The sequence below is a fragment of the Microtus pennsylvanicus genome, chromosome 10, assembly GCF_037038515.1.
Source record: "Microtus pennsylvanicus isolate mMicPen1 chromosome 10, mMicPen1.hap1, whole genome shotgun sequence".
Classification (NCBI taxonomy): domain Eukaryota; kingdom Metazoa; phylum Chordata; class Mammalia; order Rodentia; family Cricetidae; genus Microtus; species Microtus pennsylvanicus.
Window position 1 is genome coordinate 96,380,416 of NC_134588.1, and position 72,089 is coordinate 96,452,504.

Consider the following 72,089-nt stretch of genomic DNA (forward strand, 5'->3'; position numbering starts at 1 on the left):
AAGCATCCATCTGTGTTCCCATAGAACAGTTTCGGCTCTTGCTCCTCTCCCCGCCTCCTCCTCCCTCTGCTCCCCATTAAATGCCAGTGGTACTTTCCAGCCACAGGAGAATTTGGAAAGGCCACATTTAGAGACAAACTGCCCTGGGTGTGGCTGTGAATCAAGCTCAGGTCCTCATGTGTGTGGACAACAAGCACTTTACCAACTGAACAATTTCACCAGCTCTTTAAACGGTGATTTTGAACAAGCCACTGAGCTAACAAGCAATGCCAGGCTCTCTCATCAGTTACGCGCCTTTAAATGTGCCTGAGCTCTGCCTTGCATTGCTCTGTGCTCATTGCATTTGTTCTTAGACATTCTGGAAGCTGGTGATGGTTTGTCTTTTAGAAAACGCTCTCTGGGAAGTGAACTCAAGAACACGCTTCATCTGTGTGGTTTCTCGTTGTGTGTAGCCTCATCTTTCAGTTGGGCATTAATTTGGCATAAGGTCTTAGGAATGCTCAGAGAGGCCCATTTCCACTGAGTTCTGCTGGTTGTGCTGAATCAAATGAGATCAAATGTGAATGTCTACTGAGGTTTCTATCAAAAATGTCCCTCAACTGTTAGTTATGGAACACAGTGCCCCTCCTTTAGTAGGAGCTACAATAGTCCCCTGGATTATAAAACAAGCTACAGAATAACACCTCTAAACATTAAACACTACCTTTAAAGGGTCTTAATTCCTCTTCCTGAATCTGCACCATCAACAGGGGTCTTTTTTTTCTTTCTTTCTCATAATGTTCAAAATGATCTGGCCTTTTATGAATGCCTTGAGACTATCGCACAAAGCTAACAGGGGAGGGAGCAGATGCCTCATTCAATTCCAAATAGAAGGAAATCTGTTGTCTCAAATAATCCCTAAATTCAGACACTTTCAGACAGCTATTACCAAGAGACCACATTCTAAGAGCAGATGTGTTATTAAGGCTGAGAAATGTTTTGAGGACTTCGTGATCTGACAAATGATTTCAATCTCTCCAACATTCCAACATTTCATCTTTTAATAAATTAGAGATTAAAATATCCATTCTGGGGAGACAAGTTGTGTTAGGTAGCTGCAAACCGGCACTGTCACGGGCTCCTCATTTCCATGCACAACTCTGCCTCAGTGATGTGTGCAGGTCCCAGTTAGATACAAAGTCTGCTTGCTTGACTAAAGCTAATGGGATGTAGTTTAACCTTTGTATCCAGTCTCATGGCTCCTCTGCACAGATATTGTGCTGGTTATTGTTAACTTTACATGAATCAGTCACCTGCAAAGAGGGAACCTCAACTGAATAATTACCTCCATCAGAATGGGTCACATGAGAAGAGGGGACCTCAATTGAAGAGTTGCCTTCAACAAAAAGGGTAACATGGAAAGAAGGAACCTCAAGTGAAGAATTGACTCCATCAGAATGGGAATCTCAGAGGCAGCAAACAGCTAAAATGGCTCTGGCTCTTTTCGGAGAACTGGTTATGGAGTATTTAAATGGTGTATGTGACCAGAGTGCTACAGCTTGCTTAATAGCAACATAGACTGGCTGTGTGCCTAAAAATGGCGCTGTGATCATGGCTCTCAGAGGTAGCAAATAGCTCTGCCATGTTGGACTGAGTAGAGCAAACAGGAAGTACCATATTTCCCCTAGCAATGGTGCAGCTTAAGTTTTAAGAAATGCTTAGCATTTTAAGAAGTGCTCCTGAAGAGGGAGGGGGAGGGGAGTTGGGCGTGGGGAGTGGGGGGAGGGGGAGGGAAAAGGGAGGTGGGGAGGAGGCAGAAATTTTTAATTAAAAAAAATAAATGAAAGAGAAAAGAAAAAGAAGTGCTCCTGAATAGTAAAGAATACACAATAGGACAGATTTAGACATAAAAGACCTCTAAATGAGTCACAGTGTTGGCTAAATGTACGTAGGCTTGGGAGGGAAAAGAAAAATAATATAGACAGTTATAAAAAGAAGTAAATGGTTTAAAAACATGAATCAAAGTCTTTAAAGAGACAGAGGAAGACAGTCATAGATTAAAGAAGTAAAGAAAAACAAGCCACGTAAAGATGAAATATGCACAGAGAGTTTGGATTACCCATATTATTGTGTTTTTTAAAAATTTTTTTGACTGCAGGGAGACATTTGATTCTGGGGACTGCTAAGCTAAACCAACATATATGTTTTAAAGGTGTCTTGACTTCAAAATGTGAGTCTAAGGATATGTTGTTTTGGAAAAGAGGTTCTTCTTTTATTTCCACAGAGGATGAGAACCTGTGCATTCATGCCAAGCTAATGGGGTTTGGTGGACCAAGACCCCCTACAAGGTCACCTTGAACATCCCTCAAAAAATTACTTTGCCCAATGAACAGCAGGAGGAAGTTTGGACAGAACTACACCCATGTTTCCAAATATTGTTTATAAATGTTTATTTACATTTAAAGGGGGATATGATATAGAGATTTGCATTGGTATGGATTTTGGCCTATTGATACAAATTTAAGGTCAATTCTCTTTTACGTATATTTCTGCTCTTAAGGTATTATGTGAGCAGCTCATTTAAAAATGTAATGTATAATTAAGAAATATAGGTTAATAGATAATCATGTATAATGGTCAAGCTTGTAGTCATGTTAGTTAGATTTTCTAAATGTACAGAGATATACTTCAATTAGATAGGCATTCTTCAAACATTTCAAAGACCCACAGAATATGGTATTTAAATGTTTTGAGAACTTTTAAATGACATTTCATGACAGTGAAACACATCTGCTCCTAGCAGGACCAAGCTACTTCAGTAGGAAGATGGACATCGAAGAGGTTCCTTATGGAGTTTGCTAGCCATTTGGGCAAGAAAATGTTCTTGCCTGAACTGCTTAATAGTATGCTGTGCAAATTGGACATGCAGGACCCATAGAGAGATGACTGCTGAACTGCTTTAAGGTGAGATGATCCTTCGGGGTTCCTGCTACATGAAAAAATCTGCCAGACATTCTGCAGGACGTAGAAGAAAGTGACCTGACAAACTGCCAATATAGGCGGACCTGTCTTTGAAATTTCCTGCTTCATGGAAAAGTTTGCTGGATACTATGAGCCTGTAGGCTGAAGATGGATGCCCTAATGGTACAGAAGAACTTTGGGTGACTGTTCAGGAAGTAAGATGTTTCTGTCAATTCTAGACTTTTGGAAGTTGCTTACAATGCACTTCCTGTTTACCTTAGGTAATAGTATATCCTTCTGGAATCTTTGATGGAGTTGAAGAATAAATGGTGATAATATAGTTTTCCTTAGTTATGATAAAAGATAAAATAGATATAACTGTAACTCTTGCTTGATAACTGTTTTATGTACGTTTACTATGTTAAAGTTAAAAACCTTCCTCTTTATTTAAACAGAAAAGGGGAGGTGATGTGGGATTTCCCTTTGTATGCTGTGATTACCATTCGTAAATAAAAGAACTTCTTTGGGCCTGTAGCAGAGCTATAGGGGAACAGAGCTAGGTGGCAAAAACTAAGCTGAATGCTGGGAGAGAGAAGGCAGAGTCAGAGAGAAGTCATGTAGCCCTGCAGGAGACAGATGCCAGAACCTTAGCTGGTAAGCCACAGCCATGTGGCAATACACAGATTAATAGAAATGGGTTAAATTAATATGTAAGAGTTAGCCAATAACAAGCTAGAGCTAATGAGCCAAGCAGTGATCTAAATAATATAGTTTCTGTGTGATTATTTAGGTTCTGAGCAGTGGGAACCAACAAGTGGTCCCCATTTCCAACAAGAGGAGGTTGTTGAGTTGTCAGTTGAAGAATTCCTCCATCAACCTGGGTCACATGGGAAGAGGAAACCTCAGTTGAAGAATTCCTCCATCAGATTGGTCTGTGGGAATTATCTGTGGAGCACTTTCTTAATTACTGATTGGCATGAGAAGTCACAGTCCACTGTGGGCAGTGCCAACCCCAGGAAGGTGGTCTTAGGTTGTGTAAGAAAGCAAGTCAACCAAGCATGAAGAGCAAGTAGCTTCCCTCAAAGATTCCTTCCTCTGTTTCTGTTTGAACTGCTTCCACCACGTCCTTCAATGGTGGACTGTAGTGGGGACGTGTATGCCCCATTCCTCCCCAAGCTGTTTGGTCAGTGTCTTATCACAGAACGAAGCGCAAATACATCCAACTTTAATTTGCGCCCTTCTCTGTGCCTCATGTTCCGTGCATCTTTAATTCTACCTTTACATGCTTACAGTTCCCATGAGGTTTGCTGGAGAATTCTGCTAAGCTAATGCCCTCCTTTCCTTGAGTGAGCGTGGTAATCTGTGGTGGCTACTGAGCCTCTTTAAGGTACACAAGACTCTCTGGGGTCTGAGTGATTGTTTTCTCCATCTCTATTAAGAACCACAGTGTTCCCTGCAATGAGCAAGTATGCACCCCTCAACACTTTCAGACGGGGGGAGGGGTGTGTGCATTGACCTGAAGGTGCCTGTGGTGCCTGGAGATTTCTGTATCATTCTACCATTGTCAAATTACCTGAGACTGGCCTTGAACTCCAAGTCCTGCTGCCTCTACCTTCCCCGTATTGGAATTATAGGCATGTACCACCATGCCTGGCATTGCCAAACTCTTAATCTCAGTTTGGTCTCTAAGAGAGAATTCATTTAAAGAGAGGTCCTAAAGGCATGCTAGGGGAGAGGCAGGAAAATAGCCGCACAGGGTCCTGTATCAGACGAGAGCCAGGGGAAAAAGTGAGGTGTACACAGGCTGCCGTAGCTAACTTTAGCTAAGGGCACCCGAATTCTCTGTGACGGGTTGGCACCTGCTGAGTTAAGAAAGCTGGAGGGAGGAGACTGACAGGGAAAAAAAGACTGATGAAGATTTAGAAGCTCGGTGAGATGCTTGGGAAAGATGGGAGAATAGGGAAAGGGCCAGTTCTGGTGATGGAGCCGCTTCAAGCAGGGGTCATGAATGCATATTGGAGCCAGACTGGATGGGACGTCCTCAGAGAATCCAACCAAGAGAAGATGTAGGAGACAGAGACAGTAAGAGAGAGGAAGCTTGCTGCAGGGCAGACGGAGGGGGATTAGTGGTGAAACGCAGCGGGTGAAAGCCATGAGCCTCACAGTGCTTGAGCACAGCACTAGAGAATGACATGGATATGATTTCCTCCAGGCTTATTGTGCTGGGGATTTAATTATGTCTGGCCCAATTAAAAATGGAAACTAAGTACATTTTCATTGACTTTTTAAAGTGAACGTGAAAGTATCCACGTATACCTTTTGTTCCCCTGTGTAAACATAGATGCATTTTTAATGAAATCAAAGCTTGGAAAAATCACCTAACTTGGGGAAGATGAACAGATTTAAACCAACTAGCCAACTCCTTTTGCCGGGTGGAGGTTACCTAGAGTTCCGTGTGTTGAAAACTCTGGGGATCAATGCGAGACACTGCCATGATGGGTTTGGGGCCACAGGCAAGGTCACAGAAGACACTGGCTTTGCATGCCACACGTCAACCAGAAGGTCTGTTCTTTTCTCAGTTCCACCATCAAGGCAGCGTGCCACATTGTATAAATCAGTGCCTTAGCAGATCAGTTCCAATCTGAAAAGTCGGAGTTCTCTGAAATGTAAAGAGTCACAGGCTTGCGTCCCCGCTCCTGACTCTCCTCCGAGTTCTTGCATGGAAGGCGTCGCCAACTAGAACAGCATGAACAACTGACAGATGAGCTCTTATCTTAAACCTGAACTAAACTCCCAGCAGAAGAAATATCTGCTAAAGCAAACCATGTTCATGGAAACCTGATCTGACACCTCCTGCTACGGAGCATAAAACAAACCACAAAAACCTTGCATTTTAAAATGGGTTGAAAAAAAAAAACCAGATAAAAGGCCAAAGGGAAGTGTGACCGTTATTTTACACTAACAGGGAAAAGAAGAAAGTCGTGTGTGCTCAGGCCTGCTTTAGGTCTCCTGTTTGCCATCTCACTCAATCCTCAAGGCAGTCCTTTACAATGGGGAACTCAAGCTGTTGAGATAGATGGCTCAGCAGGTAGCAGGCCTTGCAGCCAAGGAATGAGGAATCTGAGTTTGATCCCCGGAACCCAGAGTGGAAAGAAAGAACCAACCCCTGGAAGTTGTCACCCAACCGCTCTCCCTCCCATAACCATCATCATATAAATTAAAACAATATTTTTTTTTTTTAGAAAGGATGGAGAACTTGGTGAGGGTGGAGTGTCAAGGGACATAACTCCAAGGAGAGAGGAAGACACCAGGGTTATACCACTGACCTGGGCCCACACCTTCACCTGACCTAAAAGTATCCTCCTAGGCCCTACCCCAACATCCACCATCTCCCAGAAGGCCAGGCTGAGGACCAAGCCTCAGTAGAGGGGCCTTGGCAGAGGGCTAGGGTGTTTAAGACCCAAGCTACATCAGTTATGTAGTGCCAAGGTGTGCTCTAAAGGTCAGGAGGTTGGAGACATAGCTCAATGGTGGAGAACGTACCTATTGTGTGCCAGACCTTGGGCCCAGTCCCTAGCACCGCAAACACACAACTCACAAACTAACACCATGAAGGAGGGCGAGGCTGTCGATGGATGTTATCCGCTACTGTGGAAAGTGGAGGTGTAGGCAAGAGCTGAGCAGCCCCTTGGCAACACTCAAGCAGTCCTATTCTGTTCCTTTTAGCTTCAGAGTTCATGCTTTGTCCCTTAACATCTTGATTAAATAAGACATCAGGCCAGGAAAGCTGGGGCCTCTGAACCAGATGGATGCCAGCAATAAGCAGCCGTTGATCCTCTGAAACCTTGGGGGCACCACCAGCGTGGAACCCGCAGAGTGCGTTTCCAGGGTCCACACCTAGATTGCTTCTTTAACTCAAAAAGGAAACTGAACATATTAAGTGCTTCATTGAAAGCCCCAATTTCGTCCAGAATTTCTGCAGGGAGTTTATTTTCACGCGTATCCTGAAAAGCTGGTGGCCCAAATTTCCCCATAGACTTATACACAACGAGAATCTGTCTTTTTATATTTAGCTGCAGGGCCACCTAACAAGTTCTTAGGCGAAACACATTATTTTGCTAGCAGCAGAAGAATAAATACTGTATTTGGAAAGTTCCAGTGTTCTTCTTTAAAATACCGTCGTTTCCATAGCAATAACATAATGTACTAAAGAGTAGAATAGGGTTTCTTTAGAAGCCACGTGTACGGATGTGTGTTCCCGGGAGGGGTTTTGAGGCGCCTCACCTGCGTGTGGTCCCGAAATGGAACAATGGTAATGCATCTTAGAAAAAGTAACGTAGCCAGCATTTATCTGTCCACTTCAAGGAGGCCAGCCTCCTGCCTTAGGGCACTGTGTGATATCTTCTTGAGATCTATGATCTTAGCGGATGAACAACAAAGACCTGCTCACTCATTAAGTTGAAAACTTACCAAGAACTTTTTATATGCAGGGCCAGTTCAGGGGAGGCTTCAGTGGCAGAGTAGAGGTGACATTCTGGTGCGGGGAAAATGTCTCTCTAAACAACAGGAGACGTCACATCACTCGGTGCAAGGCCTTCTCAATGAGGTCACTGCTGATTTAAATTTTCCTCAAGAATAGAACATGAAGGAGTATCGAGGCAGGGAGAAAGGACAGAGGCAGCCGGCGAAGGACAGGGGAGAATGAGAGGGAAATTCCCAGGTTGCTCTGCCAGATACGGTGATAGGAAGCCTAGGGTGAGTCTTGCTGTTAAAGTAGCAGAGGAGGTCTCAGGGGTCTGGATAATTAAGGAATCACCTAAAAATATCAAGGCCGGGGGATGGACAGCATGTGCATAAATGCTCTTCAGGAAAATGAGCCATCCCCTTGGGCTCTTGCAATGATCTTTAAAAACTCCCACTAGACAGAAAGCCTCTTTGAATGCGTGCCTCCTCCTCATTCTGTCTTAGAGTCAATGCTGCTGCTGCCTTGCTGTGCTTCCCCAAATGTGTTCTGTGAGCTCATTGTGCCTCCTCTGAGCTGCACCTTGCTCGGCAGCAACTCCAGCTCTGAGGCCCAAGGCCTCCTCAGGGGGAGAGAACGGGTGGCGGAATGTCACTGGAAAGGTCGCTTCTCTGGTTAACTAATGGCCGTCTGGCATCTGGCAAGGGGGATGGAGGTCACAAATGTCTCCATGCTGGGCCCGTCACTATTCAGCAAGGGGACAGTGAAAGGATCAGACTGTCCCTACCCCCTCCCCAAGCCCACACATCTTTGTCTCCCACACAAGGCTCCTCTTGTACTTCCAGGAACAAAACCTTGAAACCTTTCAAGTCTTGAGAAACCCATGTCTATCTGCCCACCTCCGAAGTCCTTTGTGCGATCTCACTGGTGCCCTGATCAGGGGCCAGCAGCACCCGCCCAGACGCTGAAAGGCGGGGCTCCGAGTCAGTCCTCGGAGCTCTGAAGAGCTTGTGGTAACAGACACTTCCCAAGCTGCCCAGAACTCAGAAGGCGCTTGACTGGGGCAGATGTGGGTTCAAAGGGTCAGAAAGGCTCTCAGTGCATCCAGTCTGTCCTGAGAGTCTGACCACCGACTGACCACCCCAGACGCCCTCAGGGACTCCGGTAATAACTCAGAGAAGCAGTAGACACAGGGCTGCTGAAACACAGGTACTGGATTTTCAAGGCATGAATTTCAAAGTTTTACTTTCTCTCCCATGGGGCCAAGGGTCTCAGAAGGGACAAAAGCTTATTCTATCGTAGAGGTGAATTTGGGATTGCTGCCTCCCCTTTGGGGGGGAAAAAAGAGCACCTCTGATTCCACCCAGATGTTTTTTTTTTCCTTAAATGCAAAGGCATCATTTTCTTGCCAGAATTGGAATGATTGATCAGCCTCCTTTAAAACATTTTATCCTATCCTTCCCCATCTGAGGGAACAGAAAGTCGCATTAATATTAATATTCCTACTGTGTCCCTGGAGAGAGGAATGCTCCCTTAACTCCCCTCCCAATTACTGCCAACACCACAGGGATGTGAAGTCTGAGGAAGCTACTGAGGCAGGGGCTGCAGTTGTTTTATTAGCAACAGCTGGTGGCAGTCCCTCCCCCAAGCCTTCACTGCTAGGCTTGTCAGCCCCAGCTTCTTGAGACTACATGGCAAAGGGTGAGACAGGAACAGGGCACACTTCAGCTTTTGCATGCAGAAACGCGGCCATGTGCTGGAGAAGGTGCAGGCAACCTCCAGGAGGGGGGTGAAGGGACTTTACAGAAGATTATGCACACTCCATACCACTCAGGTAACCATCTGAGCAATTAGACATACAGATTGAGTAACTAGAACCACCTGTAGGGCTCCAAAAAAAGAAATACCGTCTTTCCCTCTCATTCACCCGAGATGCTTTAAGAGAGCGGGAAATGTGGGCTGCACATGTCCGACAATTATCCTCACTGTGACTTTGAATGCATCCATGATCAAGGGCAGAGTTTGAGGACACTGGGTCTCTTTCTGTGTTGGCAACAAGTCTACCATCAAAAGGAATTCTGTGCCGTTTGCCCAGCAGAGAAATAAATCTTCCTTTACTCACTTTAGTCTTGACTCCTCTCTAAGCAGCCCAAAAGGAGCCCGTTTCCTCTCATTTCAAGTTTGGAATGTCAGGTAGCCTTCCCAGGTGCATTAAATTCACATGTGGAATGCCTTGGCTAGCAGAAGCTTCTGGCCAATTAAACACATGCCCTTGGCATTGGTAGCGATTTTGTTTGCGCCTAGTTTTTCCTCTGATCAATACAGGGTGAATCTCACAGTGGTTTTAAACTGTGGAGCACACGCCACACTGTCAGAGCTTCTCAAGCATCCCAGTTCTATGGAATCCCAATCATAAATTATGAAAACGAGAAGATGGGAGTTTCAGGCCGTGGTACCGCTCAGTGGCAGCGTGGTTGCTTGTAGGCGCGATGCCCTAGGTTCAAGCCCTTATAACTGCTGAAAAGGGGAAGAAGGAAAGAGGAGGAGAAGGAAACAAAGAACGAGAAGAGGATGGAAGGGAGAAAGGGAAGATTTGGATAAGAAAAAGTATTACAGGGTTTAGAGAATTTTGTTGCTGTTTAGTTTTAAAAGCATGACTTTAAAATGTTCTGCTTGTGAAAATCTAAAAACCAATGATCATTGGACAGAAAATGGTTAACAGAATCCAAAATATGGATCCATAAAGCATCTGCCTCTTGGGAGGAGAGACTAGAATAATGTCAAAAAGAAAGAAGTCTTGGCTGCCCTTTGGTTCTTTTCAAGTGTAGCAAATTTAGGACATACATTTCTTCCCTAAGGATCAAATATTCTTAAAAATAAAGCTTTCCGAATGCAACAGTAACTCTTTCAGGACTAATGCTAAATACCTCATGGAACCTTAAAATAGCAGCAGCGGGAGCTCTGGGAAACGCACGATTCCTGCCAGCCAGAGCTTGCTCATGGGCTGTGGATTCCCTGTCCTTTTTATGGTCAGGATATCAGAAAGGTCATGGCCAGAGAGGTAGGCGATTCTACTGCCGGTTGCCATGTCTGTCTACTCAATATTCTGGGTACAGTTTTGGGGAAATTCACTTGCTTCCCGTAAGTGACAAAACACTATTTTTCAGGAGTAAGAATTCACCATGCCCTGAAGGACACTGGTGCTGCTTTGGGACGTGGGGATCAAACTGAGGACCCTGCATCTACTGTCTAAGTTTCCTACCATCCCAGGCCTGGGAACATAACTTTTTACATAGTCCCAAGGATATTTTGACAAACAGAACGAATGTTTGTCTGCATCCTAATACCCGTGGACATGTGACCTTATACGTCAAGAGAGACTCTGTAGATGTGACAGTCTCGTAATGGACAAATGGCCTGATAGAATAATCATGAGAGTTCTTAGAACTAAGGGGGAAGGCTGAAAAAGAGCAAGAGGGAGGGGGAACAACAGTCAGAGGGATATAACATTAAAGGATCCCAATTCAAGTTCTTGGCTTTGAAAATGGAGGAAGGAGACCATAAGCAAGGGATGCAGAGACCATTAAAAACCATAAAAGGGCAGCAAAACAGCTTTTGGACTGCAGCCCCTTTGGACACTAAGATGTTAGCCCAGGGAGAAGCACCCCAGGCTCCCATCTGTCACAACAGGAAGATAACAAATGTGTTTTAAGAGGCTAAGTCTTTTGTTTCAGAAGCAGTAAGTGGCATCCACTTGCAGTACCTGTGACTTCTGATATCTGCGGATTCGATTTGGAATCAGTGACTGACTCTGGGACACACAGATAATGGGAGAACCCTCCGAAATCCAAAGCAAGATGGAGAATGAAATGGCCATGGAAGAATGAAGGTACAGGCTCAAAGAGGAAGTGAAGCAGACTGCTTCTTAGCACGTCAGTCTTGCTTCCCAAGAGTCCCTCAATCCTGCTTGAAAAGAGGAAGCAGAAAGATCGTGACTTCAAGGCCAGCCTAGGCTGCATAACAAAACCTTGTCTCAAAAAAGGCAGATGTCCTACCTTAGGTTTCTATTACAAACTTTTGATTTTCTTTAGAATTTGAAGAGTATGATAATATTCTTTCACATTTAATAACTTAGTCAACCTGAATTTTAGTACCTCCATTTTTGATCAATATATTGATCTGACAACACACTAAATCGACGACAGCAAGAAGCTAAGAGTGGAGAAGACCCCCTAGATCATAAATTCACTGTCGCTAGTTAATGCCGACTGTTCCCTGCTGATTAATAAAAGGAAGGAAGCTGTAAAGCCAGACTAAATCTAAAACCCTTCCAGTCATGTATAGAGATAAAAATAATTTACTTCACGCCTAGACAAAATTTATATTTTACATTTAAAATTTGTATCTGTGAAATCCTGACCCTAAATCTTAATCTCAGTGACTCTACCCCTAACTGAGGATCAGGCTGAATTAGACAACCTTGAAGTAGGCAGGAATTTCCCATCATGCTGTTCATGAGATGAGAAAGTCCTTACGTGTGGCCAGTTGATGCAGTTGCCTCTTGTTTTTCCCCAGCACCTTGGCATGATGCTCTGATTCTTTTTATTGGGAGCTGTTGACCTCAGAAATGGTATTCCTCTTGAATGGCGATATATCGTTATAGAGTACAGTTATACTCTGGTGGGCGTGGGGAGATGCCCCAGTCTTTAAAGTGTGAGGAGATGAGTTCGAATGCCAGCATCCACACAAAAGCTGGGTGCGGTGGCAAACCCTGGTCATCCCAGTGCAGAGAAGGCTGAGATGAGCAGATCCCTGGAGCTCATTGCAGAGCCAGTCTAGCCTAGTTGGCAACTCGTAGGCTAGTGAGAGACCTTGTGTGGTGGTTTGAATAAGAAATGTTCCTAATGGGCTCATTGATTCAAACACTTGGCCCAGTTGGTGCAACTGGTTGGAGGGGATCAGGGGGCCTTTAGACAGGGGAGCCTTGCTGGAGGTGGCCTCTGAGAGTTCCTAGGTTGTCCCTAGTCCTAGTCTGCTCTCTCTGCGTCCTGTTTGTCATTGAAGATGTGATCTCTTAGCTCCTTACTATAGCCATCTGCTGCCATGTCCCCTGCAGCTTATGAACTCTCTAAGCCCAAGGGATGTGGCCATGGAGAACCTGACCATGTGGCTTTCATGCTTTGGGCTGTTTTGTCTTTGGACAATGGAAGAGTTGGGAGCTCTGAGCTGCAAAAGCCATTGTCTGCACTCGCAGCAGGTAACCTTGGTTGTCGATTTGATACACCTGGGAAGAGGAAGCCTCAACTGAAGAACTGCCTCCATCAGATTGTCCTGCATGTACGTACGTCTGTGTGGACATTGTCTTGATTAATGATTGATGTGGGAGTGCCAAGCACGCTATTGGCAATGCCACCCCTGAGCAGGTGATCTTGGATCAGATGAGAGAACTAGAGGACAGTGAACAGAGGGAGCAAGTTAGTAATAGGGTTTCTCTGCTTTGGTTTCTGCCTCCAGGTTCGACCTTGACTTTCTCAGCTGATGGGCTGTAAACTACAGGCTGAAATAGGCCCTGTCCTCCCCAAGCTGATTTCAATGTTGTATCACTGTGGCAGAAAGCACACGAGGACACACAGCCTCGAAAGATAAAGGCTGAGGTCAGTAAGCTTGCTCAGTAGGGAAGGGTGCTTGCTGCCAAGCATGATGACTTCAGTTCAAGTCCTAGAACCCACATGATGGAAAAAGAGAACTGACTCCTACAAACAGTCTGACCTCCACACTCACGCCATGACACATGCATGAGTTCACACACATACACAACACATGTGCACTTGTGTACACACCCACACACGAGTTCACACACATACACAACACATGTGCACTTGTGTACACACCCACACACGAGTTCACACACATACACATGCGCACTTGTGTACACACCCACACACGAGTTCACACACATACACAACACATGTGCACTTGTTTACACACCCACACACGAGTTCACACACATACACAACACATGTGCACTTGTGTACACACCCACACATGCATGCACACACATGTGCGTGAACAAATATGTGAACACGCCCACAAACACACAAACAAACTTTAAACAAGAAAGAAATGGAAGCTACTCCAGATCAACATAAATGGTTATGACTAGATACTGGGTTAAATATCTGTGAGATGAATAGATGGGTATCTGAGGAGTTTGACTGTTGTCAATCATGCAAGACACTGTTTTCCTTCAAAGATTTAAATCAGGTTTGGCACTTTTAACTTTAACCTACTAAGTAGAACATTTACTCAACTGACTGCCCTCTTCTTTCGGAGGGACGACACCCATGATCATGTTGATCGGACTTTGATCGGAAAGACTGACATCATCGTAACAGAGTAAAACATTGTGCCCATGACAGACGTCTGATTGGTAGACTCTCCTGTGATTTGGGGGGTGTCCATGGTCTTTGGGGTTCTCCAAAGGGGATTATGGAGTAGGAAATCTCTGATAGTGTCAGTGTCTGAACCTCTGAAACTGTGAATCAAAACACAGATTTGATTCTTTGTCTTCTTCTTAAGCCGAGCATCTCAGGTGTTTTGCCACAGCAGAAGGCTGTGCTTAGCATAGTGTCGTGTTCTGGGAAAAACCTTTCTTTTTTTCTTCATGCCTTTTGCAGATGACAACAAAATGCTTTCTTTTGTGAGTTTGGGTGCATGTGTGTTTGTGCACATGCTCAGGAGTGGAAGTGGTGCACATGTGTAAACATGTGGAGGCAAAGGGCAGCCTCAGGTGTCATTCCTCACCTGTTGTCCATGTTTTTTTGAGATAGGGTTTCTTAATGACCTAGACCTCAGTAAGTAGGCTAGACTGACTGGCCAGGGAGCCCCAGGGATCCATCTGTCTCTACCTCCTCAGAACTGGGATTACAAACTGATGCCACTGTGCTCAGTTTATTATTTTGGGTCCTGAGGATTGAATCCAGGTCCTTATGCACGCACACACTTTACCAGCTGAGCCTTCTGCCCACCTCCAAATGTTTTCTGTCTGAAGTTCAAACTTTAAACTTACCCTATAGAAAGTCATTATACTTACAAGGATGAATAAAGAATATAATACTCTCTTTTGTGCCGTGAATAAAAAGTCTCCTAGCTAGTTTAATGGGTAACCCAAAGCTTTGGTGCTGATGAAATTAACAGATGTTAAGCAGCAACAGACATAATCTCAAAATTGTTGGTCGTGTCTCAGAGGTGAGCACATGCTGGCATCAATGGTGATTGAACATGATGGTGTACTGTGCCTCTTTATTTACCAAGAAAATAAACCAAAATATATCAAAGCATATACTTTGTATATCAGTGAGTATTAAGATTTTGTACCTATGTCATGTCTGATTAGTACAGTCTACTCTGGTTTTGGAGATGTCCATAGGCATCTGATAAGCAAGAACCAAAACCTAAATGCATTGGAAGGTGTCCATAATCATCTTCAACCAACCCCTGCATGACCTTCACCCACGGACAGAAAGACCATGTGTGTGCTCTTGGAGTGGATGGCTATGGTTGATAGAGATGCTATTTTAATACTTCTTCTCCAATCCAAGCTATAAATCTTTTGACTCTTTTCCAAGACATGTGGTTTCAACATTGTGTGTGGATTCCTTTCCTGAGGAATATTATAATCAGCTTTGAGAGATGTACAAAAACAAAGTTTGTGTGTGTGTGTATGTGTGTGTGGTGTATGTATGTGTTGAAGCAAAGCTGTGTTTTGGTAATGTTCCAACCCAAAATATCTACCTTGCCTGACACGCTGAGAAGATGAACGGTTCTGTCAGATTCCTGTTTCTACTGGGAGGGTCTGGGCCACAAGAGAACAAGTGGCTTTGTGGCTGCTGATGTTTGTGAATGCAGAGTCAGAGACACAGGCATCTTAGTTTTTTTCACGACAGTTTCCCAGCCGAATATAGGCCTACAGAGAAAATAGATGTCAACCTCCACTTCCCTTCAACACTGTCTGCAGAGAATGAATCTTTTGCCAAACCATGGTAATGATGCCTGGGCCTGCCTTCCATGACCAGGCAGAAGTGCACCCCTTGCCTCCTGCACATCTGAAGCAAAACGACACTGTTTTTATTTCTTATTTTTGTGTGCATGTGGTATATGTTTGTGCACGGTTGTATGTGTGTTTGTGTGTGTTTGTGTGGGTGAGCACATGGACCTCAATAGATCCCCACTTGATTTGGGGGGGTCTGCTGATGAACCTGGTTCACAGATTGAGCAGGCTGTCTAGCCACGAGCCCTGGATATCCTCCTGTCTCTGTGTCCTCGCGCCTTCAGTACACGGGGCTTACAGATGGGCACCACCATGCCCAGATTTTATTTAGGGAACTCAGAAACTCAGGCTTACATGACAAGCACTTTGTCAACTGAGCCATTTCCCTCAGCCCCTGAGCACCATTTTTAAAGAAAAATAATTATCAAAGTTAACTGGCAGGTAAAGTTTTTTTAAATGATGTTTTCCAAGGCTCACCCATGAATTCCCATGCAATCCTACTGTATTTGTTTTCTTACCCTTTCTCCACTAGACTGAATTCCTGTGACCCTACCAGAGTCAGTGGCTTCTCATAAGAACCATGTAAAGTAGAAATCCTTCAGCTAGGACAGTGGTGGCACATGCCTTTAAACCCAGCACTCAGGAGGCAGAGGCAGGAAGATCTCTGTGAGTTCATGGCCAGCCTGGTCTACAATAGTGAGTTCCAGGATAGACAGAGCTGTTACACAGAGAAACCCTGTCTCAAAAACACAAAACAAGAAGAGGTAGAAAGTCCCCATTCTGCCTTGCTTACACCACCTACCTACATCTCAGAGTTATTAATGGGCAGTACGAGCTTCATGATACACGCTTATTAAGATTTGTTAGCAGAATGAATGAGCACATACATGGGAAAAGAACTTGTCCACGTCTCTCTGACGCCAGCCAGGGAAGGATCCTTGACAGCTTCATTCCGATTGGCCTGCTGAGAAAGTCTTTACATTGTCTACTACATCAGAACTCCAGACGGGTGAATTTGGAAACAGAGTTCAGAGTCTATGTGACTTATTAACTTATACACTGATTCTGTAAGCACTAGTAACTCATGTATTTCTTTTCATCCATGGTGTCAGGATTATCAGTTACCCCCTCTGAACTTTGATTAACTCATTTATAGCATGAAAACGGTAATATGAATTTCATAAAATATACACCAATATTACCAAATACCAAAGGTTAGAAGGTATCTAGGTTCGCTCTGTCATATTGTTCTATACACAGAAGGTGCAGATAAAATTCAAATGCGAATTCAAGATCATCTCACTCCCTCACTCTGACTACATTCATCAAACAACATTCTCATGCTAATTTAATCCTTCCAGAAAATTTTGATTAGAAATCATAAGAATGAAGGAATTGATGTACCGTCTTCATTTGAAGTCAATACATGTCTCCAAATATCATGTGTTTGGCCTGGGGAAGATGGCTCAGTAGGTAAAAGATTCACTGTGCAAGCATGAGAGTCTGAGCTTGGATTTTCAGCATCCATATAGAAAAGCTGTGCACATAGAGAGACATCCGAAATCCAAGACCTCCTGTGGGGAGACAAGAGATGGAGATAGAAGAGCCCCCAGAAGCTCTGGAGTAGAAAGACTGCCATATTCAGGCAAAGCAGCAAAGGCACTCTTCCTCAAACAAGAGAGAAGGCAAGGACAAGCCCGATGATCTCCAACCCTCACACCTGTGCCGTGGCAGGTACCCATGTGCACCCAAACACACCCATCACACCTTCATCAATAAAATAAAATTAAAATCCTTAAAAGATTCACTTGTTTGTTTGAGATAGGATTTTACTAGCCCAGTCTAATCTGAAATTAGTTAGATAGCACAAGCTGGCTTCAAATTGGCCATTTTTCTGTCTTAGTTTCTTACATATGGGGACTATAGGTCCGTGTAAGAAACTGACTTGTCCGTGTAAGAAAATGCCATGACTGACATTCAAACAGCACTTTGGGAGATGGTGTGGTCTGAGGAAAGATACAGGAGGAAAGCAGTCTTGGAGGGCCTGTGCGACCTTTCTCGTGGAGAGGACATCAAAGACTTGATGCCTGCTGTGATTCTCTCTCAGTTGCCTTCCTAACCATAGCCTTGGTATGACAGAAGTTCCATCAGAACTGAAGCTAGGGTGGAAAGAACCCACACCATCACTGGAGCCTGGTTTTCCGAGGCCCATGTAGACAGAGCTTGACCCTCCTGAGTAACCATCAATGATTTTCATATGGAACCCAAAGTTCTGCCTCCCAGACTCCCCATCTCTCTCGGCCTCCAGCAGTTTGCAGTAGGTGGTGATCTCAGCACCTGTAACTAGCTAGCTTGAAGCTCACAAGCTCACAGTCCTCATGCAGTGTCTGGACAATGACCTGCTTGACCTGTTGTACAATAGCCTCTGGCTTGGTCAGATAGGCCTTACCATCCTTAACGACCAGCTCCCCACACCCTGCTTGGCATCAGTAATGGAAGCCTGCAGACATGGCCTTGGAGGGCCTTGATCTCTGCCTGCAAACGGACAATGATTTCATCTTGGAGGACTCTCAAATCACCCTGTGCTTCCCAGCCAGTATCTGTTGATCCTCGTACTTGATCCACTACACACAGTCAGCCTCAACCTCAATCTCTGTTGGGATCTTCTCACCCAGGGCCTGGACTTTGACATGATGGCATCCATGTTCAGGTAGCAGCTGTTGTCTGTGGACAAAACCATAGTCATCTCCAGGCTCTGGGACCATAGCACATGGATCTCCTCTAAGTGGGTCTGCATGAGGAAACCCATTAGTGTTTTGGGGCCCAACTCCAGCTCCATTTCGTTTGTGTAGGCCTCATCCTCACCTTTCTTGATGGGGACAAATTCATTCTCCATCTCTGGTTGATCTCATCCTTCTGCTAACTAGAGTTTTCTAAGCCAGAATGTTGCCAAGCTCCACCTCCATCGTCAGCTTTTTCTGGCCCAAGGAGTTTACTACCTGTTGATGTAGCTTGTATTTTGGCTATCCATATTGCTGCAAGCCACTTTGTTCTGCGGCAGGATGTTCCCCACCTGCTTTCTAGGATCTTATTCTGTTGCTGAAAGAACCACACCTCAAGGGCAAAGGAGGTAAACTTCTCGTTGAGGGCTTGATCTTTCCCCTTTCCCGCGTGTGCATGGCTTAGATATTGGAGTCCACCTCTAGCTCCAAGGGGCACGGGAACTTCTGGTTCGCCATGACCACCCCACATACCAGCCCTGACACAGCCACTGTCCAGACCCATGCTGGTATTCAAGCTCCTTTAGAGGCTCCACCTAGAGAAGCTGATGAGTTTACCAGGCACACTCATGTAGGGGTTGGAGACCCTGGGACCAAAGGTAAATACATTGTAGGACTTGGGCCACCTTGCTGGTGGAGGTTGGAGTGAAAGAGGCAGGCTGAAGCCAGAGATCTGAGAAGTAGGCAAGTATCTACTTCTCACCTGTTGGAAATCACTTCTAAGTGTGTCCATAGGTGTTCCCCTTGATCCTTACGAGTCATTTTCCATAGACCATTGTGCCTGCATGAACTAATATAACACAACCCGTTCTCCTGACCTTTAAAGCTGCATAAGGACCAGGCCTGGGTTTATGATGACTATGTCAAAAGCTCATGCCTTCAGAGGTGCAGACCCAACCCATCAATTAACATTCTCCCTCATCCATACCTCTGCACACCTTAACACTAAAAAAGCAGACTAGAGTTTGACTAGTGTTCAAAAACACAGAGAAGGTACAGCAGGAGCTCCGTAGAGTAAGCCATGCAGTGACTTCCTTGAATTTAACCCATTCTTTCAGCTCGCATCACTGAGCATCAAATCATGTGCTGACCTCTAGCTTAGGTCCTTGTAAAAATGGGACATGCCCTTGACCAATTCATACTCTAGAATGTTCTTGAACAAACAGGGGTTGTAACTATTTGAAGAAATGGTTGGGTCTCTGCCTCATTTATTTATATCCTTTCTGGGATCCACCAAACACAAATGGATCCAAAATAAGAGACGGTGGGTACCGTCAGGTGTGCAGACATGTTGGTCAACTTTCTGCCATGTGACTACCAGAGATCATCATCACCTTAAAGGAGGAGAGGCTTGTGTTGTCTCAGCTTCAGAGGTCTCAGCCCATGACTAGTTGGCTCCATTACTTTGGTGCCTGATCATACAGAGCCTCATGCCAAGAGCGAGTGGGGAACCAAAACTACGTAGTCTACTATGGCTGTGAAACAAGCAAAAATAAGCACAGGGGTCTGTGTTCCCACAATCCCCTTTAAGGGCTTGCCCCCCATGGGCTCCTTTCACTGGGTCACATCTCTTAAAGGCCTACCACCTCATAATAACATCTAACCTAGTGACCAGACCTCTTAACACATAGCCTTCGAGGATGCTTAAGACCCGAGCCTCAGCCACAGACATATATGCATGTACGCATCCTGAGGCCCTTAAAGCTCTGGACAAATTCACCCCAGCTTTAGGCTGGCTTACTATGATGTGGTTCCTGAGAGGTAAGTTCGGGATATGACAAGAGGGAAGCGTCACCCTGCTGTCTGATCTACACAACTGTGTTATTGAGTCCTTTGTTTGCAAAATGTGCATATTTAACTCGTCAATCCATTCACTTTCTTGACAACTGTTTATTGAGAGCCTGGCTGTGCCAAGAATTGTTCTAAGTTCTAGGAATGAGTGGGCACCACTGATTCACAGGGCTCCCATCAATCTCAACACAGCTTCAACTTCACCTCATAAAGCAGGCCATCCCCTGCTACGGGGACCCTCTGACTTCAGTTCTGCATCACCTATCAGCTGAAATAAAATGTTATTGCCACGTAACTTGCAAACAAACTGTGTGCATAAATTTACATGATTGCAGCTGAATATTCTGTTGTAACCAATACCCAGATCAGTAAGCTAATGCTACCAGCACCCCAGAAGCCTCTCTTAGAACCCTACCCTCACCTCCCAATCAGGGTCACTACTCTCCCGCCTTTTGGAAGCACTGAGTTAACTGTTTCATATTTCCATAAATGGAATCATAACGATTTTATCTTCAGGCATTTATAGCATGCTGTCTGGGTAGTTGTTTTTTTATAAATTTTTTGTCTCTTCAGAGACCAAAGCTGAATTCCCTAATTAACTTCCTGGCAGAGGAGAACTGGGAGCAAATACATTAAGCTTAATGTACCTGGATCATTCCGTTGACCTGAGCCCAGGAAGGTGCAGATTTAAGGCTTTACTGTGAACTTGACTGAAGTGAGGATTCCATTTTCTACTCTAATCAACATTCCAAAAGATGTATGAGTGTGTGAGTGTGTGTGTGTGTATGTGTGTGTGTGTAGGAATGTAATGTAAGTATACCTGTGCATGTGGGGGGGTGTATAAGTGTATTTGTAAGTATACATGTGAGTGTGTGTGAGTGTATCAATGTATTTATAAGTATACATGTGTGTGAGTGTGTATGTAGGTGAGTGTGTGTATGAGTGTATTGTAAGTATACCTGTGTGTGTGTGAGAGAAAGAGTGTATGAAGTATGAAGTATATTGTAAGTATACGTGTGGTGTGTATGTGTGTGTGAAATTTTCCTGTGTCAACTTATCAATGTCTAAATTAGCCTAGATTTCTGAAGCAGTGCATGAATGCAAGCGTAAGCCCCATCTTAATCATATTAATGTAGTTTCTCCAGACTGGAATTGACATACTGTTGCCCTTCAAGGTAGATAACCACATAGCTTCTTTCTGGTAACATCATTGATTGATAGAGGATCCTATCAGAGGGTCCTATCAGTGGCCATGTGGCAGGAAGGTCCCTTCCTCCCTAGCCTAGGAAATTCTGAGCTACCAAAACAACGATTTTTACGCCTGCGACCAACTGTACTTTTTTTGTTTGTTTGTTCAAAGAGAACTGCTATTAACTCTGTAAACCCAGGCAAGTGGCATGCCACTCTTCTGAGAATATTTTTTTTATATCAATTACCTTCACTTTCAGTCTTGTTAGAAGCTTTCTTCATCCCTGATATTCTGGCTGGCACTGACCTTCACTGTGTATTCTGAGACACAGGGAAAGAAGGCTTTGAAAGGCAGCTTCCTAACTGAGCCATTCCGGAAAACATTGACTGAGAAAATGGCCCTGGTATTCACTGTGATTCCCACCTCCAAATAGCCGCAAACAAACCCTGTGAAATCACACAGGACAAGTTCCTCACAGGGCCTATAGGGAGCGGGAAGGCAGTGGGTACACAACAGACATCGCAGCCAGGAGTCCAGCAGCTTCTAGCTATGGGGACAGAGTTGGGCTCTACTCCTCTTTGGAGTCCCATCTAAGGTCCTCTGCTCACTGCTCCAATTGTTACTTTCATTGTTAGACCCCGAACCACGTCCTAGACTTCTCACGTCCTAGATAGGTTATCCATCTGCTGGCTCTCCCTTACTAGCCCATTTAGGACTTTATTTATGACAACCAAGACATTGAGACTGTCGCTTCAAGATTCACGTTGTTATTTCTGACTCTGCCTCCTGCTTTTGCTGGACACCATACTCCTTTCCATTATTCGTAAGGAGACAGATGGTAAGGATGTCTTGAGTAGGAACACTGGAGTCCAGACTAGATCTCCAGCATGTCCCTTCATCTTTTCTTGCTTCCCTTGGTTCCAGTTGCACTGATTTACCTACTGGATAGACTGGAGCAGTGTGGCAAGTCATGGGACAGATTCAGAAACATGTAGACTTCTCAATCGCTGTAGTTAAGAAGTTGATCATTAGGAGTTTGTGAACAATGCCAAAGAGTGGTCTACTCATCTTCCTTTGTTGCCACGACAGCAACTAACAGCTTCTCCAATTGGAGACAAGGGCTTTCTGTAATTTAAACAAAGACAACTGGAAAAGTATGTTTTCTTGACCCTCTGCAGGAAATCCTGCCCAACACAGACAAGAAGGAACATTTCCTGAACTTCCAGTAGCTCTGTGTGTTTGCAAGGGTGGGCTTGAGTTAACTCAGAAAAGATACCCACGGTCTCTGGACAAGAAAGCTGGAGGGCTGGAGAGATGAATCAGTTGGGAAAGTGTTTGCTGCACAGGCACAGAGACCTGAGGTCAGGTCCCTGTCACCCACTTAAAGCCGGGCACAGTGCCCCGGGTCTGTAACCTCAGAGCCACGAAGCTCGGAGACAAGCAGATCCCCAGAGACCAATGGCCAAGCAGCCTAAATCAGTGAGCTAGTTGTAGATTCATTGAGACAGCCTGCCTTAAAACAATGTGAGGAGTGACAAAAGGGACGAGAACGGGTTGACTTTCGCGCTCCACATGTATGCATGCACACATGTGAAGGGAAGCACGCCAAATAAAGGGAACACAAATTAAGTATGGAATAGGGTAGAATAAGGGGTTCTTTGTTTAAGTGAGGACTCACAGATCACAACAGGGAACAGGAACAGAATCCAGCATCCAGGTGTGAGAGCAGAGAGAGGGAGAGAGCAAGCGGCAGGTGTGCACCTTTTGCTACACAAAGCCACGCTCAACCTGCCCAGCCTCTCAAAGGCCATTGGCGGAAGGAGGTTCCTCATCACCTCCCCCTTTTGTCTAAATAAGAGAGTTCCAAACCCAAAACAAAACTCTATACAATAAATACAGACATCAAGTATAAAAATTAGAAGTAAAACCAACATAAACAATATTAAGCAAGGGACATATGCTAAATGTTTCAATAATTATTCTATCTTAAGGAGTCTAAGTCTTGTATTAGAAATGGCTTGGCTAAGTCATAAGAGGAAAGTAACTATGACTATCTAATCTTTAAACCCATCAACAACCTGAGAAGGGAGATAATATTACTTAAGTAGGCAGGAAGTACAATTGAGCAGCTTCCAAAATATGCAGTAGATGACAGAGACAACTGGCTACCTGTCAGTCATCTTTCCTTTACTTGTGTTTTATGATGGTTCAAAATCAAAAAAGAAACTTATGTGGGATGTCCATCTGTATATGTGTTGCTTTTGTTGGTTGATGAACAAAACGGTTTGGGCCAATGTTTTAACAGAGTAAAGCCAGGCTGGAAGAGATATATAGAGAGAATAGGTGGAGTCAGAGAGATGCCATGTAGCTGCAGAAGGAGAACGAAAACCTTACCAGTAGGCCACAGCTTTGTGGTGATATGTGCATTAATAGAAATGGGTTAATTTAAGATATAAGAGTTAATTAATAAGAAGCCTAAGCTAATTGGCCAAGCAATGTAATTACTATATTTCTGTGTGATTATTCGGGTCTGGGTGACTGGGAAACAATCTCCACCTACAGACAACTGTGACAAAAGGCACACATCTCTCTGACAGAGAGAGAGAGAGAGAGAGAGAGAGAGAGAGAGAGAGAGAGAGAGAGAGAGAGAGAGAGAAAGGAAGAGGAGGAAGAAGAGTGAGTGAAGGAGGAAGAAAAGGAGGAGAAGGAGGAAGCAGGAGAAGAAGAGGAGGGAGGAGGAGGAAGAGGAGCAGGAGGAAGCAAGTAGTTGGTGTCACACAGATGCAGGAATTCTTTTACTGAGGTGGAGGAAACCCAGGTCCTCATGAAGACTTAACATGTTATACTAGATAGATTTTTATCAACTTGACATAAACTACAGTCACTGAGAGGAAACTGAGAAAATGCTTCCATAAGATTTGGCTCTAGGCAAGCCTGTGGGGACATGGGGACATTTTCCTGATTAATAATGGACACAGGAGGGCCCAGACCCTTGTGAGTGGTGCTACCTTCATGCAGGAGGCCCTGGAGAGCATGGGAAACCAAGCTGAACAAGTCCCAAGGAGCAAGCTGGCAAGCAACATTCATCCACAGCCTCTGCGTCAGTTCTGTCTCAGGTTCCTGGCTTGAGTTCTTTCTTTGTCCTTCAGTGAGGGACTGTGGGGTGGAAGTTAAGATGAAATAAACCCTTTCCTCCCCAGGTTACTTCTGGTCATGGTGTTTCCTTACAACAGGTAATAGGAGAGATAAAACACACATACATGAATATCTCTCATGCAAATGGAAATGTGCCAATTACACCCTGAATTACACTGTAACCTTTAGCATTTTAAAACTGGGAACAGTCACCTCATGTCTTAATACAAAGGGAAGAAAAACCCCTACAAGTGGTTATTGTTAGTGCAAAATGGAATAGAAGATGATTTTATGGTCAGAGTGTCCCGTGGTTTGTATAATAACCATCAAGAAGTCCTGAAATTTAAATGGCTATGGTTCCAGTAAATTTAAATGGTGAGGGAATTAGCACGCCTAGATGAGGGTTGGGAAAAACAAGAGGAAATAGAGATGTTTCATTTTATAAACGACAGCAGGAAAGAGTTGTTGATTCAGAAGGGCGGATGAATGCATTGTTTCAGCAAAGTGCCAACCGACAAATGCATTATTTCTGCATGTCACAGGAGTAACTTGGGGGAGCTTGTCCCTGGCACCCACTCTCGATGCACTCCTGCAGCTTTTCAGGGATGGGTGCTTCGCTGAGGTTTACATGGTCCTTCCTAGAGACAAGAGGACTGAGTATCTAGGAGGCCCCTCCTTTGCTTTCAGTGAGGTTATCACACTTGGTGTGGGTCCTTCAGTAGCGGTTAAATTTCATCATGGTTCAAAGCTTGACCTCCACAATGAATTGAAAAGTCCCTCAAGGGATGAAAAATCTCAGAACTTGTAGATTCAAAGATTACCCTTGAGTCTCGGCTACAGATGCTTCACCTTCCTCTTGCATGGTTTCTGTGAATGGGGCCCATCTATAAAAGAGAGAGGGCTTGGGGAGTCTTTCCTCAGGCAGCCTTCCTTCAAGGCCATTTCCTGTCCCTCTGCTTCCTTTGGTTTCGTTATTTATCTTGCCATTTTTATGCCTACAAAGTCCCCCTTCATCCCAAGACCAAACTCTCACTTAATTTTGGTTATTTTTAAAGAGCTAATTCTGTTCCAGTTTGCCAAGTTTTGCTCCTTCCTGATGCTGAGGTTAGCCCATTCAAGATGTCTGTTATACTGCCATGTAGAGGGCTTAGCTTCATTGCTCATATTTGTTGGTGAAACCAAATCAATCTCTCTCCCTCCCTCCTTCCCCTCACCTCTGCTCCCTTCCTCCCTCTCTCTTCTTCTAGTTTAAAAATGACTATCAAGAATTTTGAACTAATTACTCTAAGTCAGTTAAGAGATTGGACACCCCATCTAACATTTGTTTCCTTTTTTTGCTTTTTAAATTAATGGAAATTAAAGTAGCATTTAGATCAGAAAAATATAAATTCTTGTCATTTAAGTAATACCATAACTAAAATCCCAGTAACAACTTTCCACATTCACACAGCCTAATTTTTACATTTTAATTGATTGGTTTTTGAATGTCTATTTTTATTTTTAATTTTGGGCCACAATTCAGCTCTTGGAGTGTATATTATTCCTCAAATTTGTGTTAAGGAAATGACTTGACAGGAAGACAAACTTAAGTTTCAAATTCGAACCTTAAAATATTTTCGAACAATTTAACCCAGAAATTTGAGGCGTTAAAGATTACTATGCAGGAGCCATAAAATATTGAAAGAAATACAGTTTTTGAATATGCAGATTGCTACCATGAAATAGTAAAAGGGAAGTGGCAAAAATAGCTGTGGGAAATGGCACACTGTGGAAACATCTGAACTGAGCTTGTCGGAGACCCATACGAGCAGACCAGGACTGCAAGTTCTTTGTCACTTTCCCACTGAGATGTGGTCTAGTAGCCTTCCCTTTGAATGCAGGTTGGCCTTACTGGCTGAATTCTATCAACGAGAATAAGACAAAGGCTGTGTGTGGTGCCTCCCAGCACTCAGGAAGTTGAAGCATGAGGATCACGGATTTAGGATCAGCCTGGACTTCATAGTGAGTCATGCTACGTAACTTCTGAGGAGTGAGAAGGCCAATGCAGCTTCTACCTGGCTCTCTCATCTTGGATACGTATCCTGGGAATCCAGTAGCCATGATGGGAGGAAGCCCAACTCACACACGGATGCTGTGTGTAGGTGATCCTGGGGAGACCTGTGGTCCCAGCTTTAAACTTCATGTTGGGTTTACTTGAATGGAGAGTGATGCTTAGATACCCAGACACACAAAGGACTCTGGGAAAGGAGGACATTTTTCTGCTTGCAGATCTCAGAAGACATGCCACATTGTGGGGATTGCACAAGGGTGCATCAGTGTGGGTCAGAAAGCAAAGATACAGGGATGGGGAAAAGACCTTTAGTGTGATTTTGTCACAAGCATCATGGGAGTCTTAGATTTAGCCTCTTAAGTTTGGCTTCTTTGTGTAATTTAAGTGGTTTTAGAAAATAAAGACTATTTTAGTTGTCTGGTGCCTGCTTCTATGGTGATGACGGCCTGTAGACAGTGGTCCAGTCCAAGGGAACCTAATAAAGGGGGTGATTGGAGAAAGGACCCTCAATGGTTGACTTGCATCTCGAAACTACCAACTCTAGGAGGAATGCTCCTTCAGGCTCAGTGAAATCCCAGGTATCACAGGCTTCAGAATAAAAGATGCTGACAGGCAAGGCCAACTACCAGATATGTTACTGAAGTAGTCTTTAGAGGACGGAAGCCTCAGCTGCTGTTATCTCAACGAGAGCTGAATATTTGAGATGTGCTGGTTTCCCAAGCCCAGCACAGGCCATGATAAAGGTAAAGATTATGGGCAGTATCTTAGATAACCAGACCACTCTGTGTGTGATAGACAGCTTCTATCATTGTAAGAAAATCCCCAAGATAACCAATTTATACAGAGGAAAGGCATGTTCGGTTCATGTTTTCAGAGGTTTCATTCTGTGAATGATTGGTACCCATTGCTTTAGTCTGTAGTACATCCTGGTGGAGAAAAGAGAAAGAGAGAGGCAGAGAGAGAGAGAGAGAGAGACAGAGAGACAGAGAAACACACAGAGAGAGACTGACACAGAAAGGTTCTATACTCTTTGAGTCTGTGTCTCAGTGATTTAAAATCTATTCACTCCTACTCCAGGCTCCAGTCCTTAAATATTCCATCACCTTATCACCTTCCAATGACACCAGGTTGAGGACTAAGCCTTTATGTAGCACAAGGGCCCTTGGGGAACACTCAAGCCCAATGTTATACTCAAGGAGCTGACATTATTGCAGAAATCACTTTCATGTGCTAATACAAAAACATCTTAAAAGTTGAATATACATGACTAATACCACACATATAAGACAGTCTCCCAGCTGACATCCTTGTAGCATCTTCATTATGACATTTCTAGAGTGCTTTAAGCACAGAGACGGTCCTGCAAGTCATAACGTCTATTTGAAGCAAATTGCCCTCATCAGCTGCTATGTAAATAAAGATGCGCATCTTCACTAGGAGCTATTAAATCTGAGAACAGAGAGACTGGCAACACTAAAATTATGGAGCAGCACCTGATGGGGCTCCTTCCGAGAGGGCATCGTGGAATCATGTTTATAGGAGGCTAGAGGGTATTGAAGTGTCCTTGAAGGAATTGTAGGCTTCAAGCTTCATGCCTTGGCTTACAGAGAGACTGGTAAGGCTACCTCTATACCAAATTAAATGTGTGTGTATGTGTTCCCTATCCTAAAGAGTGGCCACAAGCCCCTGTATCAGTTACTCTTAAGCTGTTGTGATAAAACATCATGACCAAGCAACTTAGAGAAAGGAAGTGTTTATTTTAGCTTACAGTTCCAGAGGGAGAGAGTCTGCAATGGTGGGGAGGTATGGGAGCAGGGGCCAGAGCAGAAAGCTGAGCGGGCACATCCTTAAGAGCATGCAGGAGACAGAGAGGTTGATCTAGAAGAAGGCCAAAGCTATACATTCTCCAAGGCCACCCCCCAGGGATGCTCTTCCTCCAGCAAGGCTCTGCCTCCTAAAGGTTCCATAACCTCCCCAAACAGCTCGGGACCAAGTGTTTGAATGTGTGAGCCTATGCTACAGCCCCTCTGGACTGTCTGCTTCTTTGCAAGCTAATCTGCTGGCACCCAGGGGCCGGCTTCAGAGATAAGCTCACCCGATTTCCCACCAAAGAAGAAGGCTCATTTCTGGAGCTTGTGATTATGGGGTAATGGCTGTGAAAAATGAACAAGTCTTCAGAGGGTGTGCTAGTTTGCTTTTCTGTTGTTGTGATAAACACCACAATCAAATGCAACTTGGAGAGAAAAGGCTTTATTTCACCTTACAGTCCCTTGCTGAGTGAAGTTGGGGTGTGAAATGAACTCCAGCAGGGCAGGAACTTCAGCAGAACTCATGGAGGAGTGCTGCGTACTGACTTGCTCCCAGGCTCCTGTTCAGCTGTGTTTCTTACACCAGCCTGTCCCACCAAGGATGCCACCACCTATAATGGGCTGGGTCCTTCTACGTCAATTACAGTCGAGAAAATGCCCCACAGCCATGCCCACAGGCCAATCTGGTTCAGGAACTGAACCCGCACCTGAGACCTCTCAGGTAACTCTGGGTTGTGTCAAGTTGGCAGCTGAAGCTAGCTAGAAAAGAGGCTCTATGCAGTTATGACCCTCAACTTCCTGACCAGTGTCAGGAAAGGTGGCCCACATCTTGGACAAAAGGGAGGGTTCATCCACATGCCTTCCTTCCGCCCTCTCTCAGTATCTGTGGGTGGGAGGACTTCACGCTGGCTGAGTTGTAAAGATGCATGTCTCTCAGATACCTCTACCAGCTCCTGTGGTTCCTCCCTCTCCAGGTTCCCTATTCCACACCTGGGCCCTGTACCAGTCTTCCTGTGATATAAATAATTTTCTGTTTATTTTGAAGAGAGGATAACACAGGACATTGCACATTCTATGGAACTCTCTACCCTGAGCTATATACTTCTAACTCCGGCCTATAGAGCCATATTTTAAAAAGGACTCCCGATGTCACCTCCACCCCCAGAATCCAGAATTATGATGCTATAGTGGGGAAAACTCAAAGTGAGAAGTCAAGGAATTGGGAGAATCGGGTAGCTGAGTCCAGATCCTCTTGCCTGACCTCAGTATTTCATGAGGCCAACGTCCTCTGTGGGATGACCCAAGTGGAAACTCCCAATTTTGTCATCTACCACATCAAAAAGCAACCACACCAAAGGGGTCCCATGAGAAACCCCAAACAACCCAGGCTGTTGCCAAGATCATAGGTTGCTCTCCACAAATTGACCACCAGGCCCTGCACAACTTAGTGAACATGGAGAAGTCAAGTTGGTGCCTACATAGAGCCCTATGGGCTAGCATCTTTGGTGCAGGGAGGTACTCTGCATGCTGCCATAGGAGAAATGTAAACACTAACCTAGCTGCAAACCCTTTGGTCCACAATGGTGTCCTGTCTGTGAGATAAACTGGTGTAATGCAAAGCTTGTGGGAATAATCAACCAACACCTGACTTGACTGAGGCCCACTTCAAGAGATGGAACCCATACCCGACATGGCTTGGGTGACCTGAGACTAGATAGCCCAGGGACCTAAAGCACATAACAATGAAATGATTCCTAATGACATTCTGCTATACTCATAAATCAGTGCCTTGCCCAACCATCAGCAGAAAACTTTCCTCGTGCAGTAGACAGGAACAAATACAGAGACCCACAGGCAGACCTTATGCAGAGATGAGGGACTTTGGAACACTCAGCCCTAAATGAGATGTCTCTATGAAATCCCTCCCAGCAGTGATCAGAAACCCCTCAGAAGAGGAGGTGGAAGAAGTATAAGAGCCGGAGGGGATGGAGGACACCAAGCACACAGGCCCTCTAAGTCAGCATGGTCAAAGCTCACATGAACGCACAGAGATTGAGGCAGCTGCCAGGGTCCATACCTGATGGAGTCCTAGAGCTTATAGAAGTGGGCATATGGCCCCGTCTGTAACCCAGAAGCAATTTCCAGTTCATAACCAGTTGCAAATGAAAATTTAACTTTCTCCAAGGGTTTCCCTCGAGAAACAAACTACTCTTAAGGGTTGACCACATGCCCAGCAGTAGATGACCAATAGGAAACAAATTCAAAGGCCTCTTTGGAAGTTTCTTGTCTCATACTGTTCTGTCAGGGCATATATGTGTGTGTGTGTGTGTGTGTGTGTGTTTCAGTTTTTAATTCTTATTTTATATGTATATATATATATATATCTCATTTATTTATTTATTTATTTACTTACTCATTTACTTATTTATTTACCCTTCTCCTTTTTAACCCTACAGCTTCTTTGCTTATTATATATTATATTTCCAAGTTTAGTATTTTTCTGGAATTCCTGAGTGTATGAACAAGCAAGTCTCTGTATCTATATCTGCTTCTTATGCCTTTTATTGGGCTTTCCCCCTTTCTTTTTGTGTGTTTTGTCCTATTTTGAGGTGTTATTTTTGTTTTATCTTTTTTATTATTAACCCATAGAAAGGATATTGTTTTCTAATGAGACAATTACTGAATCCAGACGGGAGGGCATGTGGAGAGGAACTGGGAGGAGCAGCAGAATGGGAAGCCATAATCAGGATATTATATGGAAAATTTATTTCTAATAAAAGAAAAAAACCATGTTTTAAAGCAACCAGAAAGCAAAACAAGAACAACAAAACCCTACAACTCTCAACTTTTTAGGAAATGTAACTTTAAATGCCACAAACCAGAGGTCGAAGTCACTATTGTTCAAATTCTAAGATTCTATGATTAACATGTCAGGAAGTGGTTTACTCATGGATTTTAAAAGAAAACCTCAAATTATCCATGAAGGAAAATGGTTTGGAGACATAGAAAGGAAGCCTCCTTCAGTAGAGGCCTCAAACTCCTCTCCATTTTGAGATTCACCCGCCCATATCCTGTTGGCACACTATCAGGTCCTCACTGTGGACAGAAGAAATGAACAGACAGGATAGAGAAAGATGCTGTGCCTTTGAAAGGCAGAGGAGTTGCTTCGACACCCAACCAAAGAGACTTAGGATGATTGATGCTTGTTTTAACCCAAATGTTGGGATGACGTCTTTGAGGCAGGATCTCCACTACCAATTGATCCACTACCAATTGACAGCAGTGGTCAGTTGTGCCTGAGTTAGTCTGCTTTGCAAACAATAGCTCCCACCCCTCCCCCGCTACACACACAACGTCCTGTCAAAAAAATAATCTTCCCGTTGATTCAATTAAGCTGTTCAGAAATCGGTGTCTTGTTAGGTGGGGCCGATTTCTTCTCTGGGAAGCTTGTCAATCAGGATTCAAGATCCTCTTTATTGTGTTATAGATTGGGGTTTAGTTGGAGGTACAGAAAGTGTTCCAATGACTGCTTTCTTGTCTCTTAACTTATGATTGCGACCTTTGCTACCTGTACAGATATTTGGAAAATGTTCTTTCATGCTATTATAGCTGTTCATTATGAGCGCAGCAGAGGCTAAAACGCAATCTTCCAAACACTAATTTCTGTCTATATTAAATGCAAATGTGAATATATCTAAAAGAACTCATTTAAATACTCAATAACACTATAAAAATCCAGACTTAAAAATGCATACAGAATCATTGGCTGTAAAGTGTCCAGTCAGCCGAATAAGTGTGTGGTGAGCCCGTTTCTCTCTCAGCACCCTCCAAACAAACGCTTTTAAAGGAGGAAGACAGGAAATTGAGTAAGTACAAAGTCCTGACCCAAATCTTGCTTTTTTAGGCTCACCTACACAGGGCATTGGGAATGTATTTGTTTATTGTTCTAATTGGGTAGGTTTGGTTTTGTTTTGGCTTGTTTGCTTGTTTGTCAACTTGATATAACTAGGGTCATCTGGGAAGAGGGAATTCAACTGAAAAAATGCTGCTGTCAGATTGACAAGTCTTCAGGGTGCTTTCTAGATCAATAATTGATGATTGGTGGGGAAGGGCTCACTCACTGTGAGCTGTGCCACCCCTCGGCAGCAAGTCCTGGGTTCTATAAGAAAGCAGGCTGAGCAAGCCCCGGGAAGCAAGCATAATTACCACTCCTCTATGGCCCCTACATAGTTCTTGCCTCCAGGTTTCTGCCTTGAGTTCCTGCCCTGACTTCCCTTTGTGATGGGACTGTAGATCATAAGATGAAATAAACTCTTTCCTCCCCAGTTGCTTTCGTCATTGCCTTTATCATGGCAATAGAAAGAAACCGTAACTAAGACAATTATATACAAAGGTATGCAGCAATGTCAGATATTAGTAATAAAAGCATATGTATAATAATGTTCCTGCCCATTAACAAAAGGGGAAATGTTAAATCAAGAAGTTCCATGGTGGACCAAGAAGATGGCTCAGTGGGTAAATGTGCTTGCTGTTAGGCCTGGGGATCAGAGTTAAATCCTTAGAACACTATGCAAGTGGTTCTCAGCTCTCCACACATGTCTTGTGGACTGACATGCCTGTACACATACATACACACACTAAATAAATACATAAGAAAATTAAGAGAAAGGTTGTGTTATTTTTTTAGCCCTTCTTTAGTGCTCCTCTTTGGCGTTGCTGTGTGAGTTCATGGAAGCTTCTTTAACCACTCTGCCTCACTTCCCTTGTTTGCAGAAGATGAACACTAATTGAACCTATCTCATTTGAATCAAGAGGCTAATGCTCACGCAAGCAGCACATATACTAAAATTAGAACCAAATGGCTAATGCAAGTCAATAGGTCTAAAGTGCTTAGAACGCCTGACGTATAATGACCTCATCTGTCTCTCTTTTTTTTTTAAGTTGAAAACAACAACAAAAGATCTGAAGAGATAGCTCAGTTGGTAAAGTACTTGCGGAGTTTGATCCACAGAACCCAAATTGTTTGTTTGTTTGTTTGTTTTAAAAAAGTCAGGCATGTTGGTCTGCATTTGTGATCCTGGGGAAGCAGAAGCACATGGAAATAAACAAACAAATGATGGAAAGTGTCAAAGTTGTCCTTCATATGATGCAGACTCATACTCTCTCTCTCACACACACACACAAACACTCTCTCACACACACGTTGTTGCTGTTGTTTAGTGATAGAATAATTGCAGAGTAATCATGGGAAACAGTGACTGTCACGAAGCTGAGGCTGAAGTCCTTTAAACACATGTGCAGACTTTTGAAGAGCTAGAAGTGATCATAACTTTGGGAACTCAGAATGAGAACTACTGGCTTCTCACTCAATAAAGTGGCTATTGGAAGCACTGGTAGTAGACAATCGATCCCTCCTTTTATTTCAATGAAGTAAGTATCTGTGCTTGTCCCTTCTGTTGCTACAACATCAACATTGGATTGTCTCTGAGCTACGGCAAAAGTGGAAGTTTAAGTGGTTGGGTGAAGCATTAGCGAATCAAGAACAATGTTCATTGGAAAGCAAAACAACTTAGCTGGGAAGAAATCTCTGGGATGTTTTCGACACAGAGTGGCATAGGACAAGTTGTGGGGACTTTGCTGTGAGTTCCCTTTCAGCCTAGAGTGATGGGAAACCCTCACTCTCAAGTTAGCCTCAACGCTTCCTGTAGTTTCACACAAAATACATTTTTTTTCTCTTATTGCTCCTTACTTTGTAGGCTCAAATATGTCAAACCATCTTGGCAGTCCAGGCACAAACTGTAAATGCTCACCACAGAGTTAGGGTCAATAAATATTTCCTGTGTCTTCCAAAGCCTGATCAGTAGGAATTATATACACATACTTATTATCAGGCCAAATGCCCTGCACACATTACCTCCTTAAATGACCCGGGGTATAGGATTCCTGCCTCTGAGGCTCTGGCAACTCAGAGAGGGGAACAGACAGGTGTCCATGACACCATGTGATAGACTGGGCATGACAAGAATTTTAGTGACTATCACTCACGTAAGAAGGGGATCTTCACATAGCCATGGCTTCATCTTCAGTAGCCTATGCTCACCTTCATTGAATGATGCAGAGAACAATCGCATGGGGCAAGTGAGCTGAGGTCTGTCTGCCTGAGTCCCATCATGTCCCTAAGACAAATATTGAACCCCTCTCCCCTGGCACATGTTTAGTTTCCATTGCCAACTTCCTCATTTTTGCTTTGGTTGTTTGAAGATAGAGCCTGGATATGTAGCTCAGGTTGGCCTCAAGCCCATTATCTACCTCAGTTTCCCAAATGCTGAGGTTAGAGGTATGGTCTACTATGCTCAGCTCAACCAACCTCTTCATTTTCTTCATGCTTCTGTTCTCTTGCTTGCCGTGGTTTCTGCCCACCCCTGCCACCCGATGCCAACTACTTAAGGGCTGGCAGAGACGGCAGCGAGTGAAGGAATCGGTGGGGTTTTCTCTAGAAATGGGTCAGGGATTGTGTGGAGGGTCTACCAAAGCCCTAAATGGATTCATGCCTTAGAAACTCTCCCCATTCTCTAAGGAGAAGGTAGCAGAGTTCTGAGGGGCTCTCATCCATCAGTTCAACAGTAACATGCTGCTAATCTTTACCAGCTGTGTGGCCGGGCCTCCACTGCTCCAGATGTGGACACTGCTGCAGAATGAAATCCTAACGGGGCTTTTCTAGGGTCATGTGCAGCCCAGCAGGGATTAAAAGCCACAGACTTGGAATTTCTCAAGGATTGCTTAGGCTGTCATCCGTCTCCCGTGCAGGCATGTAGGGAGGGCTAGCTGTCTCTTTTGACACAGTATGATTATGTGTCACGTGTTTCTAGCCCACCATGCCGAGGCCACATTGTACAGAGTTTGAACTGTGCGCTCGCCCCCACGAAACACAGTGGAAACCTTCCTCTGGAGGAGGCAGACTCCAGAAGCTGACTCCAAGATCAAGGAAGACACAGCAGGCTGGGTGGGTGCTCTGAGCTTTGCTTACATTGCAAAGCATGCGTGGAGCCCCCGAGTCCTAAGGGAGGAGCCCACAGGTAGGGATCCATCTCAAAGCCCTGCCTCCTCTCTAGGCCGGCTTCCATACTCTGCCGTAGGAATGGAAATGCGCCCACTTGCTCGAGGCCAGCGCTTTGACATTTCAAAACCAACTCCTCTTCAGTATGACTAACCCGAGATCTATATATGTGAAAGTAAACTGGCTGCCATATCTTTGGAAAGCCCACACTTAGGAGAAAATGGTAAATAGACCTCCTTTCTCCTTTAGCCGAGGATGCCGGGAGCCAGGCAACATCCCAGATTCTAACTTCTGCTTGCTTTCCCACAGAGCAAGTGGGAATGGTCTTAGGCTTTAGTGTTCATTTTGGCCTAAGTCAGTATTCCTCTCTGTAGAATCATGCAGAACTTTCTAGAATTCTCACACTTAGTAGGTACTTCCCAGTGGTCAAGTTCCCACATTCTTTGTGTGGACAGTTTCACCTGGAATAGAAATAGATCCCTCAAGCACAAAATCGAAGGTGTGAAGGAGTCCTGGAATTCCTCACACACCCTGACTCTGACTGGAAATTGTCTCACTTCCTATTACTAAAAGGAAGTTCTAAAATATGGAATCTCAGATTCCATACGTTTGTTTGTTTGCTTGCTTGCTTGTTTGAGACAGGGTTTCACTGTAGCTTTGGAGCCTGTCCTGGAACTAGCTCTTGTAGACTAGGCTGGCCTCAAACTCACAGAGATCTGCCTGCCTCTGCCTCCGGAGTGCTGATATTAAAGGCATTCGCCACCACTGCCTGGCCCATCTTACTCTTAATAGTTATGTGACTGTGTGAATGTGCTTTCATGAAATACTTAATTTTTAAAAACCCTGAGCCCATCCACAGTGAAGTAAAAGGGAAATTTCAGTGAGCTCTTACGACGCTGCTTACTTTAGAAGGCCAGGGGGTATCAGCAGAGCAGACTCTCCTTGGGTTCTCATCCTGTGGGCCATAAAATTTTCAGAGGCACAAGAATACCAAGTCAAAATGTTATAATAATTGTGGCTTGAGGAACACAAATGTCTTATGGCAACTTTTACAGTATAAAGCATCACCATAAAATTGTAAAGCTGGCAAAAAAAAAGAAAAAACCTTGAGAGACATCCTTCACTCTCAGACTAGACATCAGAAGTTTCTAGCACTCAAACAGGTCTACTATTTGTTTTTAAATCAAAGTACCATAAACCTAGCAAGCAGATTTGAGAAGCCATCTTTTATGTTAGGATTAGGTCAGAATACCCCAGTAATAAAACTCTATAATTTGCATTTTTTTGTTTAATTTAAAGTCACACTATAATTTATTAATCCATTTTGAATATTTGTGCAGTTTATAGTTGATTTAAATGTCAGCAGAATTAACCACTATCTGCACTTCATAGTATTTTCATTATGTCCTTTGAAAGCATTTGAGTGTTTTAAAATCTATGATAAGACTTCTCTGGATATTAACAAAATCAGTGTAGTTAGCTTAATGTTCTTTGATATCTTACTAGGTTCATCTGAGTAAGAGATAAGATGAGAGAATGACATTTAATAAAAAATTGATGAAAGAGAAAAATAGTAAGACTTCAGAAACAGGTGGTTACTGCTGTAGGCAAAGAGAGACCTAAGCAGCCAGAAGGCACATAAGCCTATACAACTTAAGTCTGAAATAGTATTTTGTAGTCCCTGTGACCACTTGCATTATTTTTTCTAAGACAGGATTTCCCTATGAAGTTCAAACTGATCTTGAACTTAAGATTCTTTTTAACAATTTAAAATACTTACTGTGGTAGCTTGAATGTAGTTGGGCCCACAAGTTCATAGGGAGTGGCACTATTGGAAGGAAGTGTCACTGTGGGGGTGGGCTTTGAGGTCTCATATATGCTCAAGCCACACCCAGTGTCTCAGTCTACTTCCAGCTGCCTGGGGATCAAGATGTAGCAGCTCCTTCTCCAGTACCATGCCTGCCTGCATGCTGCCACACCCCCGACCATGATGATAATGGAATAAACCTCTGAAACTATAAGCTGCCACTTCAATTAAATGTCTTCCTTTATAAGAGTTGCCATGTCATAGTGTTTCCTCACATCAATAGACACCTCAGACACTATGCTGTGTGTGTGTGTGTGTGTGTGTGTGTGACGACGATGTAAATGAGACTGTACAGTCAAATGGTTCATAGATGTTACGTCATCACAGCATTTGAATCATTTCAAACGTAGTATTCATTGCGATCTTTGGTTAACACAGTCCACAGAGGGATTGTTTTCCTTTGTATTCTTTGAAAGCTGCACATAGGTTCTAAGAGTTTCCTGGGATGTCCACTCTCCCACCAGTCTGCCTCTGACCTGTCTCTTCCTATTTATAGTTTCTGAATTGAGCACGCATGTCTGCACTCTGCAAGACTCTAGACCCTTTCTGCAGAAGGCAAAGTAAGGGGGATGAGACTACAACTTGTTGGTTTTGAGACCCTAGCTTTGCTGAAAATTATTTCATATGTAATCCCCACTTATCTAAAACCAAACCAACCCCCACACCCTAAACCATAATTATTCCCATTTTACAAATGATAAAACTCTGGCCCCAGAGTTTAAGTGAATTGCTTTTGATCACCCAGCAAATATAGATATAGATATAGAGATAGAGATAGGTATAGGTATAGATATAGATATAGACATGTATATATGTGCATGCCAGATAGTTTTATGTCAGCTTAGTTTATGACACAAGCTAGAGTCATCAGAAAGGAGGGAATATCAATTAAGAAAATTCCTTCATAGAATCAACCTGTAGGCAAGCCTGTCAGGCATTTTCTTAATTAGTGGTTTGACGGAGGGAGGGCCTAGTCCATTGTTGGGGGTGGGGGTGCTATCCCTGGGCTAGTGGTCCTAGGTAAAATAAGAGGCTTAGACAGTTGGTGGTGGCACATTCCTTTAATCCCAGCACTCAGGAGGCAGAGGCAGCAGACCTCTGTGAGTTTGAGGCCAGCCTGGTCTATAAAATTAGTCCCAGGACAGCCAGGGCTACACAGAGAAACCCTGTCTCAAAAAAAACAAAAAAACAGGAAAAAAAAGGAAAAAGAGAAAGGAAGGAAGGGGGAGAAAGAGAGAGAGCAGGTTAAGCAAGTCACAGTAAGCAGCACCCTTCTATGGCCTCTGCATTAGCTCTTGCCTCCAGAATCCTGTTCTGTTTGCGTTCCTGTCCTGAATTCCTTCAGTGATGGACAGTGATATGGACGCATAAACCAAAAAACCCTCTCCTTCCCAACTTGCTTTAGTCGTGGTGTTTCATCACAGTAAAAGAAGCCCTAACTAAGACAAGTTGGTACCAAGATATTGGGGTCTTGCTGTAACAGACCTGACTGTGTTGTTTTAGGGAGGACTGTGGGAGAACTTTGGAAGTTTGATTTAGAAAAGCCACTGAGTGTTGAGAGCTCAGTGAGCTGTTCTGTGGGGGCCTGGAAGAATGTCAAGAGGAGAGCAAATGGTGGAGGCCTGGTGTGTGGAGCTTCAGAGAGAAGCAAAGACTCTACCCGGCCTTTTGTGTGAATAGTCTGGCCAGCCGGGGCTGAAGAATCAGCAGCAATTAAGAAGAGACCAACATCACTGAGGTAAAATCTTCTGGGAAGTGTTTCTTCAGGGTCAGCACACAGAAGCCATGTTTCAAAGGTGGTCCAGGTTGTCCCTCCTGCTGGCAGCTGAGTTTGGTAGTGTAAGGGTCACTCAGAAGCTACTGGTTTGGGGGCATGAAGTCATGGAAAGAAGCTGAGGCTTGGCACTGGGAGAGGCCAATGAGTCCATTGGTGAGGGTGCAGCCTCAGCAGCATTTGAGACGGTTACCGCGGAGAAAGCCCAGGAGAGAATATGGGTGGACGTGCAGTTCAGCTGCAGCAGAAGACCCCAACTTTTTGGAGATGCCAGTGGCATGGATTGAGCCAAGAACAGCAGTAACAGTGGAAGGGAGCCAGCCTAGACTGTGTGTGCTGGAGGGTGGAGCTGGAGAAGTGACTGAAACCCAAGCCCCTGGGAGGAACCCAGAAAATTGTGAATCCCAGTGAATGAACCCCAGACATTGGACATGGAGTTATTTATTTGTTGGATTTTGGTTGATTGTGACTGTATCCTGGTTCTTCCCCCTTGAAAGAAGAAAATATTTAATTTAGTTTTGGTTTTACAGGCATCTGCAGGTGAGAAACTTTGAACTTGAAAAGACTTTAGATTTTTATAAAAGATTTGCTATTTTAAAGAGGCTGAATTTTTAATGTGTTTGAATTTGTAAAGACTGGGATTTTTAAAGTTTTATTGTGGATGAATGAGAAAGGAAAGATTGTGGCTTCATGGTGATGTGTTTGTGCGTCAGGTCGACAAGGAGTCAATTATGCCAGATAGTCAACTTGGCAGAAGCTAGGATTGTCTGAGAGGGGGGATGCTCGGTTAAGAAAATGCCTCCATAAGATTAGCCAGTAGGCAAGCTTGTAAGGCATTTTCTTACTTAGTAATTGATGGGGAAGGGTCCAGCCCATTGTGGGTGGGATCATCCCTGGGCTGGTGGTTCTGGATGCTGTAAGAAATTACACTGAGCAAGCCATGGGGAGCAAGGCAGTAAGCAGCCCTCCATGGCCTCTGCATCATCTTCTGCCTCCAAGTTTCTGACTGAGTTCTTGTTCTGACTCCTTTGGTGATGGACAATGATATAGAAGTATAAGCCAAATAAACCCTTTCCTCCCCTACTTGCTTTTTGATCATGGTGTTTCATTGCAGCAATGGAAATCCTAACCAAGACATATGTGTATGTGCATGTACATGTATAAGTGTGAATCCTAAAGCAAATGGTCTTTATCACTGTAGCATGTTGATCCATGTGTGCTTGGACAGCATCCTAAGCACCACTTAAAGGAATTTGTTAGATTTGTGTCTGTTGCTTTAATTAATTAATTGATTAATTAAGTCAGTTATTCTTTGTTATCCAATGAAGAACTAGCGAGAACATTTAGATTTAGGATTGAACTTGGTATTGAGGATGTTATCAGTGAGCAAAGCAGATTTAGCCTTGGTTCTCAGAGAATATGAGAGACAGATCTTGTCCAATTACACAAATAACTCCTGAATCACAATCTGAATGCGCTATTCAAAGAGAAGCCTGGGGAGTGGGAGGGAGGTGAGCGTGAGAAGAGGTGCAGCCCTCATGGAGAAGGGCTGTGGAGCGAAAGGAGACGACCTTCAAGAGCAGTGTGAACACATGTCTGACTGCCGAATGTTCATAACCAGATGACAGCTTTGTCCTCCTACCCAAGCCCAGTGCAGCTGTCACTCAGAAGCTTCTGTTCTCACTTTCAGCGTGGCAACATGGGATCACTACCTAAAGATGCTTGTTTAAAAATTCAGACAAAAGTCAACTCTTTCTGGAGTTTGCCTAAGGCCCCGGATTTCTTTTCTCTCCTTGGTCTGTCATCTTCAGTCCCTGCCATTTATGTACCACTGTTCACTGGCCAATGACACCTCTTAGGATTGTTGCAGTCACCTCCTGCCCTTAGGATTGACAACTAACAGTCCCCTCTGCTGCCAGCATGCTCTCCTGCAGAATATGGGCGTCTCCAAGCAGTTTCTATGCTTCCTTCGGTAGCCCCTGCTTATCTATCCCTCAGGCTCAGGTCCCGTTAGGCAGAGGACCTCAACCTCTCCTGTACGGCCTGCAGTGTACCTCAGCGACTCCATTAGCCTCGGGTTAGGTGTAGAGAGAGCCAGACAGGCTAAGGCTTGGGGAAATATTGGTTGGTTATCACAAGAGTCAAAACCAGACAAGTCCAATAGTGATCATGGAAGCAGTTAGCTGTATCTTGGTAGAGACTGGAGATTTCAGAGAATGAATAAAAAGCTAAGACACAGCAGGACTTAATGAAGGGGAATGGATAAGAGGCGAGGGTCTGTTGTACTGACGTTGTGCTGACGATAAACAATCGCATGGTGTTTCACCACGATTATAGAAAATTTAAGTTCACAGGTATCTCCAGATCCTTAAGAAACTTCAATATACTGGCACGAGTTGGTGTGATAAAATTTATATTTATTTTTTGATCTATATATATTAATATATAATATGCATTCTATAAAGATTGTGTGTATGCATGTGTGTGTGTGTGTGTGTTAAGACCAGAGAGTTGAGTCTCTCCATTCTTGCTGGTTCCAAGGATCAAATTCAAGTGCCAGGCTTGAATATCCTGGAGCCATCTCACCAGCCCCAAATTTGTTTTATTAAAGGAAAATTTTAATTTTTTTAAGATCTTAAGCCAGAATATATAGGGTTAAATATTAAAACCTGAAAATTGGGGCTAGGGAGATGACTCAGTGGCTAAGAGCACTGGTTGCTCTTCTAGAGGACCCAGGTTCAATTCCCAGTACCCACATAGCAGCTCACAACTGTAACTCCATTTCCAGGGGATCTGAAAGCCTCATACGTGTAGACAAAACATCAAAGCACATTAAATAAAAATTAATCAAAATGTAAAAATCTGAAAAAATGAATCAAAATAAGATACTAAGATTTTAAACTAAATTTAGGAATAATATGTATATATTTGCTATATCGAATATTTGGAATATTTAGGAAGAATGGGCACGTTCCAGTATAATCAAATAATCAATCCAATTTCCCAATTCAGTTTAAATGTGAACCAGCTTGAGATCCATTACATGTAGACGCCCCCTTTGTTAGCTCTAAGGAGTGGTGTGTGAACTTGGGTGTTTCTCTATCAGACAATTGAAGCATTTAAAAAAGGAATTTAGTGCAGATTTTAAAATACCTTAAAATATTTCAGGCTGTTTCATCCAGAAGTGAAAAAGTTCTGGAAAGCAGTTGTAAAAATCTGTGTAGTATACGAATAGAATAACAAGATGTGTGAGTGAAACCTAAAGGTTTGAGGGGAAAAAAATTAGGTTGTGAATTTTGTGAAGATTTTTAATTTTGAGAGATCAAGTATTAATTTTTAAAAGCTTTAACTCTCCACAGAGCCAGAAAAATTTCCCTTGAGAACCACATTTATTGTGGGAGTTCTCTAGGAGGTCAAGAGTCAAGAGTACTCAGGGAGGTGAAGGATCAAAGGTCAAGGGTCAAGTCTCACCAAAGTGTCGCTTTTATTAAGATTTTCCATCAACCGTTTTGCCTCTTTCTTCAACCTAGTGACTTCCTGCTTTGCCCTGCATTTATAAGGAGCAAGACTGCATACTAAGATAATATCACTTGTTTTCTGCTCAGGAAAGCTGTAAGGCAAAAGTGACCCTGAAGAAGTCAGCTCGGAATCTTATGGGGGCAATCTCACTAGGTCCCGCCCCTAGATGAAGAGCTACAACCAATCAAAGGCAGCTCTGAGAGAGAGTCAGACTTTTTCAGGAAGGAGTCTCTTGAGAGCTTGTCCAACCCCAAGTGGTCAGCCCTAAACACATGTACATATGAGCAACATTAAGTGGACAAGGCAGGCTACATTCATATCTGTGTGTGCATGTGTGTGGTGTGTGCGTGTGTGTATGCGTGTGCATGTATGTATGTGTGCATCTGTGTGCACGTGTGTGTGGTATGTGTACATGTATATGGTGTAAGAGTGTGAGTGTGTGTAAAAACAAAAATTGAAGAAAAATCATGAATTTGAGATTCACAGAAGGAGTTAGAAGAGAGAGGGGCAGAAATGATATAACTATACTATACTCATAAAATTCTCAAAACATTACATTTAAAAATATGCAAAAAAAGACGTCTGGCAGTAGTAGCACCACGCCTTTAATCCCAGCACTCGGGGGGCAGAGGTAGGCAGATCTCTGTGAGTTCGAGGCCACCCTGGTCTACAAGAGCTAGCTCCAGGACAGACTCCAAAGCTACAGAGAAATCTTGTCTTAAAAAAAAAAAATAACAAAAGTAAAAGAAAGGGAGGGAAGGAGGGAGGGAGAGAGGGAGGGAGGGAGGGAGGGAGGGAGGGAGGGAGGGAGGAAGGAAGGAAGGAAGGAAGGAAGGAAGGAAGGAAGGAAGGAAGGAGAACCCGGCTCAGAACACGTGGGAAACACTTCCAAACCAAGCCACCATAAGCACACTTCTTAGTTCCTGAGTCAATTCCCGAGAACAAGGAGGCCCTGAGTCTGTCGTGGACATAGCAAAGCTGAACTTCTCTATTGTCCTTTGTAAGTTCACCACCCAACGCTGGAGTGGTCAAAATAATCGAGCTTATTTCCAGTCCTCTTCAGTGATCACAAATCTCCAGTGATCTTTTAGTCTTAGTAAGTCACGCAGTCTACTTAAGAAAAATGTTGAGAAGACCCTCTAACTAAAGCATAATAACACTCAAGATCCAGGGTCAGGGTCCTGGGGAGGGGGCGTGGTAGGACAGCTATTTATCAGGCATGAGGCCCCATGCAAAATATGAATTAAATAAAATAAACCAAATTAAAATTAAAAATAAAGTAGTAGAATCAGATTTCCTCATGACTTTTTTATGGGTTCAGCCCCTGCTTTCTTGCCCTGTCGCTTGAGTCAATCAGAGTTCACCTTTACGAGGTTTGGGGTTAGTCAGGCCTCACAAGTCAAGTGTGTACTGAGAGCCAGGACATCAGACTTGCGGTTTTGGCCCAGGTGATGTTAAAACAACTGGCAGAAGGGCAACGGCCAGCACTGGGCATGAGACAAGGTCAGTGGTGACTGGCAGGGTGTGGCTTGAGCAAGCTCTTAGACTCCAAGGGCACACGGCCTATGCTGGGCTTTGTGAGCCGGATGTGTACAGGGGGCCTCTGGGCAGCTGCTCTCACGGTGCCAGAGCAAGTGGGACAGCTGCTGTGGACAGGCCAAAGAGCCACCTCAAAGGCACACTGTGCCCAGCTTCAAGTATGCAGCCTTGCACAGACAGCTGGAGAACAGCGGCGGCGGCGGCAGTGGCGGTGGCAGGGACAATAAATGAACCCCCAGTCCCCTGGAAGGGAGGGTGGGATGACCATTGTGCAGTCACACAAAGCTTTGCTGGGCAGCTGCACTCGCCAGCCAGCTCGAAGATAACTTTACATGTGAATGGCCTGGATGGGGCTTGGTCACAGGTCACACAAACGTTTCCTTACCCCAGTCAAAGGAAATGGCAGCTAAGTGTCTGGAAGGACAATCCAGACAATTTTGCTGTGTCCTTCTGTACTGGGCTGGCCAAATCTGCATCACCCTGTTGGGTTGGTGATGACCATGGTGGACAAGACTCCAGCTTTGGGGCAATGACTCAGTCAGAAAAGTGTTTATCATGCCTGCATGAAGACCTGAATTCAATCCCCAACACCCAGGTAAAGAAAGCTTTTAATCCTACCACTAGAGAAGCAGAGACCCGGGGAGGCGGGGGAGCTCACTGACCAGTGTTCTAGCCAAATTGGCAAACACTAGATTCAATGAGAGGCCCTATGCCAAAAATATATGTTGAAAATTAACAGAGAACGACACTTGGCATCTGCCTCTGGCCTTCACATATACATGCAGACATGTGTGCTTACACAGAGACAGACAGACAGACAGACAGAGGAGACCAGCTGTGTGGCTGCTGACCCAAGTTCGCAGAGGTAGGCACAGACACTATCCTCCCGGCCTCGCCCCACTACCATCAACTACAGAACATGGAGCTGGTTTTCTTTCTATCATAAGGCAACCACTTGACAGCCAATGCTCAGGAAAAGACAATCATTAACTTTTTACTGCGATCAAAACCAGAAAACACAGCTCTAGGCATCTGAAAGGAGAAAAGAAAATATGTTCAATTTCTTTTCAAGAGTCTAAGAAGAACAACACAGGGGGGGAAGTCTGATATCATCCCTGACAGGTTCCTTATTCATGGTTTTATCTGTCATTCTTTACTGATATTTTTCTATTTTAAGACTTTGATTTTGTTTTTACTTTCTAACATGTATATTTTAGTCCTGCCCCGCCTCCCTGCCTATTCGTTACACAACCATTGGCAAGTCTCACAAACATCTTCCCTTACCCCAGTGCCTATGCCGGGTTTACACTTCTCAGGTCCCTCGGGGTATTTGAGGAGCAGGAATTTCAGGGTTTAGCATTAGAATCCAGAGACACCAAACTCAGTTCTGTTCTTCCCAAGTTTTAGAAGCTGAGGAGCAGAAGGCAAAGTGGGGCTCCTCTGGTTGCTGGCTTGCTTGCTGACAGATGTGCTCAAGCTACAGATAACATTGTCACCATTTTGAAGCACACAGTAGTGTGGCATTAAGTCTGTTCATGACACTGGGTCACCATTGCTTTCTATATAGCTGGGGAGTTTTAAATCTTTCTAAATGGAAGCTCTGAGCTTTGCTTGTTTGTGGCACTAAAGAAGCAAGTGCCCCACCACTGAGTTCCATCCCCAGCCCTAAATAGAAACTGTAACCATGAAGCAATATCCTCTTGCAGCCCTTGAGACTCTTGTGTTTATTGTGTCTTTGATTATGACCAGTCTAAGTCTCTCCTCTAAGTCGCTACACTGTATTCGTCCTTTCAGGAAGGTCTCCCCTCCTTTCTCGAAGCAGAATGTTTTCAGGGTTCATCCATGTTGTAGCTTGTGTCAGGATTTCTCTCTTTGGGTGGCTCAGTAACATTCCACAGTGTGGGTTGCCACTCTTCGCTTGCCCACTTACTTGAGCGTGGACATGTCTCCATGTAGCCACTCTCCTCACTGAAGTAACAATGTGTCTGGCAGAAGCCGCAGAAAGGAAAAAGAGCTTCATCTGCACAAAAGGCTTAGGAGATCCACCGTTCATCATGTCAGAGAAGGCATAGTGTCTGGAGACACAGCTTGTTACATCTGGAAGAGAGCTTGGGCTGCAAAGGAGGCTCGTTCTCCCAGCAACCAGCTTCCTCCAGTTATGCTAAAGGCAGCTCCTACAGGTATTACAGCATCTGAAAGCAGCACTGATCTGCGGACAAGTGCTCAAGCACGGGAGCCTGTTGGGGACATTTTACCTGCAAATCGTAGCACCATCCTGCTTCCTTGTGTGAGCTGCCATGACAGTTGCCTTTTGAGGGTAAACAGCTTAAATCTGACTTCCAACAGAGGTATGTGTTTAGAATAAGGATTTGTAGAAACGTTTTGACTAAACTCACAGTATACAGAATCCTTAGGTGTGTGCTAGTAACTATTAACTCTATTCTCTCTCTCTCTCTCTCTCTCTCTCTCTCTCTCTCTCTCTCTCTCTCTCTCTCTCTCTCTAGCATTAAATTTCAAATGCTATTTGAAAACTCAGAACACAGCAGAGTATTTATATGAAGACTCATTAGATACACTTTCACAATTTCATGTCTATTAGAAGCAGCCAATATTGCAACAAGCAAGATCCAGACATTAGCCACAGGCCCCCAGAGTTTTTACATGATGCCAGACAGGAGGGAACCATTGTTTTAGTACAAATATACAATTTTCTGCATGAATTACATAATTTGCCATGCGCTACCCCCTAATTTGATTTTTATGGTAGAAATGGTACATCATGGGCAGAGATATAGTCCTTTTTCCTTTCAAACCATAGGCACTGAGAACAGTCACGTCTACACATCAAGCGATCATTTCTCAGCTGAAGTCATTAGAGTGTCTTCAAGCCCCACCACACCTCTGACCACATTGAGTTATTTTCTCAATGGCAGACTTTTCTTCTCAAAGCCACATCGGCAGTGGGCAGGTAGTGTGGAGTCATTCCCAGCTGCCGACTTCGCTTCTTCCTGCTTCCTCGCTTCCTGGCTCCTCCGAGTCCTGCACCCTTCTCCTCCTGCCCCGGACACTCAGCAAATACAAAGCAGAGTCTCCAATCCATCCGTGAATGGAGGATTTCAACAGCCTGTAACCTCAGGCCACTGGGTACTGAGGGACGCAATCACATTCTGTTGATCATAGCGAAATAAGCGTGGGGGCCTCCTAAACATGTACTTTACTCGTTGGTCTAGGGACCAGAAGACAATGTCGCATATCTGTGTCCCCTGGCAATGAGAGCCTGACATGACGCTGTGAGACTATCTGAGGTTCCCACTACATCCTGGAGAGCAACGTGGAGTGGTGGGCGGGGCTTGGCGGCGAATGAGAACAGGGATCCTAAAGTAGACGCCTTATTCCTTATTCGGGAGTCATAACAGTCCCTCGTCAGGGTTCCCAGACATAGAGCTGTCACCTATCAATGTCCTGCCTCCACCCCAGTTCCACAAAAATGCCATAGTGGCTTGCGTTACTGCGTGCTGGGGAACTCTATCTCACCGGATCACGCCATAATTCCACTGGAATCCTATTCACGCCCAGTTTTACTAATGAGGAAACGGAAGCTTGACATGGTTGACCTTTCTGTGGCTACCTAGGTCATGAAGGCCAATGGTGAGATCCAAAGTAGGTGCACGAAATCCAAGCTAGCCACTCTTCCAACTGCTTAGGGCTTGTTACTAACGGTCCTGGGAGAGTCCGAGGAACCACACCAGGCTGATATGCAGGCCTTCGGGTTGCTTTGCCCATCCAGTGCCTCTACATCTCCTGAGCTGACACAATCCCAGTGAATTGATTCTGGGCTTCTCTTCTACGTCAGCACACACCTGCCCTCAGTTCTCCTCCCACAGAGCCCATTTTGGTCTTCAAGGTCCCCGATGGGTCTGTCAGCCTTCCAGACATCCTGTGGTGTGAGCTCCAACCTTTTTCTATTGTGGAGAAAGCCCCACTGTACCAGCCCTGGCTCCCCCCAGGGTCTAGGACACACACTTTGTTAAACAACTGAATCTTCTATTCTGACAGCTAGGTAACAAACATAAGTCATAAGAATAAGCCAGATGCCCAGTGAAATGGACTTGTGATTAAAAAAAAACTCATACCCCCTTTTACTTAGTTATTTTTTATTTTAATTGTACAAATTTGAGGAGTATAGTGTCACAGTTTGATACATGGATATAGTATGAAATGATCAAATCAGGAACAGTTAATATTTTCCTTAAACTTCTTTGCCTTCTCCTTCCTTCTTTCCTTACTTCCTCTCTCTCTCTCTCTCTCTCTCTCTCTCTCTCTCTCTCTCTCTCTCTCTTGTTGCTGCTAAGAGTGGAATCCAAGGCCTTGTGCACACTAAGCACATACTATGTTGACATCCCAATCTTAATGGTTTTTCATGAGTGTATAACATCCACGTAGGGCCTTTTAGTGCTGCTGAAGTGAAGCCTACTCAGTCCTTGGTGAACTTAACTCAAGGATCTAAGCACTGGATGATTAATGGTCACCAAAGCCATCCCGAACAGGTGGCTTCTGAGTTCATTGTCTCATACCCAAGAAGGTGAGAAAATACACACAAGGAGCAAGGCAAGCCAACATAGATTCATTAAGAAAAGTGGGTAAGGGGCCACAAAATGGCTGAGCAGGAAAAGGGGGTCAGTCAGTCAGTCAGTCTAACTGTCTGAGTTCAATTCTCAAGACCCACACAGTGGAAAGAGAGGACCAGCTCCTGCAAGTGTCTTCTGACCTCCACATGGATGCTGCAGCATGCAGCTTCCAAAACACACATACACGTGCACACACACACACGCACACGAGCGCACACGATGATAGATAGATAGATAGATAGATAGATAGATAGATAAATTTTTTAGTGAAATAAGGAAAAGTGAGAAAGAACTCCTGAGAATAGGAAGGGCTCCAAGAAAGCCATTAGACTGAAAACCCCACCCAGTGACCTTTTATGGATTAATGGAGAGAACAAGATGCAGACTAAGGCACTTTGTTGAAACTGGACATTTTTGAGCACTTGAGGGCCAAGCCCCGTGAAGAGACTTTATAACTAATGATACGGGATCCTGACCTTAGGACCTGACATCAAGGGATCCACCACGAGCCGTGCCCTTACCATGTCAGGGTGGCCTAACTCCTACCTCAGAATTTGGACTTATTGATGAATAATGTGATATCTCAATTCATGTATAATGATCGAGTCAAGGTAATTAACATTTCTTTCTCATTTCCTTGTGTTTGGAGACTTTCAGCCCCTCCTTTTAATCACTCATAAACTGTACATTGGGCTGTTGTGACCCCTAGTCACCCCATTGGATGGCGCAATACGAGAACTGTGTGCTTCTATCCAAATACCTGTTTGCTACCTATTATTTGTAGGGCAAAAGACGGTCTTCAGACTCCACCACCACCCCGTTTTCCTTGGGTTCCCCACAAGATTGTGCAGACCACTTAGAAGCCCCTGTCGACTGTCTGCTGTCACCTCTTAGCTCCCTGCCTGCCCCAGTTACAAAGGTGGAGTATTGAGCTGAAAATCCAGCAGGACAGAAAATCACAAAAGCCTCCACGCTCGTCGTTCTCTGAGTAGTCTTAACTGTGGAGTAACAGAAAGACCAGCAAGGCTTGTGTCCATGCAAGCCTGCTTGCAGCACAGATGGCAAGAGCACAATGTGCATGCGTGTGTGCGCACACGTGTGTTTAACGTGCACACACACTTCTGGGAGGGTATGTGTGTATTCATTTGTGTGCGCATGTGCTTATATTTCTAAAGCAAGGACAATGGAGTAATTATTGCCTGATCTTTGCATTTTGCAAAGCAAAGCGAGTGATTTTTGTCTCTCTTTCTTTATGTCTGGAGAAAGGGTTAAGTGCAGGCCTTTAACCCTATTCTTTGTGGGTGGCCCCAGTGTCCACTGTGACCCAAGATTGGCCAAAAGAAAAGGAAAGGAATATGAAGGTAGGGGTTTGTACTGAAGTTAAGCTTGAGTTCCCCCCCCCCCCAAAAAAGAAGAAAAGAAAGAAAGAAAAGAGAGCCCTGGAGCATATTTCTTCCTCGGTTAATTAAGCGCAGACAGGGAATTTATGGGTCAGTGTGTGGAAACCAAGCAGACATTTTCCATTTTTTTCTTACCTATGGCCATGGCACCGGAATGCGGTGGGAGCCGGGGTGTCCATAAATAGTCTGGCTCCAGCTTAACAGAGACAATTCCTTTCACAGGCACAGAGTTAGCATGTGCTAAAAATGACAATGCCATCCAGTGTCAATAGTTCCAGGGAGACCCTTCATTCCCAGTTCCAGCAATGAAGCCGCTGGTGGGTGGTCCCTGCCGCTGGTCGCCTCCATTATCATCTCATTGTGGCTGTGAGGCCCGGTGTACTTTGGAACTCTCTGGCATTTTAAAAAACCTTTCATGCATTCGAGTGGCTTGACATTCATATTTATATATCTTACTTGCATGGCAGCCTAACCTCTATTCTTGGGATCCCCATCCTTTGTGTCTTCGAGGTCACACCCCATTTAAGCAAGAATTGTAATATACCCTGAGAACATCAAGCCGTCATAATTCAGCTCTATGATCCAGAGTCCTCCTGGGGTTTCACACTCTGACTCTGAATTCAAAGTCAAAGTGAGGCCTAGAGTTGAAATCATTTGGAGCTTAACTTTAGCAAGGGGGGTTTCCTGTGGAAATAAGGAAAATTTTGTAGCCACTGAGGGAAATTTTATATATATATATATATATATATATATATATATATATATATATATATATAAAATCAGTAGTACATTAGAAGTAAGAGTGACTTGTCCATATGAGAAGACTGAGCATAACACCAGACTCCCTTACATTTGATGGATGGAGAATTCTGCTTAGTTTCAACCGCACGCAGTCATCTCGCCCAAGCCCCTGGGCTTGCTCTTCCACAGCCTGTCCTTCCGGCCAGGAAGAATCTTCAGCAGTAATCAGGCCAGCTTTCCCACAGCCTCCACAATAAATAGCAGTATTCATAGAGCTGTCTAGAAGAATCTCCACTGTCCGGTCCCTGCCTGCCTTATCTTCCTTCAGATGGGTACACCCACTGTTTTCTGTAGCCAGGTGCCTGAGAGGGCCTTGCTTTCTCACTTATCTGGACCACGCCTCAGGTTCTCTTTGTCTGCTATTTCTTTGGGCTTCTATTCCTCATTGGAATCTGGAGATGAGAAAGTCCCCTCCCTCCCAAAGCATTTCCTTTCGGAGGTCTCTGAGGCTGAATTAAACACCCTGCCCTTAGCCGACGTGATCCTCTCTATAACCCACAGCCCCTGGGACTTCCACTGTGCACTTTCTGGCCTGCATTTCCCATTGTCCATCAGTCCCTTGAGAGCAGCAGGCATGATCTTTTCTTTCTCTGGATCTTCAGCAATCCCACAGGCCGGTCTCTAGAGAATGAGCAAGTGGTTGGTGACGGAACAAATGCTAGTCAATCATACTTGAAAGAATCCTTCCAGGTGATCGTATGTGTCAAGAATCTCAACCCAACAGAGTAATAAATAGCTTTTCACAGCCCTGGGAAGGATCCGAAGAGCAAATGACATTCTAGCCAGGAAGCTCTGAGATGTGGAACGACCCAGCAGTTGTGAAGTGACAGATATTCAGCCTCATTGCTGTTTCCAATTGCCCATGGCATGGCTTGCTGGCCACTGTTTGCCTGGGCATAGGTTCGTTTGTTTGCTTGTTTTTATAGTTCATTTACCATTTCCCTTGTACAAAGATGAGTGGTGGCATTAGAATCCTTTCGACTTCCAAGGCCACCAAGAGTCAGTCCCAAGGAGAATTTTATACCGAAGAATGAGTGAGTCGTAGGAGGGCCCCAGGAGGTAGGGAGAGGATGAGTATATTCATGGTCTATCCTTGAGATAGAACCCCCCAGCACTCACGGTGGCACCCCTTCCCCGGTAGCACTTTAACTGACTGCTTGTTGACTATGAAAACATGCTCTTGTCCAGCCTCTGAGTAAAGCCTGAGAGTCGGCTGGGTGAAATATTCTGACAAGAGAGGAGAGAATGGATGGGTTTTGTGATGCTCAGATGGGCAAGTTCCTGTGTCTTCCCCACACTGCTTCTGGGGTACCAGATACAGCAGGCAGGCAGCCTCTCCCTGACCTTCAGATGGCCATTAAGGGTTACATGGCTACTTGCAAGCTTAGGCTAATGAACTCCCACCATCTATTTCAAGCACTTACTCTAGGTGGCTCAGGGAATTTTAAGTAACATGTAATCTACAGACACGTTAAGTAACATGTAAAAACTACAGACAGACTGCCTGCCTTCATGTACCACGCACACCCAGTATTGGGTCACATTCACACAAGATGGGATAAGGTGTAGTTCTTGAGTGGTTACCAGCTGCTCAACACAGCGAAGGGAACACTGGAAACCCCTTGTTGTGGCCCTCTTCATACTGGGACCTCACTGTCTGTCAGAATGTGCCCTAGACTTACTCTTGTCAGAGATGGTTTCACCTGAAGACCCTTCCTGAGATAGATATCTTTTGAAGGAGTCAACAGTGGGACATAAGAAAACATGGTAGAATATTAAAAACCTAAGAGCGTAGAATATTAAATTTCTTCTCAGTTCCGGTTGTCCTCCTGCAGTACTGCTAAGCAAGTTCTGCCTCACTTCCCTTCTGGGATAGGAGTTCCTCCAAGTGGACTCCTAATTCAGTGGGGGGTCTTCCAATGCCTTTGCTGTTACCCAACTGCCTTTAATTTGACTCCCTGAGTGTTCCCAAGCTTTGTTGAAGAGTGTTTGAAACACACAACACCATCTTCATAGCTCTTGGCACTACCTATGAAGGCCTTAATGCGGGACTGGTCCCTGGGGACCAGCAACTACCATAGATGTGGTCTGTGCCTGTGGGAGCTCCATCATCAGAATAGCCCCTCGGATCTTATTCCTACAGCCCAGGCAGACTGGATGCTCCCCCTCCAAACCCCTCCAAACCCCTCCAAACCAGTGAGGGCTTCACTTTGGATTACATGGAATAGGAGTGAGCCACGTTTAAAGTTCTCATGAGATTCCATCTTACACCTGTAAGAATGGCCAAGATCAAAAACACTGGTGACAACTTATGCTGGAGAGGTTGTGGGGTAAAGGGAACACTTCTGCATTGCTGGTGGGAATGCAAGCTGGTACAGCCCCTTTGGATGTCAGTGTGGTGATTTCTCAGAAAATTAGGAAACAACCTACCTCAAGACCCAGCAAAATCACTTTTGGTATATATCCAAAGGATGTTCAATCGTGGACATGTGCTCAACTGTGTTCATTGCAGCATTGTTTGTCATAGCCAGAACCTAGAAACAGCCTAAATGCCCCTCGACTGAAGAATGGATAAGGAAAATGTGGTACATTTACACAATGGAGTACTACACAGCATAAAAAAATAATAACATTTTGAAAATTGTGGGCTAATGGATGGATCTAGAAAGCATCATATTGGGTGAGGTGACCCAGGCACAGAAAGACCAATATAATATGTACTCACACTTAAGTGACTTTTAGACATAAAGCACAGAAAACCCAGCCTACAATCACAATCCCAGAGAACCTAGACATCAATGAGAACCCTAAGAGAAACCTACATGGATCTAATCTATATGGGAAGTAGAAAAAAAACAAGATCTCCTGGGTAAATTGGGAGCATAGGGACCAGTGGTGAAGGTAGAAGGGGAAGGGAGAGGAAAAGAGGGGAGCAGAGAAAAATATATATGCTCACATTTCTCTGCGTAGGACTTCTTCTGGTGATGATGACTACATGGGAGAGGCATGTTCATCTGTATTCGATGTGGTTCCATGCCTGATGGAGAGAAATATCATCTGAGACAGAGTCCATGGGATGTCACAACTTTATAATCTGATGGAGACCAGGAACAGATGCAGAAAACAAACATGAGGACTTCAAGTTTTTCTGTGTGCCCCAAGAGATAAAACTGAGCACTGTAAGTGGAGATGCTGTGGGCTGGGGTGGAAAGAAGGCACTGCAGGAGCAAAGGAGTCTGTGAGGCTGAGGCCTGAAGGAGAGTAGGAGGCACACACAGACCTGAGGGAAGAACGCTTCGTACCATCTGGGTAGCAGGTGCAGTGGTCTTCAGATGGGAATGAGTGTGAAAGCCTGGAAGACACAGAGAAAAACTCACGAGGGGATGGCAGGATCAGACCAGGGCAGCCATTTCGGATTCCATCTGAAGCCTAATGAAAAGGCAGTGCAGGGCGTTAGGGGTGGGAGTGATCTAACCTGATTTACGCTTCAGGGAAAGCTGCCATCTGCCCTGTGCAGGATGAACAACAGGAGGCATGGTGGAGGCAGGGAGGCAGGAAAGAAGCAGCAGCTTGGATGGTGAGGCCGATACTCTGGCTCCATGGGTTACAGTGCAGGGATGAGCTCAGTGTGGAATGTATTTTGAAAGCAGCATTGAAAGGGCCTATTCGTGGGTTGGAACTGGAATTTGAGTGAAGGAGAAGAATAAGAAATGAGACCCAAGGCTCTTGGTCTGAGCAGTTGGGTAGGTGGTTGTGACATATACTGAGGCAGGGGGTGAAGTCTCAATTATATTGAGGAAGGAAAAATAAAAAAAAAATACCAAGGTTCAGCGATGATATGGCCAATTGTAAGGAGCCTGGTATTTGTGTAAGAGAGGCTCAGGGGTAGGCAGCTGTGTTCTGACTTGAGCACAAGAAATATCAGAGTTACATAAGTTGGTGTGATGGTCGGAGGAATAAACATGTCCTGAATCTGTGGGTGATATGAGATTCCCCTCTGTATGCTGTGAATACCATTGGTTAATAAAGAAACTGGCTTGACCTGATAGGATAGAACAGAGCTAGGTGGTGAAACTAAACTGAATACTGAGAGAAAGAAGGGCGGAGTCAGAGAGAAGCCATAGAGCCACTTCTAGAGACCGACATGCCAAAACTTTGCTGGTAGGCCACTGCCATGTGGCAATACACAGATTAATGGACATGGGTTAAATTAATATGTAAGAGTTAGCCAATAAGAAGCCAGAGCTAATGGGCCAAGCAGTGATTTAATTAATATAATTTCTGTGTGGTTATTTCAGGAGTCTGGGCAGACAGGAAATGAATACACAGCCTCCTTACAACATGTGGGGATGGGTGAGAGCACCTTGGGAGGACATAGGTAGCCAGTAAGTGAAGAGGAGTGTCGAGCCAGAGGAGTCCAGCCCAGAGTGAAGAACAGTCCAGATAGTACAGCACCCTGGAAGCCCCAAGAATGGAGGATGCCAGAGGTGGCCACACCCTAACCCAGTCCTGCTGAGAAATCTGGGAGGAGAAGCCAGAGAATTAATTCAGGGCATTAAACTGTAATAGGGACTAGAGCCATGTTGGTTCAGTAAAGGGGACAGTGGTTGGGTTAGACTGCTTTTGGGAGAGCCTGCAAAGTGACAAGACAGCAGTGAAGAAGACTCATCAACCTGGAGACTTTCCTCTGATGGAAAGCCCAAAAACTGAAGCCTCATTTGCAAGAGATACCTGTGAATGGTGACATCTTGTATTTGACCATAGGAGCTCAGGAAAAACATTCGAGCAGAGGTCCAAGAACCAGAGGCTAGGATGTGAGCTAGATCTTTGCAGAGGACGATGAAGTATCCAGAAATGATGGCCACGGGAAGGGGGGGGGGTTGTGAGCACAGGAGCCAAAGTCTTCCCTGAGTGACAGAGGTGACTGGGATCTGAGGAGGAGGAAGAGAAGCAGATGGGCTCATCTGCTTCACAGGGGGGGAGGGGTTGGAAAGAGGATAGAGATGCCTGCAAAGAGACTAGGGTAGTCAGAATACCTCTGAGGGCGTGACCCACAGATATAGAGTTGCAGAGACAGCTGGATCCTCAGAACACATCGTGAACCCATGAGAGCAGCAAAGTAAACTTTCAGATAGGCAAAAAAGAAAGGATAAATGCACTTTCTCGGTGTTTGCAAGGTTTGCTGCAGTGGGCTGCCTGGATGCGGACTCTGCTCCCACCAGGGCTGCTTGTCCGGCAGACACAAATCTTTATACATGCTCCAGGCTAAAATTTTGTGTGTGCATGTCTGGTGTGTGTGTGTGTGGGGGGGTGCTTGTTAGTGTGGGTATTGGATTCATGTGCATGTGGAGGTCAGAGGTCAAAGACAGGTAACTTGGTTGCTTTCCACTTTATGATTTGTTTGTTTGTTTGTTTGTTTATTTGTTGGCTGGTTTTTCAAGACAGGGTTTCTCTGTTTAACAACCCTGGCTGTCCTAGAACTAGCTCTGTAGACCAGGCTGTCCTCAAACTCACAGCGATCCTCCTGCCTCTGCCTCCTGAGTACCAGGATTAAAGATGCACCACCACACCTGGCTTCTTTACTTATTTTATTTTATGTATTTGTTTCGCAACACTGTGGATTGACCTTAGGGCCTCACATATGTGAGCCAAGTGCTTCTCCACTGTTATATCCCCAACCTTTTTCTTTTTTTTTCTTTCTTTCTTTCTTTTTTTTCTTTTTTCTTTTTTGGCAGAGTCTCCCACTGAGTCTAATGGTCATGATTTGGCTAGACTGGCTGGCCAATGAGCTCCAAGCATTTGCCTGTCTCTGGCCACCTCAGCACTGGGGTTACAGGTGCATGAAGCCATGCTAGACATTTTACATGGGTGCTGGAGATCTGAACTCTGGTCCTGATGTTTCTACAGCAAGTACTTTATGAACCACCTCCACTCCCAGCTCTACATATTACAGATCGTAACCTGACTTATGCTAGGGGAGTGCTGGGGCTAGGAACTACCCACATCATATCCTCTAACACACTCAAGAGAGTCAGAAAATCAAATGGTTCTGAAAACTCGGCCACTGGCCCGTCAGCCTGAGAGATGCTGTCATGTGGACTAGGTAGACTGGTACCCACTCAGATTCACTGCCAAGGAAGGGAAGACCGCATAGATGCTTCAGGTCCTGGCAGCCAGCTCTGGCCAGGCTCCTGTCCTGGAACTGACCCCAATCACCATAACTCAAGCACTGAGCTTTCAGAGAATGCCACAGGAGAAAGCAGGAGCCCAGAAGTTGTTCGTTTTGAGGTCAGACAACACTTTGATGTTTTAGGAAGGATCTGAGCCCATCCAGCCAAGGGGACACTAGGCTGCCTCTTCTGCTTCACTGTCAGAAGCAATAATCACTCTGCTCCAGTCTGAATGAGGAACCTCAAGGTCACTGGCAACATCCTAAAAGCTTCTGATGACAAGGATGAGAAACCAGCCACATTCCAGTCATAACTTGTAATGACAAATCCATAGGCCTTTAACTGACATCAAAACAAAACCAAAAACCCCGGTAGAAACCGAGGGACAGGATTTAGAGGAAGAAGAGAGTTTTCATATAAAAGGGGAAATGAACAATGGGTTGCTCTATACGGTAATAGTAAAAAGTAGGTTCAAAGGAAAGTGAGTCCAATATTGTGATCGCATATATACACACATAGGCGTGTGTGTATGTGTGTGCGTGTACATACATTCTTTTTACAAATTGATGGATACATTCAGGCAAATGATTGGTCAATTCAGTCCAATATTTGACTTAAAAGAAAAGTTGCTGTCCACATGGACATATCATCACGAGGCATTTGCTCGCTCAAAAGGGATGGAATACTTCAATTTACACTAAGTAGATTACACTTATTTAGACTAATTGAAGAGGTTTGGCAATGTTTAATAGCAGTTTACTAAAAACGGGGGGTGGGGGGAAGAACCCTTTGGCTAACATAGAAAGTGATAGCATGCCAGAACTGGGAAGCGGTCGAGAAGTATCGACACTTGACGTTCGTGGTGATGTTAAAAAGGGGAGCGGGAAGTTAAGGATGTGAGATCTGAGTCTGGTCAGGTTGCTGCAGCCGTAGACACCCGAGAGCTCCCAGATCACACGACTGTGTGCGATGTGTATTTCCCCACGTTAGTCACCAGTTGGGGACTGCATCTTATAGCCTTTTGTGGGTTTTTTTTCCTGACACACTCACAAGATGAACAAGAAAAACGCCTTGCACTGTCTGGAAGAGCTCTTTCCTCCTTCTGGGTCGGCTGAAACTCGGTTTCCTCAGTATCACTCCGGATTTGCAGCTCAGGGAGGTCGATAGCTGGGGACTAAAAGATATGGAATATCTGTAAAGCCGAAGGGAGGAGACTATCTTCCATGTCCCACAAGAGTACAAGACAATAAGGGCATCTGGGGAGCGTTGGGATTTGGGGTGGGGGAGAAGCTGAAGCTTGATCTCCTAGGAGAGCTCGGCTCTTTGGATTAGGACCAGGACCGTGCTCTCACCCTTAGCACACACAGAAAGGTGTGCCAAGCACCTCTGGCCAGTTGTTCAGCAATCCCTGCCTGACTTCCTGTTTCCTGAGCAATCTACCATGCTCTATTTTCAAGCCCCTAGATTATTTGGTTTATTTTCTTAACGTATAAAGGTTTGATATCTGAATGATTCTTTAAAAAATAAGATAAGCTCTCACTACGTAGCCCTGACTAGCCTGGATCTCCTTATGTAGATTAGGCTAGCCTCTAAGTCACAGAGACCTGCCAGCCTCTGCCTCACAAATGCTGAGATTAAAGGTGGCATCACATACCGCTGAATATATCCCTTTGATCTCTCTCTCCCACTTCCTCTTCTTCTCCCTCTCTCCCTCCCTTTCTCCCCTCCCTTGGTCTCACTTTGTAGCCCAGGCTAGCCTCAAGCTCTTGTATCTCCTTTTTCTACCCCTCTCAGAACACTGGGATTATAGGGAGACACTAGTATACCTAGGCTTAACTTTATCTTGTTTTCCCTTGAAGACAACAAAAAGATAATGCTTTTCTCCTGTGCTCGGTTTCATAGTACAGGAGGTAACATGTCTTCCTGATGTGCAGTTGGAATCCTAGAGTTTGGTCCAAGAGACTATTCCCAAATCATATGCATGTGTACATGCATGTGTGTGTATGTAAAGATTACCCAACCTGAGCATTATTATTGGATGTCATCTCTCAGCCTCCCTACTTCTCTAATTCTTTTCTCCCTCTACATCATAGCCAAAGTGACCTTTCAAGTTTCTGACCTAATTGTGTCATTGCTCTCCTGAGAAGCATCAGTGCCTTCCCACCGAACTAGAACACATTCCATGACTCACAAATCTGCTCTCAGTGAGCAAGTCCCTGCCCAACAACAGCAGGATTAGCACTCTATGCCCCCTGTGCCTCGGCCATGCCAGGGTCGTTCTGCATTGATACGTTGGCCTTGTTATTTCCTCTTGCAGGACCACTGTCCTTGAAGACCACTGCAGGCTCTGTTGTGCGACTGTGATCTTAGACCCAATGCCACTCCCTTAAACAATGCCTGCCGTCACGCCTCTCTCAAGTGTGATAGGACTACCAAAACAAATTGTCTGGGAATCTGGGAGATGGCCCAGGGGATAAGAATGCTTTCTCTCCAAGCGTAAGGACCCGAGTTCGAATCTTCAGCACTCACACGAAGATAGTGACATGTGACTGTTACCCAGGGTTGGGAGATAGAGACAAGCAGACGCTGGCCAGTTGGCCCGTCCAGAGCGGCAAACTCCCAGTGCAGTGAGAGACCCGTCTCAGGAGAGTAAAGCGAAGAGACAAAAGAGGACGCTGGTCCCCTCCTCTGGTCTCAGCATGCACACACATGCATGCAGTCACACAAAACCAACAAAGTAAGTATACCCATTAAAGATGTTTAACATGATGTTTGAATATATACTTTGTGTAGAGATAGTATCAACAAGCCGACCTTACATAGGCAATGTATGTCTGTGTGTGCGCGCGCACACACGCAATCATGTTAAGATCCACTCACAGCAAATCTCAGACATGAAACACATGCTCAATAGTCCTACTCCCTACAGGTATCCGGAACTTAGCCATCTTACAGAAGAATCGTGTTCTTTTTGTCAACGTCTCTGCATGCCTCTAGCTCCTGGCAACCAGTTTTCTACTTCCCGTTTCTATGAGCTCATGTTTGAAATTCGTGCAAATAAGTGATAATCATGTGATCTCTGTCTTTCTGTGCCTGACTTATGTCACTGAACATAGTGTCCTAGCGATTCATAGATGGTGCCCTAAATGGCAGGATTCCCTCCTAATTAAGGCTAAATAAGATGCCATTGTGTCTGTACGGGACATTTTCTCTATTGAGTTGTGTGTGGATGGACACACGTCTTGGCTATTGTGAAAAAGGCCTCAGTGAACAGCGGAAAGCAGCCCTCACTGAAGAATTATCCCCCCCCCCCCGTGTGTGTGTGTGTGTGTGTGTGTGTGTATTTCTACATGCGTCTGCAGGTGCCAGCAGAATCCAGAAGAGAGCACCAGACCGGCTGGAACTGGAGTCGCAGGGTTCCCAGTAAGGCTGCTGGGGTCTGAACTGGGTCCTCTTCAAGAGCAGCCCGAGCTCGCAACCAAGCCGTCCCCTCAGTTCCCGAAGCTTTCTTTTGAGATAGTGATTTTATTTCCTTTGGATTGATGCCCAGAAGTGGGCCCAAAGCTGACTCGAATGGTTCTCCACCTGCACCACAGTGTGCTGCGTGCTGCAGTCTTGTTTCCCTAACAGCACGCTCACTGCCTTCGGTGATCTTGGTAGTCAATTCGATAACACCCTCCCCTCTCCTGTTAGAAAATAAACACTGTGAGAGCAGGGCTTCATGTTTGACAAAAAAGTAGTATTCAATCAAAAGCTGCCCGCAGATGAATCAAGAGAGGAGTACACCCAGGAAACACCGCAAAATGGTTACATCTTTAGAGCACATACAATATATGTTGACTAAATAGTGGTATTTGCATGTGCACCCAAGGCAGAGGTGGATTTTTTCCCTTTATTTTTGCTTTATGTCTATGGTAGTTTGTCTGCATGCGTGTCTATGCACCATGTGTGTGCAGAGGCCAGAAGAGAGCATCTGATCCCCTGTGAGCCGCCTTGTAAGTGCTGGAAATTGAACCTAGGTCCTCTGCAAGAGCAGCTAGAGGTCTTAACTCTTCCTCAAGCCCCCACACTTGGGGGGTGTGTGTGTGTGTGTGTGTGTATGTCTGTGTGTGTGTGTGTATGTCTGTGTGTGTGTGTGTCTGTCTGTCTGTCTGTCTGTGTGTATGTGTGTGTGTGTATGTGTGTGTGTGTGTGTGTGTGTGTATCTGAGTAGGAAACAATGTAAATGGTGACAGGAGTTTCTCGTTTGTTTGGTGGCTTGCTATGATTTGTGATGTCTTTGTTGTTGTTGTTTATGAGAAGGAGTCTAGGGTGCTGTGTTGCCCAGGCTGGCCTTGAACTCACTATTGTTCCTCTGCTCCCTGTTCCCTGGTATCACAGAAGTAAGTATAACATCCCACTGAGCTGGAGGCAGCATTTCAAAATTCTAAGAAAACGGGGAAGACTGGCCCCAGAGGCCACAGTCTTGGCAAAGCTCGTAGACGTAATCTGGCTTCAACGGATGTGCTTAGTTCAGACTAAATTAAGACAACACGCATGCTTCTTTCTTGTCATAGTGTGGTCCCACACCCAGGTGAACAATGGCACAGTACAGGAGAGAATCAGTAGCAGGGCGAGGGCTTCCCTCATGGTCCTTGTGTCCTCATGGTCCTCATGGCCCATTAAAAAGACAAAAGAAACAAGGGACTTTCTCCATCTGAGGATGGCTGAGCTCTCACTGTGTCTGTTTTTCCAGTAAGCACACAGCCTCATCCTGAGGGGGAGAGAGAGAGGAATGCAAATCCACCCTCCTTCAGAGCCCTCTGGAATAGAAAGACGCTCACGGGACGAAGCTCACCCACGCGCGGACTCGCCTCCGGCATGTCGTGTCTCCTGCCCAAACGCGCACTGACCTTTGCCTCTTCAAAGGCAAAATTTGATCCATTAATGTTCTCCTGTGTTGGTTTCATAAAACATTTGGATGGGCCCTTCTTCACAAATGAATAAAAATGAGTAAAGTCCTCGGAATCAAAGGAAAGCCAGGACTGGCTTCCAGAAGCACGAGGCAACCCAGAGCGTCCATCTGCAGCCAAGCTCTGCAACAGACCCAGACACAGCTTAGAGGCTGGCAACAAGTCTGCCTGCGGGTTCTGCCAAGGAGCCAGATGCTGTTGCTTCCAAAGCTTGGCATCGGGGCCCCTGATTGCCATCCAACAAAGAGGAAAAATAGGAGTGATATAATGTGGTGGGCTAAAACACATCCCACCTCAACCTTTTTTATTACTCACTGAAAAAAATATGGAAGATATTTATGGGAAAGTACCAATGTTTTTGGAAATATTGAACATACATTAGCTACAACACCATTTTTGCCAAATGGGAAATATATTTAAATTATGCAGGCTGCGTCTGTCTAAAAATAAATTGTCATCTTTTCTGATCAATGTATATGTCCAGGATATGGAAATGACTCTGCTAATTGAGGATGCTGTCAACCAGTGCACTTGTAAGTTACCAAGAAGTTGTGAAGATGTCTGTCTGTGGATGTGCATAAAATAGCAATTAATGTTGTTGTAATATAAAGCGGGTATGAGAGGGACCGGGTTTGCAACAGAAGACCCATCCAGCGAAGGTGGAGTGTTGAGCTTCGTGGTTATATAAAGAATTAAGAGCTATGTTAGGTTGGATGAGATAAGATGTTTACGAAGAAGTGGAGTGTGGAATGCGATGGAGACCAGCGTTTGCCAAGGCTCCGGGGTAGTATTAATAACCCACTCTATATGACAAAGTGCGCTACGCACGGAAAGTTCATGTCGCTCCTCGCCTGGGTCGATGGGCAAACGCATGTCACTTTGGACCACACTGGGGAAGTTCCTATTGTGTGGCTCAGAAGTCTACATCTAAAAGTTAGGAAAACAAAGTCGGCTAAGGGACAGTGTCTTCCTTTCAGTGAGGTGATGGGAGTCTCTTAGATCACTCTGTCCTCCCCTTCCCCAGGATTCCCGTCCCCCTCAACGCGTGTCCTCAACGTCACCGCTGGGCCCAGCAGTGTCACCGGAAGTGGTTCAGGAGGCGTGAGCTCAAGGGCATACTGCCTCAGCAAATCATCACGAGTGAATCTGTCACCTTAGCTCAGTGACAGGCATTTGAAACTGGGGACAATCTGTGAGGGAAGCAAAGAGACTGGGAGGGTATCAGGTAATCAAGCCAGGGTTGGGTGGGAGCATTTATGCTCTGACAAAGGTGGGACCCAAGAGGAGAAAAATTCCCCTCACTGCTCTCTCAGGCTAGGCCTCTGCATTTCAGTCCAAACAAACCATGAATCCAGTACCATTTATTTTTTTAATTTTGAAGATTTTGATCTAACATACAACTGCAGCCTTTTGAAGGTACCATTTAAATGTGACTCATTGCAACTCAAATATTATTTTTACTGGGTGTGGTGGCACATGCCTGTAATCCCAGCACTTTCAAGACTGAAGCAGGATGAGGTGGTTGAGGCTAGCCTGGGCTACACAGCAAGTGCTAGGCCAACCTGAATTACATAGCGAGTCTCTGTCTCAAAAGGGGGGAAGATCACCAAATTATTTTTAAGTTCAAGATTCCTGGATTCTTTAAATAAATAAAAACACAATAATTTTGATTAAAATATAAAGGTTATTCCAAAGAGAAATGACACAATGACATTTTTAAAAATTAAAGTTGTTTACTTTCTCTAAGTACCACCCTCTACCAAAAGGAACAAGCTCTTAATAAATTGGGTGTTTTCACGTAGAACCTCCTTACATCTTCTGGTCCCCATCCTCTCCAAGGAAGATGGTTACGAGGGGCAGACTGAGGGGGTCTCGTGTGATTGCTCAGCCTGCCTTAGGGACAAATTCATACCTCCACAGAGGCAAGCATGGAAGCCTGCAGGCCCTCCATGTCAGACAGAAAGCAAACTAGCATGCTCCTGGGTTTCAGGTCTAAAGACAGAAAGCTACCAAGGCCTCCTTTCATGCGAGCAGGAACAGGCTCATTTCAGTGCTCACTCAGCATGGTATTTATGCTGAAAGGAGGGCAGGCAAGAAATGAAAGCGAGGACAATTTTTCATCTACAACTAGACCTTGTTTGGGCTGGTGGGTTGCCTCACTGGCTAAGAGAGCTTGCTGGAAAAATGTGAGGATCGGAGTTCACATCCCAGTCGATGTCCTAGTGGACATCCCACAAATGCCAGTGACTCCATTCTGAACTATCTAATGCCCTCTTCTGGTATCCTCAGGCACCTGCACTCATGTGCACATGCACTCACACACACACACACACACACACACACACACACACACACACACATGGCAGAACAGCTATTTTACCTAATGACCTTTGTTAGAAGAAGGCATCAGATTCCCTGGAGCTTGAGTGACATACAGTTGTGATCTGCCCAACATGGGTACTAGAAACTGGGGTCCTCTAAAAGAACAAAGAACTTTTAACTGCTAACCCATCCCTCCAGCTCCATAAATATGAAAATATTTAAATAAAAAAAATAGATCATTTCACTATTCATACTCCTTCTCATTGGTCCTCCCAAGAGTTGGAAAGGAGTTGCTGCTTCTTGCCAGCAGCAAAACCAAAGGGTTTTCAAAGTATGTCTTTGCAGCGTGTTTCTGAATTGAAACAGGAAGACAGGTCGAGCTCAGGTTTAAAATGTTAGGATGCAAACTCAGGCTCATCACCACTGCAGTCCGTAGGTCCGACATTCCAGCATGTCATGCTAGGTCCATGATTTGTGTCCCCATAGAGAGTGATAAATCACATCTGAAGACAGAACAACTGAAATGGCTGCCACCATATCATAGATCATGATGTGCCCCATCTTTTCCAAATGTTATTTACAGATATCAGAGGTCAGGGGCAACGAAGCAGAAACGGGTATTAATCTTTGTTCTCTCAGGGCTCGGCAGGCACAGGGTTCCTGTGCCTCCTCCGAGTCTTTCCATAATTTCCAGCAATGTGATAAGCTCTAGGTATGTGCAGTCCGTCCAAAAGGGATCAAATATAAATATTGCCAAAAAGAAAGTGTGTTTCAAACCCCATCAATCAAAGTCTTTGAGAACTCTTGTTACTGTAGCATTCGGGAAAGGATCGCTATGGGAGAATATGTTCCAGAAAAGAGTTACTGAACTAAATGAGCGAGGCCACGGTGTGGAAGACAGAGGGGGAGGCAGGGGCGCCCACAGGAAGCTGGAGCGACAAGGTTTTCCTAACCTGGGCCTGCTGTTCCACCTTTGCCCGCCTGGCTGCACAGATTGGGAGAGCACTTGCTGACAATGTCTCAGATCTGGACCCTAACCCCACATCTCATATCCAACCTAGTGAGTACTCTTTTTTTTTTGCCTCAAAAAATGAATTTTAAAATGATAATTTTTGCTTTTGAAATGTTTTGGCTACAAGTAATTTAGATGATGACTGGCGGCAACTTCCTGGCAGTTCTGGCGCCTGCTTAGGAATTTTTGCTGTGGGGGAGAAAAGAAAACTATAGACTCCATTGGTTTCAAGTGTGCTGTTTGATTAGTAGTCAGTTGTCCATATCTGAAGGTTCTCTATGCCGTGTTGGATAGAATATACTTGGGAGAAAGTGTGTCCGTAATGAACTCATATAGACTTTTGTTTTTTACATTATCCCCTAAACAATACAGTGAAATAATTATTTCAACAGCACTTTCACTCCATATTGGGTACTTAAATTCAACTAGGGATGATTTAAATTATTTGGGTTCTGTGCAGGTGATATGCAAATATTCCACCATTTTGTAGAGCACAGAGTGTGTGTTGATTCAGATGTGGGCATGGGGTCCTGGAGCGGGTCCCCCATGGACCTTAAAGGACAACTGTACTAAGCTTAGCAATTAAATATATCATTATAGTGCCATTTCTACAAATTAAAATTTTATTAATTCAATTTAATCGTTTTCTTTGGGGGCCAATAAGGTTTCCAATTCTCATCCATTTTTATAGATTCCTAAACACCTGTGTCTAAGGCTGGACTCTGAAATCACAAACCCCCGAGAGTAAAAAAAGCATCACATGTGGGGACTCTGTTCATCCAATGCTGCGTCTCTATGAACTAACTCCTCCAGCTCTCTGGTCCTTCATAATTCCCTCACAGTTAAGCACCCAGAACTCCTGTCGCTGCCCAAACTGCGGTCTTGTGGTACTCCTGATAGCCGAGCCCTCTCTCAGCAGATCTTGAGTCCTTGACAGAATGATCTCTGCTGACAGGGTACCATCCTTCATCATGCATGTTTTAGAACTGATATCCTGTCCACCACACAGGTGTGTCAGGGGCTGTTGCATCTCTGTGACAAAAACAGAGGGGAAGGAGGGAAAGCTTCATCTCGGCTCATGGTTTCCAAGGTTCCAGTCCACTGTGCTGGGGACAGCATGGCAGAGCAGATGGTGGCAGGAGTATGCAGCTCCCACATCCCAGCAGACCAGGAATTAGAGAGCAATTGGAACCAGATGTAGATATAGCCTCCAAAGGCTTATTCTCAGTGATCTGTTTTTCACAACTAGCCCCCAACACCTCCACAAGGTTCTTTGGCGTCCTAAAATAGCACAACCAACAGCTGGGGAACCAAACAAGACATGAGCCTGTGGGGACATTAAGATGCAACACAGCGCAGCATTAGCTTCCTAAGGACCTAGGCCCAGGGCATGGACTTCACGAAACGTCTAACTGCAGCAGAAACTAAGGGGAGGTGTAAGCACCTTCTTTTTGGCTCATTTTGGAGAATGTGTTGGGGCATCTCCCTGGGTTGCCTTCCTGGCTTAGTTTGCTCTCAGAATAGTGCAGAGATACAAACCATGACAGATATGTTAACCAAAATACCCTAAGGTAAAATATTGCAGAGGCAAGAGCCCATTCTTGACCTTTTCCTTGTCTTTAGCTACACTGGCAGGTCTTTGTCTTGCATCATGTTCTGGTGAGGCGCCATATTGGATTTTCTACATGACTCCTGCCTTAGGCAGATCATTAGGGTTGTGGTTCTGACCCTGGAGCTGGCATCTTCCAGAGTTTTGCATACCACCTATGGCTTTCCATCTCTGTCCCCTCTAGGTAGCATCTATTCTCAGCCCAGCAGAAATACTACTTCAATTCCCACCAAGATCAGATATTCAACCCAAAACAATGGTGCACAATGACCAAATCACAGTCCTTTTGAAGGCAGTGTTCTGAGACAGACCATTCACATCAGCTTCTGGTTCCCACATTCACACACCACATGCAAGCATACACACACGTACACATACACACACACACACACACAGAAAATAAACAAAGGCATCCTTCCTTGCTGGGTGCAATGATTCATGTCTATAAGCCTAGCACTAGGGAGGCTGAGGCAGGAGGGTCACTTTGAGTTTGAGGCTAGTACTGGTGAGTTCTGGGCCAACTCTATAGAGAAAGACCCGATTTCAAACAAACAAAAACAAACCTCCAAGATAATAACAGCAATGATAACAATAAAATAAAGGCACCCTTTCTTGACTTCCATCATGACTGTTAAGATACTCAAGACAACCATTTTGTATTTTATGTCCACTTGGCTTACACTTCCATATCACTGTTCATCATCAAAGGAAGTCAGAGCAGTTGATGCAGAGGTCATGGAGGGGCCATGCTTAGTGGCTCACTCCCCATAACTAGCTCGGCTTACTTTCATTTTTTAATTTATTATTCTCTCATACAATACATCCCAACTGCAGCTTGCCTTCCTTCCACTCCTCCTAGCCTCCTCCACCTCCTCTCTCCTCCAGATCCACTCCCCCTCAAGCCTTACCCCAGAAAAGATCAGGCCTCCCAGGGACATCAAGCAAACGTGGCACAACAAAATGCAATAAGACCAGACACAGACCCTCATATCAAGAGTGGGTGAGGCAACCCAGTAAGAGGTAAAGGGTCTCAAGAGCAGGCAAAGGAGTCAGAGACACCCCATCCCCACTGTTAGGAGTCCTGTAAAAACATGAAGCTAAGGCCGGGTGGTGGTGGCGCACGCCTTTAATCCCAGCACTCGGGAGGCAGAGGCAGGCGGATCTCTGTGAGTTCGAGACCAGCCTGGTCTACAAGAGCTAGTTCCAGGACAGTCTCCAAAGCTACAGAGAAACCCTGTCTCGAAAAACCAAAAATAATAATAATAATAATAAAATTAAAAAAACATGAAGCTATACCACTATAACATATGTGCAGAAGACCTAGGACAGACCCATGTAGACCCACAATTGCTGCTCCAGGCTCTGGGAGCCCCTACTTATCTACTTTCAATTTCCTTTCGTTGCTGACAATAAACCCAAGGTCTCACCCCACACACTAGACAAAGCACTCTACCTCTAAGATACTCCTTAACCAAACCATCTTTTAACCTACAATATAATCATTTATGATAATGTCATAATACACATTCTAAAAATAGCCCGTTTCCAGAATGTCAGCATTACAAGAACAGGGCCTCGTATCTGTTTTTTTTTCTCCTGTTACTTACATAACACAAATGTCTACAACAGTTCATGACATACACAATCACATGCAGAACAAGTGAATGAAGAATATCTCTTTCTGTCACTGAGGTAAGGATTCACACTACAAGAAGTCCTTCTGGACTAGTACTATAGCTTCTTGATGTGAAGAGTTAACGTCTGTAAACAAAGCCAAAGAATCCCACTTGGAATCTTAAACGGACTCGTAGGTCCTTTGCTTTCTGGGTAGACTTTAAAATGCAGCTAACTCATTAGCTGTGTAAACACTCCAGATGAGAGGGAAAACCACCATCCAGGCAGGGGTAGTGATGTGTGAATCTGAAATGGGGTTAGCTCCATCTCAGAAATCTAATGTAGTGAGCAAGTGCACCCTACAGGTTTCCCACTCCACAGGAACACATCTTTGTTTGTTTAACTGAGACTTCACCAAGAGCCGGAGGAATCACCGAGAGTGCAATGGTACATTTACCTCTCTCGAAAGGCTCTTCCCCCGTGTACCTCAAACAACTGACAAAAGGGATGCCTACAAAACATCAGTCAGACCTGAATGGCTGCGGTGGTCGGAAGAGTTTGTCTGCTTTACTCTCGTCCAGAAGGCAGAGCTTCGACACACAGGTAGACAGCACAGGAAGAACCTCAGAATAGGGGGAATGTTCAGCAACAATGTGGATTTAGAGATGAAATGAATACTTTGAAATATAGAGGTCCCCAGTCTCAGGAAGAACAAGCTTGGGGCTAATTGCCATTTTCCAACGACGACATGAACATCCCTGCTATGAGTAAAGGGGTCAGACAAGGTGACGTTAGAGGTCCCTAACAGGCTAGGATTCTATTAGAGCAATATGGGTCACAGTGAGTCAGACCCATAACCTGCTATGTTTGAAGGTCTGAAAGAATGACACCATAGACAGTAGAGAAGTGTTATGGGTTAGATATGAGATGTCCCCAAAAGCCATGTGTCTGTCACCTGCCCTGGTGCTGTTGGACAGACACATTTTAAAAGATAGGACTTAGTGGAAGGAAGTTATTACTTCTCTTTCTGCATCTGTCCAATCCCCATCGTCCCCTGTCCACCTCCCCTGTGTCCCACACTTCGCCTCCCAGTGCCTCGCTGTGGCCCAAGGGAAAAGGGGCTAAGTTACAACAGACTGAGACTTCCGAAATCGTGAATTAATAAACCTTTCTTCCTTTAAAGTTTATTTTCCCAGGTGTTTTGTCACAACCACAGAAAGGTGACTAACCTCCACAGCGAGTTCACAGCTGATGGGTAAACTGAGGCATAAGAAAACTAAACAGATGACCCAAATTTTCAGAGTGAAAATTCATAAAAATAACCCATATTTCTGAGTCCCATTTTTCTTTCACATTGGTTATAATTAGCTTTCCAAGTGAAAAGTATCAATCAAAAATGAAGGGCAAGGCAGAAACGGTTCCCATATTCTTCCTACTCCGGCAAAAAGGCACCGGCTTCTGAGCAGTCAAAACCCACTTCACAGAATCCAAATTAAGATAACGTCACGGGCATGAGCCGTCATTTTTAATTGCCTCTAGGAGCCGTCAAAAACATCCCACAAGGGAGGGGGACAGACACCATGGGTACCAGGGATGCTCTGATAGCATCATTAGGTCTTCGAGTTAGCTGCCTGGGAGCAAGCGGACCGAATAACAGATAATCTGCACCAATACCACTGTCACGCGCCCCTCAGGTTTTCTAAATAACGCCTCCAGTCTCTTACCCCTGCCACCATGAGCTCTTGAAAGGTCCCTGGCAAATTGTCTCCAGCCTGTCTCCAAGTTACACTCAGGTCATCTTACGGTGCCTGCTCCCAAATCGCTATTACCACTCGTCTCTGTGCTCCTGAATGTATTGAAAGACCCCGGGGGAGGGGTGGTAACCTCTGAGGCCATCTGTGATGGAGGTGGGTCTTGTATCTTATCTGTTGTTTTTCTTGGTTAAGTAATAAAGAAAACTGCTTGGCCTGATAGGACAGAAAATTAGGTAGGTGGAGTAGACAGAACAGAATGCTGGGAGAAAGAAGCCGAGTCAGTCAGTCACCATGATTCTCCCACTCCAGACAGACGCAGGTTAAGATACACCTTGTAAGATACACCTCCTGGTAAGCCACACCTCGTGGGGCTACAAACATTATTAGAAATGGGTTAGATCAATATGTAAGAGCTAGCCAATAAGAGGCTGGAACTAATGGGCCAGGCAGTGTTTAAAAGAATACAGTTTCCATGTAATTATTTCGGATAAAGCTAGCCGTGCGGGCGGGCGGGTGCCAGGAACGTAGCCTGCCGCTCCTATTACAACACATCTGAACTCAAATGTGCATGCTCACACACATAAACACTCCAAATCTAAAATAATTCTTTAAAAGAAAGAAAACGGCTGCCTTGAAGATGTCTCCTGATGAGGTCCTTGGATTCTAACCAGGAAAGCCATTCAGACCCATGAGTACAGCTATTAAGAAGTTCTGTATTGCTCTTTTTTGTTTTTGTTTCTTGAGATAGGTTCACTGTGCTACGCAGGCTGGCCTCGAACTCATGGTGGCCCCACCTCAGCCTCCCCAGGGCTAGAATTACAGGCGTGCATTACCACACATGGCTCAGAGTCCTTTCCCTTTTATTTGCTGTACCTTGTCTGAACAAGGCTGTGGGGACTCCTATTAACTCTCCCTCCATCTCTGCCCATGTCTCATGCCAAGGCAATGCATAGCCAGACAGGATTAAAAAGTGAACTGAGGTCAAATGTGCCCATTTCCCCGTCAGTGGATGAGGTGGAGATTCCGGGGTGTGCAACTGTCATCCACTGTAGTTCCCAGGACAGCTAGATCTGCATGTCCTCAAAATTAGGGAGAGGTTGGCTGTAGTGATTGCAAAGCTGACCTGCACCACTGGACAGGGGCCCTCATAGGAGAGTCTTTGTTTTTAAATCAAATTCATTTATTTATTTTGTGTATGTGTGTGCACATGCACACACACTCATGACACTGTGCACATGTAGATTTTAGGAGACAACTTGATAAAAGCAGTTGTCTTTTTCAGTATGGGTCCCAGGATTGAACTTACGGCATTAGACTTAGTGGCAAGCACTTCTACCCACTGAGCCGTCCTGATGGGTCACCAGGCCACATGAGGGATTGTCTCTGTGCTGGGAAAGGTTTTTAAGCAGGCTTGTTTCTGCCCCCACCCCTTTCTCTCCTCTCACAGTCCTGGAGTGATTTCTTTCTCTTCTAATTTACATGGTTGCTATTTTACTTCTGTCCGCTCTCTGAAGGGCATAGCCTCGGTTGCTCAGATGTCCTGGCGTTGGGAGGATAAAGTACTGCTTTCCAAATCGCTAACCACTGGCTCTAACCAGAGGTGTGTTTGAAGGGAAAATACCAAGATCTGAGTCAGCAAGCCATGGCTTGGGGACCATTGGGGGCTGCCACCTGCCCTTACAGATACAGTTTAACTGGAACACAGCCATGCACATTGGTCTGTGTGCTGTCAGTGGCTGTGGTGGGCTTCAGCAGGCTGTGTGGCCCACTGAGTCTACCTAGCCCTTTATTGGAAGAGTCCACTGACCTCTGTCAGTACCGCATGAATACCATATGGTGGGAATAGCTCTTGATAGGAAGGAAAAG